Source organism: Dioscorea cayenensis, chromosome 8 (genome assembly GCF_009730915.1).
Source record: "Dioscorea cayenensis subsp. rotundata cultivar TDr96_F1 chromosome 8, TDr96_F1_v2_PseudoChromosome.rev07_lg8_w22 25.fasta, whole genome shotgun sequence".
Taxonomy (NCBI): domain Eukaryota; kingdom Viridiplantae; phylum Streptophyta; class Magnoliopsida; order Dioscoreales; family Dioscoreaceae; genus Dioscorea; species Dioscorea cayenensis.
The window spans coordinates 12,597,329-12,669,417 of record NC_052478.1 but is presented as its reverse complement, the minus strand read 5'-3'; the positions used below and the strand labels follow the sequence as shown (position 1 = coordinate 12,669,417).

General features: G+C 35.9%; 1 long non-coding RNA gene, 2 other non-coding genes and 2 pseudogenes across 4 annotated transcripts; 1 reads left to right on the top strand and 4 right to left on the bottom strand.

Annotated features, from left to right (window-relative positions):
• The first annotated feature begins 5,393 nt into the window (after positions 1–5,393).
• On the top strand, positions 5,394–5,500 carry LOC120268184. The gene has a single exon (XR_005538852.1). It is a non-coding gene; the product is annotated as a small nucleolar RNA R71 (small nucleolar RNA).
• Positions 5,501–19,128: 13,628 nt separating this feature from the next.
• On the bottom strand, positions 19,129–20,892 carry LOC120267288 (annotated as a pseudogene).
• A 204-nt stretch (positions 20,893–21,096) lies between these two features.
• On the bottom strand, positions 21,097–24,455 carry LOC120266547. Of its 2 annotated transcripts, none has more exons than XR_005538199.1 (4): positions 24,264–24,455; positions 23,899–24,170; positions 23,770–23,806; positions 21,097–21,495 (listed from the first exon to the last, which is right to left on the bottom strand). It is a non-coding gene; the product is annotated as an uncharacterized LOC120266547 (long non-coding RNA). The 2 variants fall into 2 exon arrangements; XR_005538200.1 differs by lacking the exon at positions 21,097–21,495 and adding an exon at positions 23,147–23,494.
• A 5,039-nt stretch (positions 24,456–29,494) lies between these two features.
• Positions 29,495–32,072, bottom strand: LOC120267287 (annotated as a pseudogene).
• Positions 32,073–55,329: 23,257 nt separating this feature from the next.
• LOC120267982 lies at positions 55,330–55,436 on the bottom strand. The gene has a single exon (XR_005538653.1). It is a non-coding gene; the product is annotated as a small nucleolar RNA R71 (small nucleolar RNA).
• Between the last annotated feature and the right edge of the window lie 16,653 nt (positions 55,437–72,089).

Here is a 72,089-nt window from a genome sequence, read left to right as displayed (position 1 = left end):
TTTCTCTCATTAGGGCATAACTAGTATCCGACTTATGAGAGTAGCTTCATACTTCATAGGTGGTAGCTCTTTCCATCCTAAATGCACAACTAAAACTAATTTTGTTTTTGGCAAAATTAACATAGGAAAACAACACTAACTAGGCCCTTAAACATCAAACTTGAGTTTCCAAAAGGGTTTAATGAGGCAGTAGTGCAACAAGTGTTAATCGGACAAAAATTCCTAAAAATTCAAGTAAACACTAGAGCATGAGAACATTCAATGTTAGAAATTCTCCTAAACTCAAGAATACAATCATTGCAACTAAGGTGAACCACCATTGGCTACACGAGCATGCACAATCAAAGCATAAGTAAAAACATATGTGATGTGAACTTTCCCCCGCACTTAAGATGTACATTGCCCTCAATGTACGTATACAAGTACAATAAAAAGTATAACAATTAACACTACATGTGGGAGTGGGTAATTAAAACAATACTCCCATGAACTCCTAGTGGTGCGTTTGATGGAGCAAAATCCTTGGGAGTTGAATTCCAACTGGTTATGGAGCAGACACAGCCAAGTGTAAAACACATTGACCGTGTCTATGACTAATCCTCAATTTCCAGACTCACAAGACCATCTGCACGCATACACAAGGTGGTTTAGTAATGCTCAACAAAAACAAAATAAAACTCAAAAGGAAGATCCTTTCTGAGTGCACAATGTCTAAAATAAAATACGAAAAAGGAAATACAAAATCATAAAGAAAATAAGAGAATGACACATCAAGCGTAGGTGTCTGCGGCGGTCGGCTCTACTATTACTGGTGGTGGCGATACTGCAATAGGTAGATCAACTAGTGCTGGAGCTAGTGATGGTGGTGCTGGAGATGCCTGAGGTGTCCTCGGTCGTATGATGAATGGTGAGGCGGCGTCTCGCTCTAATAGCTATTGTAGGATGTCGAGACGTGCCATCACTTCGGCATGTTGCGCGGCCTGTCTTGCTCAAACCTCTGTAATCTCGGTCTGTAACACCCATACAACACTCTCAAGCCTCTGAAAGCGATCATAGGCTCGATATAGGGAGAATATGCGCAATGAGGGTGACTCCTGTGCTGCAGGAGGTGCGTCGGTCTCCATCAGCTCTGGCTGTGGCTCGGGAGTAGGCTAAGACCCCTATGCTGCGTCACCTCCGCCCTTGACTATCTCTGGGGTAGGCGTAGACTCTCGGCTGATACCTGTGAACTATCCCCATCAACCTCATTATCTCTATACCCAAGAAAGCATGTATACTCGCCTTCTCGGCCCCTAGGATCGCGTCAAGTAGACCTATACCCACGACGAGCCTCTTTATGTACGGACCAGAGAAGAGGACGCCGATCCTGGTAAATACTCGCCAGGATGTCGCAAATACTCCTGATGTCGCAAATACTCGCCAGGATGTCGCAAATACGCCTATCGGGAGTAGACCTATACCCCTGATGTCGCAAATACTCGCCAGGATGTGTCCCAGGTGTATCAGTGTGCTCTGTACAATAGAGTATAGATATAACAGCTCCTGTCGACTAAGCACACCGGTGTTGTCACCATGACCGTGAACTGACTTGTTCAGAATGGCGTGAAGGTATCTATAACTCGAACGGGAGAGCCATGTGGCCTTTGATACCGCGGGCTTATAATGCCCCTATCCACACAAAGCTCTGTATGAGCACTGCAACATCAAAGTACCGGGGTAATCTGTAGGTAACTGCGCATAATCCTCTGTGTCTGTGAATGCCTCATCATAAAGCCCCAGTCTGATCGAAAACTGAGTCACGCTCATATTGTGATACTGTCCGAAAGCTCTAAACTGTATAGCGCCTATACTGTCAAAACTGGAATACGAGCAGTCGAATTCGAACGATGCTAACACCTCGAGCCTCAACGTGCGAATAGCAGGGTCTTTAATCGACAATAAGCACCTCCAGCTACCCATAGACAACAACTCTTCGACCTCATTCGCCATGTCCCCTGCTGACTAAACCTCCCTAATGGTGATCTCATCTGGGAATCATGTTTGATCGAACCTGAGCTTTGACAATTGCTCAAACCGAGCCTGGTGATCGAGAATAGCGAACTCCATGTGTTGTCTTAAAGGAGTGTTCTCTAGGATGTTTGACAGCCGCAATCTTTGTCCTGTGTGCCATATCTGTAAGAATTAAAAAGAAATCGATCAAATTGGCTCACAGGATTAATACTGCAGAAATCCACACGGTCGAGTGAAAATTTCACACGCCCCTATGGATCCATGGGGTCTGACAACCGCATAGCCGCATGATAAAAATCCAAAAAATACACCTTAAAATCATTTCTAAACTCTTTGTAAACGTGCATAAACAATCTAATAATAGAAACGAAACAACATTCACCATTTAAATCAAATAAAATCAAGTAATGGTGAAGAAAAGAGAGAAAGAAAGTTTACCAATGAGATGAAGATGAAAACCTTGAAAATCGGCCAGAAAACTCAAGTAAACTTCTCAAAATCAACAGTGTACGGCCGAGAGAATGAGTGAGTGTGTTCTTTGAGCGATTTGGAGTGTAAAGGTGAAGAAATGCAAAGAGATTTTAAAAAAAACCCGCGCCTCTTGGGGTTCTGTATATCCACACGGGCGTGTGGAAATTACCAATGCCTATGTGACTCCATAGGAGAGCTTCACAGGAGCAGACACACGCTAGTGTGTGCTCTCAGGATAGCACACTTTATCTCTGAACGCATCTACATGGGCGTGTGGAAATTCTCTACGTCCGTGTGCCCGACCCACAGGGGTACCCACATGCCCCTGTGGCTTCTCTGTCCAACCGAGAAAAATTCTAAGTGTTCCACAAGCCCCCGTGGAAATTCCACAAGGGCGTGTGGATCTTCACAGGGGTACTCACAGGGGAATTTACACACCCCTGTGTCTTCTCAAGGATGGATGAGAACTCTCTGCAAGAATTCAGATGGGCGTGTGGCAATTACGCATGCCTGTGTGTAGTTCACAGGGTCAAACACAGGTGCAGACACACACTCCTGTGCCTTCTCAGGATAGCTCTCTGAACCTCTGCAGAGAAACACACACCCGTATGAAAATTTCACATAGACGTATGACAGTCACAAGGTCGCTCACAGGGGCAAACGCACGCCCTTGTGTTCTCTCGGGATGAGCTCTGAACGCAAACACATACCCGTGTGGAATTTCCACATGGGCGCGAGTTTTTTTTGAATTACTTAAAAAAATCATAAACTTAGCAGAAAATTTCTGAATATTTACATGTACTCAAAGCTTGTCTATATTATGCAAAAGTAACCAGAGAAACATGAAAAACACACTCAAACGACCAAGAAACTTCACCAAAAAACATTTAAGCACATGAAAACACCAAAGATCTATGAGAAAATCACAATAATAGCATGTAAAAGATCAAGACACCAACACTTAAGCTCTTATTCATGTAAACACTAACTAAAACTTAGAAAAATAGTAAAGACTTGGGTTGTCTCCGAAGAAGCGCTTGTTTAACGTCACTTAGCTTGACGTAACTTGCCTTACCTCACGGGGCTCATAGATGAAGATTTCCCTCTTACCCATAACCTGAAAGCATGATGAACATAGTCTTTTAAAGGTAGAGGGGGAGTTATCGGATTTGTTACCGCACAAAGGTTCATCACCCTTACTCCGTTCTTGCTCATCCCCATTAGCCTTGGGGCGTTCCTTGTAACGTCTCCTTGTGCACTTCATCTTCCGGAGCATCTTCATCATGATCCCCGGGGTAGGTTGTACCTTCTCCTCTAAACCAAGCATTAAGACTTCTGCAAGGCGGTATGTCAACTTGTCGTCGCATGGCTTCTGCAAGGTGGTAGAATATCACATGGCTTCTGCAAGGCGGTATGTCAACTTGTCATCGCCAACCCTCAGTGTCAACTACCCACCGTTCATATCGATAAGTGCTTTGGAAGTGCGCAAGAATGGTCTCCCAAGTATCAAAGGAACATCTACATCTTCGTCGACATCCAATTCTATGAAGTTTACAGGAAATTTGTACTTGTCGACCTTGACAAGAACATCTTTAATGATGCCCCTCGAATGTCTCACCGTTCGGTCGGCCAATTGTAATGTCATCTGAGTGGGCCTAGGCTCCCAAGCCTAGCTTTTGAAAGAAAGAGTATGGCATGACGTTGAAACTAGCCCTCGAATCCGCTAATGTCATCTTTCACTCATATTACCAATGTTGCACAGAATAACAAAGCTTCCAGGGTCTTTCTTCTTGTTCGGCACATTCTTTTGCAACACTGCCGAACAAGAGGCATCTAAGATCACTGATGCACTGCCCTCTAACTTCCTCTTGTTGGTCAAAATATCCTTCAAGAACTTCGTATACCGAGGCATTTGGGACAACGACTCCATAAAAGGAATGTTGATGTGCAATTGCTTGAATAGACCCAAGAATTTCTTGTATTGCTTATCATTTTGGTCATTCTTTAATCTTGAAGGATAAGGGATTCTTGGCTTGTAAGGTAGGGTGCCACCTCCTTCTCCTTGTTTGCTCTTTCCTCAACCTCCACAACCTCAGGTGCTTTTACATTGGTTTTCTCCCTTGAAGCCTACCTTCAACCTCACGACCACTTCTCAACATGATTGCCTTCACATGTTCTCTCGGATTGGTTTCAGTGTTACTAGGCAAGCTTCCTTGTGGCCTCTCCGACAATGACTTCGCAATTTGCCCCACTTGATTTTTTAGATTGTGCAATGACGTTGTGTAGTTGTGAAGTGTAGCTTCAACCGATTGGAATCTAGTATCCGATGATTGGACGAATCATGTCAAAGCTTTCTCTAAGTCGGTCATTCGGGTTTCCAAGCCTGAAACTCGGTTCTCCATGTTCGAGGCTTGTTGTTGTTGTTGGAAACCCGGAGGTGCCATGGCCTTTTATTGCCCTTGATTATTCCAAGAAAAGTTCGGATGGCTCCTCCAACCCGGATTGTAGGTATTGCTATATGGATTTCCTTGGACTCTCATCGCATTACCTACAAAATTGACTTGTGGCACCTAGGATGTACCACCAATAGAAATAAGGCAATCAGATAGAGCATGACCTCCTCTACATCCGTTACAATTTGTCACGACCGCCAATCTAGGAGAAGTTAGAGTGTCTAACGTCTTGCTTAACGACTCCACTTGGGCCGCTAACGATGTAACCGCATTTATCTCATAGAGACTGGCAACTTTCTTCTTCTCTCTTGAATTCCATTGTTAGCTATTCAAACTAATTTCTTCAATCAAATTCCAGGGGTCTTACTACCTAAGGTACCTCCTACTGCTACATCAAGTGACTGCCTCGTGCTAGGGTTCAACCCATTGTAAAAGGTCTTAATAATCATCCACTCGGGAAACCCACGCTGAGGACATTTCCGGAGGAGCTCCTTTAACCTCTCCCATGTCTCAAATAGAGACTCCAATTCCGTTTGCATGAAGGCAGATATTTCATTCCTAAGCTTTGCCAATTTTCTATGAGGAAAATATCGGGCAAGAAAAGCTTCTACCATCTCCTCCCAGTTAGTAATCGATGCTCTAGGTAATGAATGTAGCTATTGCTTCGCCATCCCATTCAAGGAAAATGGGAAGGCTCTCAACTTGATGGCATCATCCATAACACCATTCATCTTGAGCATATCGCACACTTCCAAGAAATTCTCTATGTGACTGTTTGGATCCTCATCGGCCAAACCATTAAACTGTGCGGACTGCTGTAACATGTGGATGAATGCTGGCTTTAACTCAAAATTTTTAGCCGTAATCAGTGGCCAGACAATACTAGCTTGTGTGCCCAAAACCGAGGGTCTGACATAATCGGAGAGTGTCCTCTGCTCATTCTGTTCTGCCATGTTATCCGACCCTTCACCTTCTACTTTAGCTGGATTTAACGGTTCTTGTACAGGTTCTTTACCCCTTCTTCTGAGTGTTTGTTCAAGTTCAATATCTCCTTCAACCAATGTCGAAGGGTTTCCTCAGGTCATAACCTAGAGAGCAACCAATTAAAGAAAAACAAATCAGAACGATGATAAAGTAAGAAAGTGTGAAATAGAATAAACGATGAATAGCTAAAATAGCAAAGTGTAAAGTGTCACTAAAACACCTAGCAAAGTGTAAAGTGTCACTAAAACACCTATTTCGTTCAAGTTCAATATCTCCTTCAACCAATGTCGAAGGGTTTCCTCAGGTCATAACCTAGAGAGTAACCAATTAAAGAAAAACAAATCAGAACGATGATAAAGTAAGAAAGTGTGAAATAGAATAAACGATGAATAGCTAAAATAGCAAAGTGTAAAGTGTCACTAAAACACCTATTCCCCGACAACGGCGCCAAAAACTTGATAACGCTCCTTGCGTGTGACCCGCAAGTGCACGGGTTTGTCGAAGTAATAAATTCCCAGGTGAGTGGGATATCATATCTATATGGAATAGTGAATAGAAACACCAAGATTTCTATTTAACTATGATGAAGATAAGTCAATGATATTGTGAATAAAATTTATGTAAAATAAATTAAAAGAAATAAGAAAGAGAGGCATGATAAAATGAGAGAAAAAGCAATCAATAGAAAGTGGGGTACTCAGACATTGCTCCCCCTAGACTTATTGCTTCAAGTGTAAGACCAACTATTATGTCTCCTAAATTATGTTTAATGAGTCGTGAAAATCCTAAAATACACGGTCCCAAACCTAAGGTCAATCGTGATTAACTCTACACTATGCCTCGACGGAGAAATTGCTCACTCTCAACATCTCACACTATGTACAGTTGCAAGAAGCTCTAGGGATTCCAAGTGATAAATCATATTCCTATGTATAGATCTAACCCTTTGGTCCAGGCGAAAGACCCCTAGTCACAATTAAGTCCCAGGTGCTAAAGTCACTTCAACGTTTCACTCTATTGCTCGTGCAACGAAGCCCCGGCGGAGTTCATCCTTTAGCCCTTCACTCTAATGTGACCGCAAAGAACTCTTGTAACATGGAGGTATGATAAATCACACCAGAAGGAAAGGGGATGCTCCGCTACCTCTCGACTCACCCTTTTAATCCTCTCCAATCTAGCATTATCTAACTCTCATGGTGTATCAATCATCCACAAAGGCTACCAAGATGGATTCTCAACCCTAGTGTCATTCTAACGGAGAAATCATTCAACAAGCATTCAAGATTGGAACTCAATTAAAGACATCAATTAAGGAAAACATAATAAAAGGTCAATGAAACAATAACATCCTAGGGTTTACATGTCCAAGTACCGACTAGGGGGTTTAGCCCTCTATGGAGAAAGATACAATCAATAATGAAATCGAAAGTAAAATCATGTAGTCCATGAGAAAAACCCCCTCGATATTCATATCGATGATCTTGTGGAGTAGTCTCGTCCTCTCCAAAGATGCCCTTGTCAAGCCTAGGGCACACCTCGCCGATCAGTGCCGACGAAAGCTCCCCCAATAACTATCTTCCAAGAGTAATGCGGTATCGAAGCCATAGAACCATTCCAAAAGCCTTGCCAAAGCCCCTCTAAACCCTAGCCGCAAGCCTCTCAAAAGATGGAGAAAAGATGGAAAATAGGATTCTGAAATCGGGCTGAATCATGGCTTTATATAGGGCAGGAATCGGAAATCTACACGGGTGTCTTGAAATTCCACATGCCCGTGTGAATCTGCAGGAATCTAAATTTCGACGGTCTATGAATAGTAACTACTACAGTAAATTGCTATAATGACTTACTACAGTAACTTGCTATAGTACTTCACCAAAAACACTCCCGAATTCACACTTTTAATTGAGACAACACAAACGGGCGCACGTCTATGCCGTAGATCGCGTCGCTTCTTCAAGTAAAAGCACATTTGTCGGGAATTTTGCTAACTTTGCACAAGTCGCAACACATGAGTGTGACTGCCTTTATGCCCCTCCAATTTACATAATCCATTGATCACAATAGAGGTTGGCACACACTCATATGCCTTCGAGCACAACTTGCATCTTCTAGTGTGTTCACTTCAAGATTCCATCAACATAATACATTCGCAATCTACTTTGGCTTCTTCCTTTTCTATTTGGCTCTATAACTCTATATGCGCAAAAGAACACAAAAACAAATGCATTAGCGATAAAATCTGATAAAAATAATGCTCATCGTAAGAAAAGAATACTTCATATTCTTAGTACACAAACACTTATCACACATGTCCATGTGAATCTGCAGGAATTGATTTTTCAGTGGCCTGTAAACAGTAACTATTACAGTAATTTGCTACAATACCACTACAGTACTCCACCAAAATACTCCCGAATTCACAGTTTTCATTGAGGCCACATGAATGGACACACATTCATGCGGTATATCGTGTTGTTTCTTCGACAAAATCACATTTAACGATAATCTTGCTAGCATTGAACAAGTCGGAACACATGAGTGTGACTGCCTTTGTGCCCTCCAATTTGCATGTTCACTCGAGCACAACTGAGGTTGGCACACACTTATATGTCTTTGAGCACAACTTGTGTCTTCACGTTTGTCCACTTCAAGATTTTATCAACAACGTACATTCACGATCTACTTTGGCTTCTTTCTTCTATACTTGTCTCCACAACCCTACATGCACAAAAATAACACAAATACACATATATGAGAGATAAAATATGAGAAAAGTAAGAAAGAATACTTCGTATTACTAATACACATGCACTTATCAAAAAGACCTCTTTAATTAATAACTATAGCATATAGAGAAGCTAAGCATTGGTTATTCTTTATGTGAGAGGCTTTTCAAACAAAAGCTATATAGCTTCGAACCACAAAATACATCAAACTCATCTTCCACAAGCTTCCCTAATCAATAGGCCCCTTATCTTTTTCCTTAATTTTTCTATCACAAGCTCCTTATCTTCAAAATGTAACATAAATTAGGTGATATATCCTTGTTAAAATGTCATCACTTTCCAATTAAGCATTTGAGATTCCCATGAAGCCTTTGAAAGTTAATATTTCATTCCCTCACAAGTCGAAAAAGATAAAAGCCTAAACATGTGACTTATCCATATTTTTACAATTTACATATTGAGTGTTAGATAAGTTGAAACGTAAACCCCTTAGATACCCCAAAATCCCAGCAACCTAATTGTTGGGCTTACTATAATTGACATCCGAGTAATAAGTGTGTTGAATTCACCAATGCCATCAGCAAGAACTTTTAAATGCAGATTATTTTTAGCATATAGATCCATGCACAAAATAAGAGTGTGCTCACACAATACTATCTTTGTGCACAATACACATTTTTTTTTAATTAAAGGGAAGATAAAGCATAAGAATCATCTGTTGGGAACTCCACAAATCCTAATTCAACAAAATATCTTCCATTAGCAGTAAAACTTTACACCTTGACATTGCCCAGGATCTTAGGAAGAGGGCTAATGTTAATCCTTTGGCCAACAGCAAAGGATTCAACCTCATTGTAGCATTGATCAGGGACTGCAACCAAATGAGCATAATACACATGCAGAACTGCCAAATTTTTTTTAAAAAAAGAATGCCATCTCACAAAATATTTTTGCTCGCATGCATGAGATTAGAAACGTCAGACTTACCAACATGCACTACTTGGGTACAACTAGCATATCAGAGTTTCAAGAGGAATTGATTAGATATGTTACAAACTTACAAATAAACTAAGAACAATTGAAAACTATGTTAAAATATTTGCTTATGTGTAACAAAGATTGTTAGTCAGCGTCTACAACTCATTAGTAGAAATTTTTATTTATTACTTATTATTGTTTCATTTTTTATTTTTTTATTTATTATTTTTTTTTACTTTTTTACTATTTATTTATATATTTTTTGTATTTCTTATTTTATTATTCTTTATTTTATTTTCTTTTTCTAGTGACCTCACTTCCAAGCCTCTCTTCAGTGGTTGCCAACCTCCAAACCCTGTAATTAATCATTAGATTTTTTTCCTTCAATTTAATCAATTATTTTGATTATTTTTGTCATCTAGATGTAGTTTTATTGATGTTCATAGCGGTTGATCTGTGATTTTTTTTTTGGTAGAGTAGAGGGATGGTGTGTAATCACGGCCGTGATCTCTTGTTTTGTAGTTTGTGTGGGAACTTGTTGCTCTTCAACTCTCCCAGAGTCGCTAGCTACGAGACTTGTGGATTCAAGAGAAATGCTAGAGGTGGAGCTCTTTTCTCTGCCTTTTTTGAGGTGTTTAACTCTTGAGGGATTTTGAGTTTTCATTCCTTTTTCTTATGTTATGATAAACCTCAGAATTTATCATTGTTTTTTGTTGTTGTTGATTCTCAATTTTGCGATAGTGAGGTCATGGTTGGTGCTTGATTGTATGCTTTTTAAGCATATAAAATTGAATTTGGATATGTTTAGATTGAGGGAAAATAGAGGAAAGAAATTTAGGATTAGGCTGTGTTCAGAGTTTGTTTGTTTGTTTATTTGTTTGTTTGTTTGTTTGTTTGTTTGTTTGTTTTTTTGGTTGCAATATAAAACTCTTGTTGGGAAAGGATTGTTTAGAGGTCAAGGTAGAGATTTTACATGAAAAGAATGGAATAGACAGAAAGAAATGGGTATGTTTGGTTTGAATCAAAATAGAGGAGGTAAAATAGCATAAAAGTACAAGAAATTATTAGGGTGTGGTTGTTATTGTGTGGATATGTTTGCTCACTTTAACAGTATATTCAAAATTTCTTTTTTATTGATGCATTGTTTATATTTAGTATCTAGGATGATGATAAACAATGATTTCTTGGTATGCTTTATTTTAATTTCTAGCCATGACTCTTGATACTTTATCTTTTGTATTAATTTTATTAATCTTGTGTTGGTTGTATCCTTCACCGTTCATGTTATGTTGTCTATACTACTTGGTAGTAGTAGATTTATTGTTATTCTATATCTTATTGTTTGATAACTTTCTCAAACAATTTCTTTCTATGATGTTACAACTCTAACACTTGGTTCCAAGAATGAATATTAACCAAGTTCCTACAATTAATTTTAATTTTGGTTCTCCAGGAGATGCTAATAGTGCCCCAACTCAAGCAATACGTGCATGTAATATATCCTTTGCTAGTAGCTATGAACCTCAGGTATTCTTTTGTAATAATTATAATTTTAGTTGATGCTATTAAGTTGGAATATAGTTTATAGTATCATTTTCTTTCAAAAAATTTCGTTATTATTTTGAGTAATATAAATTGTATGTATTGTACAAGTTTCTTCTTATTATTTTTACTAATAAACTTTTTATAATTACACGGACAATAATGTTATACTTTCAGTTGGTTTCATCCCAAAACAGTGAAGATCACTTGTTTTGTATTAACTTCAAAATTATTTGTTATTACCTAGTTTTCTCCTTGAATTCTTATGTTATTGAATATTCTTGTCAATGTTAATATGATGTTATTTACTCTAAGTGTTTATTACATTTTAGGATGATGTATGATAATGTTATAATTTTATTGAATTGAATTATTCAAATTATTATTTGTAAAATTGTACAGAATTATAAAACCACTACAATGGATTTTATTAACTATTGCAGTAGATAATGTAAATTACTGCAATAGATTAGATGAAACCATTGCAATAGTTTTTACACAACCGTTGCTATAGTTATTCCTAAACTACTACAACATATATTACCAAACCGGTGCACCATATAGTACCAAACAGCTGCAACATGTATTACCAATCCTCTACGAAAGATATTAAAAAACAGTTGCAAAATATTTTTGTAAACTGTTACAATAGATATTACAAAACCGATAAAATAGGTATTAACAAACCACTGCAATAGGTCTTCTGAAATCATTGTATTATATAAAATAACCATTACAAAATAAACCGCTGCAATATATGAAATGACCTCTGCATAATTAAAAACCGCTACAAAAGTCAATGCCAATTGGAACTGTTTAGAAAATGGTGTGAAAACTGCTGCAATAGGATGTATAGAACCGCTGCAATAACCTATTACAACGGGAGCAGATGCAGCACCTGCCAAATCGCTGTAATAAATATTATGCAATGATTTTAAGGTCTTTTGTAATGGTTTATGACCGCTGCAAATAGGTAATTATGCAGTAGTGAACTTCCTGTCTTTTCTTGTTAGTGCGGGCATCTTGTGCATGTGATTCTCTATTATACTTTTTAATTTTCTTGGAGTTTTTGTTGGACTCCCCTTCTTCCACTATATGTACCTTCTCATGAGTCTTAATTTTCAACAGATATCCAAAAGTTCAGGGTACTGCAGTTCATATTTGTACTAAAACAATTTAATTATTGCGTAAAAAATTTTAAATAGTTATTAATTAGTTACGGGAGTTGAAACAGAAATACATTAAACGTTAAGGGTCAATATAAGAAAAGGGAAAATATAGAATTAAAGTAAATCCTACGGATCAATATGGATAAAGAAATATCTCTATATTGACATGTTTCTTAACCCTAAATTTATTCTCTTACTTTCCTCACAAAGGTGCAGATTTTTTGCTTCTAGATCTTCCAAACTTTCCCCATTCCTTACCTTAATGTTTTAAGATTCCTGAATTTGTTTTCAATCTAAAGGGTTAGATCAGATTCTAAAAGGGATATTGACATTTAATATCGATTAACAAGTTAGTAAAATAGGGGTGAAGTAGAGGATCCACAAACTCTAGTTTAGCATTAGGGGGAAGGTAAGTACTTTATTTATGCTTATTTGAGATTGTATGTTTGATTATGTTAATCTATATATCTAATTCAATTATTGGATTGAGCGATTGTTTTAAGTGCCTTTTATGTGGATGTATGCTTCATTATGCGAATATATATATATATAATAATTTTTTTTGGGTTAAGAGATTACTCTCTCTCTCTCTATATATATATATATATATATATATATATGTAAACATTAAGTACAATGTTGTTGTTCTCTGATCGATGGAAAGATAGAATTTATGTTGCCATATGATAAGAGTAAATTATTCTATTTAAGATATAGATGTGTTGTAAGGAAAATAATAAAAATATGTGGTAGAGTTAGATTAGTTAGATGTTATGATGTGAAATACGTAATAATCAGAAAATAGTAGATGACTAGTGCTTACCTTGTTTTTGTAAATCTTGTGGCCCAAAGATTTATGTTGTGTTGTGATTTTTCTTGCAGTTGTTCATATGGGTGACGATAGGGTATTGACACGTGTCCATATAGGAGATGATAGGTTGTCATAGTACTATGTCCAAATAGGCGATGATAGTAGTACATGAGATTGATGAGATTAGAATACGTGTCCATATAGGTGATGATAGCGCATGCTGGGAGAGAGAGATATGACCATCGGACCACTAGACATACTTAGCTAGGTCAAGTAGGGCCCAAATAAATAAAATAAAATAATTAATGATGACATAGCATAAGCAATGATTTGTGAATTTTAGATAGGTATAATTGATTGTGCATAATATTTGATTGTCCATATTTCTTATTATGAGAATTTAAATGATTTGGTTGATTACAGTATTAATTACATATCTTTGTATGATTACCTATATATGTTAGAACGAGTTCACTATAGCTATAGACGGTCCATTACTATAGTATCCTGTAGCTGTAGGAGCCTATTACTGTACCATCCAGGTACTATAGCCTCCAGAATTTTTTATAACCTTCCTTCCTTCTTCTTCTTTCTTTCTTCTTATCATTTCCTTCTCATTCGGCCGAGCTTCTCAATTTAAAAAATTCTCCGTGAACTTTTTACAGTAATTAAAAGCATCCACTCTCTTCCTCTCATCCTCTTGAGCTTGGTAGGAGCTTCTATCCAAGGTTTTATTTTGTATTTCTCTCGTATTTTGTCACTTTTGAAAATCTTTGAAAACCTAGAAATACCTCTTAGTTTGGGTTGATTTTAATCTTAAATCGAAGCCAAGGTCTTTGTTATTAATGTGTGTGAATGTTTGTAAAAAAATTTCTCAATTAGGTGTTGTAAATCGGGAGAAAACCATCGTTTAAGGGTCAGTTTTACTATAGCAATCCCAAGTTTACTGTATCACCGGTAAGCTTTCGTTGTTTCTTCGATTTTCTTGGATTAGAATGAAGCTCTAACCCTTAGAACTTCATTAGTAACCTTTAGACCTAGCTTTGAGCCAACCTTAGGATCCATTTAGAGTTGTTTGGTAGAAAGAACCTAGGGTTTCTTTGCTTGAATTTTTGTACTAATCTTTGATTTTGTTTGTTGTGATTGGCAAGGAGGTGAGGCATTAGCTCAAGGCAAAGAGTTAGTCGAGGATTAGCTTGCGAGGAAGAGGAATCATCAATCTTGTGAGTGAGACTATTAAGCATGACTCTATTAGAAAATTACCCATATTTATATGTTTATAAGATCTATCTTGCTTAATGAGTTTTTGTGGTTTATTATGATTGCTTTTGAGAATTTTTAACCCTGGAAGGAGTTTATTGTTTGGTGCTTCTTTTAAGCAATTTGTGTTCAAAGGAAAGAATTTTTGTATTGTTTCTTGTGTTGGATTATGTAAATTGATTTGTGGTAAAGGCTTGAGTTTTGCATGTGCTTTTATCATTTCCTTATGGAAATGGCTGAGGTATTGTTGTAGTTGGTTATTGTGTTGGCTATTGTACTCCATGTAGAGTTGTGCTTATTGTTGAGTGTCTATGGTAATACCCTACTGCAGTAGCCAGTCTCCACGGCTAGGCTTTTGAGGTGTCATGGTAGGCTGGCTGATTACTACGAGGGCCAGTTCGGGTAGCCGTTATCACCATACGGTGAACCGATGGGTCAACGTCAAGGCATGAGTACTTTGACGGCTCTAAACCTAGTTGCGGCCGAGGTAAAAGTTGAGAGAGGTTTCTAGACCACTTCATGCTGGGTAGGTGTTGGGTGTTGCTTTATTCTGGGTTGAGAATTATTTTGATTTATATGTTTATTATTGAAGTTTTGCTTCATTATTAGTTTTTCCATAAATTGGAACACTAGATTCAGTATTTTTACACTTTGATATTCTAAAACCCTAATTGCCTTTTTATTCTATCTTTCTTGCTATTTTTGTATTAAAGTTTGATATTATATGTATTCATACACTAAACGAGTTATTTTATTTGTAACATATCATATTTGGAGATTTATGTCATTTTTGTTGTGTATTTCTATTAGAGTTGTGCTAACCGGCCCTTCACTAGGTAACGTCAGTTGCTCACCCCTTTCTCCTCTTTCCAGCCTTTTTCTGGTAGTAAGTGCGGCGGTGTGGCAGTGTGCTCAGCATTTGATATTGTTCTATCTTCTGTGTATCTTTTCAGTTCATATATGTTTATCTTGGTCATGTTGTTTGACTTATGGATCCACTAGTGTGTAGTAAACCGTGTTGCATAGTTTTGTATCTAAACAACTCTTAAACCCTTGGTGTGTCAGTTGTATGCTGTTATTGTTGTTGCTTCTCTGTGCATTTGTGAACCCCTCTAATTTTGTTTATTATTGTGGTTGCTTTTTTTGCTCCTTCCGCTGTGCATCGGCGTAAATATTATTGTTGCCCCGAGGGTTGAATAGCGGAGTGCCCCTCTTTGGGATCGTCGAGGAGGTTGTAGCGTCCCGTGGGCCCATGAGTTGGGGCATAACAATATAACTATATAAATATTGCACTTACTGAGTCTACAACTCACCCCTTGCCACCCATTTTTCAAGAGTAAACGATTAAAAGGGAGGGTTTACTACCAGAAAAGAAAAGGGTGCTACACTTAAACCCAAACTTATTAAGTAAAGGTACAAAATTAAATTCATCCTAACTTCTAGTACATAATATACATCTCTTAAAGTATGAACATTTCCAAAAGTGAACTGAATATCCACAATTCGGTTACCCTTGACTTGGACACCTGAAGCATTTTCTATGTAGAGAACATTCTTATCATTTTCTTCATGGGTCTTGAAGTGATCTTTGTTTTGGCACACATGACAAGTTGCATCAAGTTCATCCACCATTATTCATTATGTTCAACCATGTTGATTTCAAATATTATGGCCACAAGATTGGCGTAGGAAGAACTATTCTCTAACATGTTTTCATAGAAGTGACATTCTTTCTTGTAATAGCCCGCTTTCTTGCGGAAAAAAACAACTTCCTATCTTTCTTGTTAGTGCGAGCATCTTGTGCATAAGATTCTCCATTATACTTTTTTCCTTTTCTTGGAGTTTTTGTCAGACTCCCCTTCTTTCACTATATGTACCTCCTCATGAGCCTTAATATCTTTTGTATTATCTTGTTTTCTATACTCCTCTTCTAAGAGAAGATGATTTCCCAATTACTTAAGAGATATATCTTCCTTTTTATGTTTTGAGACTCTTTTTGAAATATTTTCATGATGGAGGAAGTTTGTCTATAATTGAGGAGACAATGATAGACTCATATATTCGCATGTTATGTTATTTGAAGTTATTCAAAATATGTTCAATTTCATGCATTTATTCCATGATAGATTTACCATCAATTATTTTATAATTATTAAATGAGTAACAAGAAATTTCTTACTTGTTGCATCTTCTTGTATATACCTTGCCTCTAGTTTCTCCCAAAGTTCTTTTGCCGATGTTGAGTCTTGATAAACATCAAGAAGTGCATCAATAATACCATTGTACAAATGTAACAATCATTTTCCCTTTTTGTCTTTCTCTAATTTCAACAATGGCCTTTCCTTCTATTTCTTGGGGTTTGGAAGTAGTGAGGACATACACCACCTTTAATGTAATCAGGAAAAATTTCATCTTCTTTTGCCATCTTTGGAAAAGCTTACCTTCAAGCCTCTCCAACTTCACAAAATTTTTGCTTAAATCCTTTAAAGAAGCCATTTGTTTATAAGAGGATATTTAAGTCTAAAGACTGTTAGTAGGAATGGCTCCATGAAGTGTAATGAAGAAAATAAGAAAAGAAAAATAGTACATAAGTCTTCAAGGCGTGGGCAACACTTTCCAATCGGCTTGATACACCTCCAACTATTTTAAAACTTTGGGTGCAAATTGGATTAAATGGCGAATCTCCTTTATAATATAACGAAGATCATTGAGTATGGTTTACACTACCAAAACTCAAGCAGAAACAACAATGGCTTACACAAAGTGACAGTTTGCTTCTATCATTTGGAGACTCATAGAACAAATAAAATGAATTTGTGAAGCATTTGTTTTTCTTAGATTGCTTGAACGACGGTAGGGAATTCTTTTTATAGGAATGGCATGGTATTTATTAAAGAGACATCTCTTCAATAAAGAGATATAACTTTTCAAATGAATAACTTTAATAAACTAACTTAACTTTTCACTAATAATATACAAATGATGTTTGTAACACCTTTCATCTCATATATTTTCAAAATGTCTTTCGAAGTTTTTAACTACTATTAGTGTTTTAATGTTGTGTGTTTCAGAAAAGGCATAAATAATTTCCTATATGACTCTTCATACAAATAATTTAATTTTAAAGGTATGACAAATAGATAAATCTATATATATGAAGAGAGAGTGTGTGTGGGCATGTTTTCTACGAACGTCAGTAGAATTGATTCTATGGACGTTTGTACACAGCCGTTGGATTTCAATCCAATGGCTATAAACTATCTCTCAATGGGAATAGTGATCAAGCATAGTGCTAAAGAACAATATCTTCAACAGTATATTGAATAGTGCAAAAGAATAGTATCTTCAACAGTGTAATGAACAGTGCAAAAAGTGGGGGTACAGTGTTATAAACAATAGGTGAAAAATGGGATACACTGTACTTTAACCTGAACCGTCATATTATGATCGCAGCAATAACTCAATCAATCCCTCCTGTCCAACCTGATTTGTACTAATACCCTTCCAGAAAATTTATAAAAGACAAGCCACCAACCCAACTACCTATTTTTTAGGTAAGTATATGATTCTGACATCGTTACTGATGTTGTTGATCTACCCATTTCTTTCTGTCTCTCTCTCTCTCACTTACTTTTACGCAATTGCGGACATTGACGTATTCACCTCTCTATATATATAACATATACAAATTCATTTTTAAAGTCCTCTCAAAGGAAATATCCAAGATCTCAATTTTGAAATAAATTGCTTCCAGGAGAGTTGCTATGAACGTCAGTACTAGCTTGGTACATGAAATATAATGACTTAGAACTAATTTTATTATCATTTCATCAAAATTTTTTTTCAAATGCAGTACGCCAATAATATAATCTGTAGAAGATGGACAATTGTTAATTATTTACATTTGTATTGTATAGTTTCTCAAACCATCTATTTTGGACCAAAACTATCTCTATCTAGACATCAACTGGTCATGTTGATCATGCCTGGATTTTTGTCGTCTACTTCTCTTATGCTGGAGGATTTGAACCCCTGTAGTATTGTTAAAAATAACTGCATTACTTGATTGACGATAGCTTGCATGTGAAGTTCATTATTTCATGCATTATGTTAATTTAATTTTTTTGTGACATGTTTTACAGGCTATGTATATATGCTATTTAGAAATATATCTGTTTATACGCAAAAAGATGTGTGGTGATGGTGGGAGATATCTTTCCATTTAATTATAAAAAATTGTATGTTAATGATTCAAATTACTTTGGATAATGTTATAATGAGTTTTTTTTTCTTTACACATTCTCACCTTATCCCCCAACCACCAACTTACTATCACTATAAGAAATATAGACTATAGCGGCGGAATAATTTGCCTCAATATGGTTAACATCAGCCACTAAAGACCTTCAGCGGCGGATTATACATTCACCACTAAAACCTTAGTCGCAATAATGTTTGTGGCGGATATGTACAGTTTTAGTGGCGGATAAATCCGCCGCTACAGTGTTCAACCCAGAATAGCATACCTACAACACTAGGCCTTTTTCCAAATACCTAAAACACAATAAATATTTAATTTTACTAATGACTTTCACATGTATAAAACTTAGTATCTACCATTATAACATTCACACATCATTTATAACCACTCCACAACCTTGTATACATAAAATTAATATCATGAACTTTACTATTAACAATAATAAATAATGTCATATGTAAACATAAGTACACATCCTGATAATAACTTATGGCATTAGAGGTAAATAAAGACAGCGTTTCATCACCCTTAAGCACCACCAGATCCATATTGCTTTCCAAAGATGATGAGCTATAGTTTATCATAACCGGAGATCACACCAGTACTGGCAATGGCACGGAGGATATAGCACTGGTATTCTTGAATAGAGATTTTGCTCCCTCTTTCTTCAAGATCTGTGAGAATGCATCCATTGAACTTTTATACTTGACAACCTCTCCGAAGATCATCATCATTCTCCAGCGAACTGTGTCCATAGGGTATAACACAACACTAGCACCACTTGTTATTACCCAACCAAGCACAAAGCTGGCAACAAAGTTATCCTATAAAAATCAAATATGCAGGTAAACACTGAAATCATAAGCAAAAAACTTTTTGAGAATAAATGAAATGAATGTGAATTAGAGTCCTAGTGAGTTTCAAAAGTTAAAACTATTGGCTTCAAAGAGTCACACATTCCGAAATAAAGGCCCCGATAAACGATGATTCCAATAATTGGAACACTGAGACTAGCAATGTCGTCTGGTTGTTGAGTTTTACGGTACACATCAATGAGGCCATGGAAATTCCTTTCACCTCCTCCGCCATTGGCTACTTTTGCATCGTTTGCAAGATGAGTTCGAGCATAATCAAGCTAGTAGACAAAAATTTGTGAAGTAGCCCCTGCTGCAGCTCCAGAAGCCAAATTGCATGTAAACCATTTCCAATACCCATCTCTGTCTTTCTTGAAGTTGAACAATCTCTTGAAGTAGTATTTTAATGCGAAATTCAAAGCCTAGAATGATATATCTTGTTAGTGAAAAGATACTAAACTTTTTGGCTTTACATGGTTTCGTATGATCTCTAAATAGTGCAATTCTCACCTGAGTATGGAAGTATTGAATAACATTTGTTTTATTTCCTCTCTACAATGAAATAAACCCTTCGTCTCTGATCGTACGAGAAAAACAATCAGTAATTCCCTTGTAAGGCTTAGAAAGACGAGGAACAATTTCCACTTAAAGGGAAGTCTCCTCTTTTCCTCATTTCAACATAGCCAAATACTAAGCTTTCTGCTGCTTCTTCAGATAGATGAGGATGAATATGCTTTCTTGCATATATAATGTATGCAGTTAAGGTGGGAAGGTCCAAAACATCATGTACTATGCTCTGAAATGCAGGAACAATTTTAATCAAGCAAATATCTTCACCATACTAAATAAAATGATCTTTCCACTCATTTCTTAGACAAGAAAAGTTCTATTACTAGACAGAAAGAAAAGACTTTTGAAGTATATTTAGTTTGTTTGTATAGCTGTAACATATATAGTAAAAATAACACAAAGCCGCTTAAATCAATCATTTCGCAATTAATATTTCTCATGTTGTATTGATTTCACAAAATTCCAAAGTTAATTAAAGTATTGAAATTACCACTTATGCAGCAGGATAAAGCTACAAACATGCTGATAGACAAATAGAAAGTGAGTAGAAATGGTTCGTACCTCTGGATTTTTGAAGTGAAGTGCAACAATATGTTTAGACAGGCTTCAATTTGTTCATCAGGCTTGTCCAGAATTAAGTAGATAAGATCAAACCTAACAACATAAAGAATTTATCATGAAGTAGAAATGAATCCAAAACGATAATGGCCAACAATTTACTAGTGAAACCACAAAGACGGGCGTACAAAATAACTCTAACTCAAGGAATGGCAAGATGAGTTTATCTCGACAATTTACAGCATAGTACTACCATATCAGATTAATATTTATTTAGCATTTCCATCGCCACCTGGATAGCAGTGTTGGAAGAAGAAAAATATTGTCAATAACAAAAAGCCGAGGGTTGTAGTGGGATCCTCTCGGATTTGCACATGCTAAGACTGATGTCCTTGCATTCAAAGATGTAATAATTCCAACCTTTGTAATTGAAACTGTTTGTTGCTCCACAACCTGCCAGAAAGGAAGCATTTTATATATAAAAATAAGCAACAACAAAATAAAATAAACTGCAGTTATCCCCTTCACAAAACATACTTATTTCGATTATAAGCTTATAAGAACCTGAAAAACTACACACAAAGAAGCAAGAAGAGAGAGCTAAAGTAAAACATGGTCAAATTTAGGAAAATTGATCAGGATCAGGATTAGGTTCGTGAAAACATCATGTTGCATATGCACACACATGCAATATAATGAAAACACATGTTCATCAATGCATTAGGATCAGGTTTTTCATCTTGCAATAAAAGAGCATGAAGAGAAAATATACACCATTGTTGAGCTTGAACACAGTTTTCCAGAGCTTCATATGCTTTACAACACAAAAATCATATAGCTGCAATAATCTGCAGAGAGGAGATGAATTACAAAGTTACTGCATCAAAGACAAAACAATGGAATATTATTAATATTAATAACAATTGGCCCACCAAAACAGAGGCAGGACAACAGACAGTCATTAACTATATACCGGGTGTAATATCACTGCAGAATTTCATTTAAGAAAAGTGAAGAATTGCGGCACTGAATTTGGTCCTCTTGATTGAGAAGGAAAGCAAGAATAGCATAGGATAACCTCAGGATCATACAAATGCAGATGAAACTTTTATTAGTGATGAACCTACCATGTGATTAAATAACCCAGAGTACAGACAAGAGCACTGATTATAAGAAAAAGGATTTACAGAGTTTAAAAAGGCAAAGGAAAGAATAAAAAGGATTCACAGAATTTAAAATGACAAAGGAAAGGATAATAAAGATTTACAGAGTTTAAGAAGATAAAGAAAAGATATGATTAGATTAAAAAGAAAGAAAAGATTAAGAATGAAAATCAAGGAACAAAATTATATTTAACATAAACGTTGTATTCCCCCATGTGTTTTGCTAAAAAAACATGTGAGACAGAACAATAATAAAATCTAACCAATTATCATATTGTATGCACACATCAGATCCTCACCCCTCTAAGAAGCTAGAAAATAATATTAAATGAATAATCAAACAATTTTAATGTGTCCTAAGACTCACACAAACTTACATAATTGCAAATCCAAAATCAAGGATCACTTTTACAAAATTTTAACTTAGTTTTTTTCTGATAAAAGTAGTTGCATCCTGCAGTTACAATAAAACAACCACATTATATCTCCAAATATAATCAAGCCTTTCAAGCCATTCATTTTCATAATCAGCTCATTTTTTTGTATTTTCATACATGTACTTAGGGCAAGGCCTTTGCATATGATATAATAAATGTGCGTCTAACTATGAGGATTTTATGTACTGATATGCAGAAGTTGTTGGGTAAAATAGACACAGAAGGAGATGCCAAAGTTAATTATGCCATTTGGTCTAGAAAATTAATTCAGGAAGGTGAGAATCTACCTATGCCACAATAAAAGACAAGAAAACTTGTTCAATACTTGTACAGCATAAAAGAAACCATAACTCAAAACCTACCCGCAGAGCACCCGCAAAAGCACAAAATGTAGACAAAATGCCTAATAGGAGAAAAAGCCTATGTGTTTTATAATTTATCATGGTAACGATAAAGTTTCTGTAGGTAAAAGACAATTAATCTCTGAGAGTGCATTTTTCCATCCCACCTGATTTTAGTCACCGTTTTCATGCTATTGATATTAACCACATATTTCCACCGCATATATAACTAAATTATTTCAATGCAATATTAGTAAATAGGATTAAAATGAAACATAGATGGTTAACCTTTAAACATGGGCAAGCTGTATCGTCATTACTTGGCAAACAATCCATATATTGTAATAAAAAAATTTAAGTACACAATACAAACTTTTTCTAAACGTAAGAGTGCACTGGTCTTGATGTGGCTACCAAACTATGGACATTAATAAACATAAGATAGAAGAAATATGTGTATGCATCCCCTACTCAAAAGTAGAAAGTTCGAATTCATGGCAGGAGCCAAAAAGAAGAACCACTATTTGCACATTAATAAACAGTATAGGAAAGAAAATTTGATAAATAAAAATATCATAACATGTTTTATTGCATATGTTTTCATATGAAAAAAAATAATACCATAAATGGATTAAAAAAAAACAAATCGAGCAGTTTGTTTGTATCCAAGAAATATGCTAACTTGAAGATAATCATGAGATGTGAATAATGAAAGCTGTGTAGCATAGCTAAAGGATACTAGCATAATGTGCTTTACACTACTATACACAGAGTTTGATGGCATCCATGGCTTCTATCAAGTTCGGCAGTGTCTTTGTTAGTTTATAACTAATAGGTTGATGAGTGATAGAAACTACCAGCAATATTTTTCTTATTTCGGTCGGTTCTACAGAAAGATCTTGCCATCTGAAGCCAGAAGACAACCAGGCATCAGGTGTAGAATATTTATCAAGAACCACTCAAAATCAAGAGCAACATATTCTGAAAGAGAAGCATATATTGCAGAAGCAACCCATCGCCCTTCTCAATGAATATTAAAAGAAATTTAGGAAGAAAAAAGGGATAATGAAGGAAGCCACCCTTCTGAATGAACATGATCCAAATTTTGGTAGCAAAAGAGGTAATGAAGAGAAATAAGATTCTTGATAAACACCCAATATTTGAGAAAATTATTGACCAACCTATCGTTTTTAGTAACAGCAAGAGCTCCAACAACCTCTGCAGACAATGCATATATTGGGTTATATACATGTAGAAAGTACTCATTTCCAATTAAATGATGAGGAATGGATTTAAAAGCACAACCATACCTGAGAATTTCTCATTCTGAGCAACCACAATTGGCGAGCCCTCCAGCTACAAAGAGGAACAAACAACAAGAATATAATGTTATATCAGTGAAGGCGACACGCATCCGGCGGCGGGGGGACTTGTTGAAGTGCGACCACGAGAAGGTGGACACCGTCTGGTCCGGCGAACCAGATTCAAACGCCGCCGGCGATGAAGGACCCTCCATATTTGATCCTGTGGTCCATCCAGTCCCTGTAGCTGCGCTCAAAACCAACCCCATCGCCGCATCCTTCTAAACAAAAACCATATATCCCAATCAAAATACAGCTACAAAATCCATTCAAAAAACATGAGAAAAAGAGAAGGTTAGGATCGAGATCGAGACCTTGGAGAGAGAGGAAATAGAGGATTGCGGCTTGGAGATTGAGATCGGCGGCATCGTCGTTGGGCTTGGAGGAGACCATTTGGGGGAGAAGAAGGAAAGGGAGGAGGAGGGCATGATGGAGGTAGTGGGGGTTTCTATGGCGATCTCGAGAGAGAGAGAGAGAGAGAGAGAGAGAGAGAGAGAAAAGAGAGAAAGGGGTCAGGCTTTTCTCTGGGCGAGGATCGAAACTTTTAAATTAAAGCTAATAAATTGTGTTTAAAGCAACGGATTTTCCAAATCCGCTGGGTACATTGGTCGCTGTAGGCTATATTTGTTGTAGTGTATGTCTTATATATATATATATATATAAATTTAAATTTTAAAGAAATATATTTAATTTTTTTTAAAAAAAATTCTAATATTAAATCCATTATCTATAAGTCGGGATAAAATCTGCCGCCATAATTGCTACCACCAACAAACTTTATGTAACAAATATGTCCACTCAAATATTTCTAAGAATTACCTTTATTGAAACTTTAAGCAACAGATGAATCCACCATTACATCCAAAGCTCAACTAGTATATATATAGTCCTTTTTTGAAGTAAAGAAAATTAAAAAAATTATAGGAAAAAATAAAACAACTAAAATATAACAGTAAAAGCAAAATTAAAAATCTGCAATATTAGAGATTAGAGGAAAAATTAAAATAAAAAATAAAATAATTAAAACAACCTCAAATGCAAATGTAAAACATTACGTAATGTGACATGTGAGACCCTAGAAAGGAAAAAAAATGATTATGTGGTAAAAATAGCAAACAGCTTAAAAAACACTAGAGCACATTAAAAGAAAATCAATGTGAGATCATGGAGAAAAAAATAAATTAATACATAATAAAATAAAATAAAATAAAACAACCAAAATGACAATTTAGTGAGAGATTAGAGCCTTGAGGGAATTGAGAAAATTGAGATAATTTGGTGTGGTATTCGATGGGGAGAAGAGGGTGTATTTATAGATTTGGAAATATATATATATATATATATATAACAGTGGACATACTGGGTCCGCACCGAGTTGATTTGGTGAGTCAAGTATTGAGAGCCGACGGACATAAAAGTGGCCATTGGGCAAGGCTGGTTGCATAACTTAGGACCTAACAAGTCATGTGTTGAACCACGTGGTTGTTAGTTGAGGAAACCTAGACTTGCAACCATACCTGCTATAATGCTATTGGTTCCAAGTTCTTAACTAGAGGTGGGAATGGACCATGTTTCAACAAAGCTAGTGCAAGCAAAAACCCACTAGAAACTTGTAACTAGCCCACTATGCTAGGGATTTCCCAACTAGTAACCAGATGGGTTGATCCCCTTTTATCACTCGGGTTGAACAACCAATCTATCCAACAAGTGGCGCAACCAGAAACAAAACCAAGGGGTGCCAGGTTTAGCCTAAAAAATAAATATAAAAAATTAATTATATTAATCCAAATTTAAGATTATAATAATTACTTTTTAAAAAAGATATAAACATGTACATACCACTGACGAAGTGGAAGTTGAATCCTTCCGCTTTGCATAGTCTAAAATGGAACCAAAATGGCTTCATCATCAATTGTTTCAAACACTTGGCATTCGATATAGCATATCATCAAATCATTCAATCATTCATCTCTTATCTTATTGCACAAATCAGTTTTTATGATATTCATGGCAGAGAAAGATCTTTCAACTAATGTCATTGCTATCGGTGAAATCAAAGCCAATTCATTAAGGCGATAAACCAACGGAAATACCAAATGCTTTTGATTTTTGATTAGTTTTACAGCAAGACTTGCAAGATCATCACATTCAACAAAATCACATGATCTTCTAACATAATGAATGTATGTGTGAAGTTGCTTTTTTAGAAGTTGAAGATCTTGTATAGAAAAATCATCATAAGACATTTTTATAAGGCGAAGTAGCCTGCTGTAACGGTCTAACGGGCCGTTCGGTAGTGGCTCGGTACTACCGAGGTGATCTTGGCCGAGAGGAAGAAGGCCAAAAATATTCTTAAGTATGGAAAATCTCTCGATAGACAAATGCGCGGGAAAACCTGCCGTGACAAGCAGATGTGCTGGAAAACTTGCCTCAGTCAGGTGGCTGAGTAGGCGTGACCGATAACACCGAGAAAAGTTGTCGTAATCGAGGAAAGCCTTGCAGTGTGACCGAGAACGCCGAGAAAGCTTACTATAGGCAAGTTGGCCATGCAAATATGACCGAGAAAACCTGTCGCTATTGGGTGAGCTCGCAGGTATGACCAAGAAACGTGGGTGCGTGCGCATGGGCTAGCTGCCATGTGTGCATAATCGAGGGACGTGCGGGGAGTGCTCACGCGTGGCCAATGAACGTGGGCATGATGGGCGGTTCCTCCAACCATCCTCTATGGTGAGGGAGAACATGGGCACTTAAAATGGGCAAGTGGCCTTGACCAAGGGCTGGAACGGTTGCCATGAGTGGTTGCGAGAGCGTGGCGCATGTTCTTTTTGACGAGTTTAGCGGGAACGGTTGGAGAAGGTGGTTCCTCATCCATGACCATGTAAGGGTTGCTTCCTTATCCTTGACCATGTATTGGGTGGTTCCTCTTCTCATAACCATGTAGTGGGCGGTTCCTCATTCATGATCATGGAGTGGGCGGTTCCTCATCACATGACCAAGTAATGGGCGGTTTTGGTAACCGCCATGTCCCATGTAGTGGGCAGTTTTAGTCTCTTGGTAGCTTAGATAAATAGGCCTTGGATTTTGGTAAACGCTTCTTGAAAGTATCACATTTTTTTCCTTGTTGTTTTTTGGGGAAGTTATATCCAGTTTGTTGACATGGGCCTTTCAATAAATACGATTTTTGAACTTCATATCTAATACCCACATCATACTCTTCAATTGGTTGGTGAATTCCAGGATCAAGAATGATATCATTTGGATTGAACTCAACGCGAGTTCTCTTTTGTGCTCTAGTGCTAGCTTCAGAAGAAACATTTGTTCCCGATTCACAACTTTTTGGTTTAGGTTTAAAAACCTCTCCATATCTATATATATATATATAAATTAATTCAACAAGCAATTTAAACCTAAAGTAACAAATAATATATTTAAAAAACAACTAAACTCAATTAAAACCATAAGTAAGAAATGACATAATTAATAAAATCAAAAAACCTAAAATTTATTTATAAAAAAAAAAAAACTTACCTGAACAGCAATGGTGGAGTCAACAATAGGACGGAGAAAGCTGTGATTCTAGTAAATTTAATGATGGTGGGTTTGGTGGCTTCAAGCTTGCGTTCACTAGGCTAAAAAAACAATTGAGATTAATTAATCCACAATATCAGCATCAACCAATCAATTAAGAACATCAATTTATAACCAAGCAATAAGAATAAACTTATTTTACACATTCGAAGATTCAAAGACAATTCCCAACATGGCAACATCAACATGATTTGTACAAATGCATTTCCAAATTCCTAATTTCCAATCGCAAGAATTCCAGCTCTTTTGAAACCAAAATGTGTGTATATATATATAATATACAAAGGAAAAAACCCAAACTAACTGTACAAAATCTTAAAAATTCTCAAATTCAGAACTCCGGACCATGTGGCAGATCTCAGTTCTAAATTTATAATAATAAGTTATACATATGATATGGATAAGAGCAACGATATATGCACCAAATTCAATTTCCTGAATTCGGTGCACGAATGACGTGGCAGCCATTTTTTTTATAAATAAAATAATAAGTAAAGCAATGTTATAGTAAAGTCATCTTGCCCCACGTGACAGCCATTTTTTTCTTTTTTTAATAAAATAATTAGTAAATTAATGTTATCTCTTTTAAAGAGAGTAGTTGGTCTACAACAGGTTCCATGGCTTCTTTTGCCAATGTTGCCGCAGCCAAGGTCGCCGATCTTCGTGTTTCCAACTGCGGTGGTTGCTCTCCTCTCTCCTCTCTCTCTCTCTCTCTCTTCCCCTCTTCTCCTTTTTTCCCATCCACCGATGATGAGTTAGCGCACCTTTCCCCGCTGCGTTCCCTCGCGGCCGAAGATGATGGTAGGGTCGGGTTACTCGCCTCTCACCCCACTTTATTCTTCCCTCGTAGCCGAAAACAATGGCAGGGTCGGGCAACTCGGAAATTTGAATCTCAATTTTTACAAACATGGCGTGGGGTGTGATTAGCATCATAAATTTCTTAATAGCTAGTTCATGTCAAATGGAAATTGATTTTTTTCCCTTGAATTTGTTATTCAGTTTTTTAATTTTAGAATCTACTGTTTTATTTTTGTGTTAAAGGTGCTTATTTTGTATGTTAATCTGAATTCATTCTCACATTGAATTTTATTAGAGCAGCAAACATAGTTTTGATGGATTGATTGTTATCTTTATGTGTGTCTGTGTGTAAATGTGGCAGGGGATTAATTGGATTCATGAAGAGATGCAAGCTGATTGTTGTGGAAGAGAAATGAGGCTTATGGATGAGTTCAATCTGATATTCACCAATTTATTTCAGATTTTGTATAGATTCTGAAATTTCAGTATGTATCATTTTTTGAGTAATATATTCTGAAATTTCAGTATGCAAGCTGATTTTGTATGGATGAGTTCAATCAGGCTTTGGAAGAGAAATGAGGCATCATGTTTTGAGTAATATATTCTAAAATTTCAGTATGTATCATTTTAAAGGATCTTAGGCTTCATATATTCTTCAGGTTTAGGCTTTATATAACCTGGAAAATATATTCACACCCAAAAATCTTGATTCTGTAGTATCATTCTAGTATATCAGAATAACACATTTTCCAGCCATCATCAAAACCCTAGAATTTATATCACAAAAACAACCTAATAAACCACATAAACATATTGCAAACCACAATTGAGTGATATATATACAAAACCATAACAAACAACTTAATAAACAACAGAATATATATTAGAAAACCACAATTGAGTGATATCAAAACCACTCAAATTTCACAAAAACAACATAATATACCACGGAATATATATCACAAAGAACTACAACAAATTGGAAAAAAAATTACAACAAACAAAATACAACAAACTGAAACAAACTACAACAAATTGAGTGATATATCACCAAAACAACTTCAATGCTTCCACTAAACAACCAATTGGAACCGGCAGCTTCCTATTTCAGATTTTAATGAAATTTTGAAGCATGAATTCAATAGCATTACAAATGCCTTCAGCATCCCTGAAATACAAATTTCAACATGCGTCACCACACAATAAAAAAAACCTAAAAAAATGGATATACTTATAATCATAACCATTTATTTTTCAACCATGAAATGTATATTACCTTGGAAGAAAAATCATTGCCAATAGTTTGCATTGTGGAGCTATCAACATGCATATTTGGCATATGAGGGAGGGAATTCGAATTGACCTAAGAGGAAAGAATTTTATATTAAAATTTTATGCAAGATCATAAAAAATATAAATATTAATTGACATAACATTACCACACTTTCTTGAGTACAAAGTTCTGCTTGTGTTTCATTATGAGTTTGAACATTACCCTTCGTTTGAGATTTATGAAATAATTAACATTATTTAGATAGAAAATAAAATTGAAAATAAAATGATATTAAAAATGAATACCTTTTTTTATTTCTAGTAATAATTTCTTCAACTTTTGACTTCTTTCTTTTGGATGGTGGCCGGCCCTTGCTACGCACCTTTAAAGGTGTTAGGAGCTTCGCGGTTGAAGACATCGTTTGATGTTGCTCATGATCTTCATTTAAAAGCATCGGGGATATAACTTGATTAGAACTAGTCTCCCAACAATTATCCATGAGCTTCTCCATTGCCTCATCCATGGTTTTCATCAAGAATAAATATTTTTCAGTAGAAGATACTGCAATTTCAACAATTTTAGCAAAATGAGAATTTAATTTTTTGTAGCGCACACTTTGTTCACTAGTGTGTGTGTCATCATAACAATTCATCACATATGTATGCCTGCGTTTGATATCCTTTCTCCATCGAGGTAAAATATAATGAGATGGAATCTCTTTCACATTCCTCTCAATAAGAAGTTTGCATATATATGCCTACAAAAAATCCTCTGAACTCAAATAAACGACATGAGCATTTGATGTCAAACTCATCCTCATTGTGATAAACAGTAAACACAACTTGCCTTCTGAATCTGCCATCTTTCCCTTTAAATATGTATGTCACTTGAAATGTATGTATTGGCCCATTTGAGTTGATAAGTGCTAGATTGCAAAATAACATTCCTCTCAACTCATCTTGAAATAACTTAAAAATTTAATTTGTATAAGCTTCATGTAGTTACTTCTCAAAATGACAATCAGTTAGCAATGAGAAATTTGAGCTAAAAGAAGCAAAATCAGCCTTGTTTTCCTTCTCAATTTTGCTTTTCAATGCATTATCATATTGCTCCATAAATTATTTTAGAGATGTCGTTGGACCAACATAGCCATCAAAAAAAGCATTTATGCTCTCACTTCTTTGAGTTGTAGACATTCCTGCCCAAAAAACTCCTTTAACATATATTGGTGCCCAACGCTGACGATTTATATACAAAAAATTCATCCATTCATTCTTTTCAATATTATAATCTTTTATCATCTTCAACCAAGTGTCTTCAAATTCTTGCACATCTATTGCCTCATAAACAATGCTCTTTAAAATCTTTTTTATTGCTTTATAGTGAGTTAGTCCTCCAAGCTTCTCAGGAATTTTTTTCATAATATGCCAAAGACAAAGGCGATGATGAGAATTAGGAAAAACCATCCTAATTGCACCTTGAATAGCCATGCATTGATCTGTAATTATCGCCTTTGGGGCCTTCCCCGACATGCATTCCAACCAAGTTTTGAACAACCAAATATAGCTTTCGGTATCCTCCTTTGACAATAAACCACATCCAAATAATGTTGTTTGCCCATGATGATTTACTCCAACAAAAGGAGCAAAGGGCATATCATACTTATTTGTTAAGTATGTTGTGTCAAAAGAGATAACATCATCAAAAGATTCATAAGCTGCTCTAGACCTTGCATCAGACCAAAACACATTTCTTAATCTGCCATTATCATCCATATCAACCAAGTAAAAAAAATTTGAATGTCTCCTTTGCATGCGAGAGAAATAAATCCCAAGCGCCTCAGCATCCCCAACACCAAGCCTGATTTGCCTTGCTTTCGCAATATAGTTCCGACAATCTCTTTCTATATATGCCAAATTCTCGTACCCACCACTTTCAACAGCTAAAGACTGAAAATTTTTACTCAAACTTATACCTGCTTGATCATTTAGTTCATGTCTTCTCTTCACATACACATCCATTTTTTTATTGCATTTTTGAAATCTAGATTTCTGTGGACTGAGTGCATGATTGTGCTCTAAATGGACCTGAGATATAGTATACCTTCCATCATTGCCAACAATAACATTATGCAAGTGAAGGAATTTTGTGATGAAGATATTCTTCTTTTGCCACCCTTTACACATGCAAGTGTGTAATAATTTAACTTTCCATCCTCTCCGGATTTTGTTGTTCTTTTGGTAATACCAAACCCTTCATGCCGAGCATATTCAACATAAAAATTATACACTTCTTCTTCTGAGTCAAGCGTCATGCCAGCCTTGGGAATAACTGTTTCACATATTGAATCTTCAAGGTGTACCATTTTTTCCTTTTCTTTATTTAATATTTCAAAACTAGAAGACCCTTCTATCCCATTCTTGCTTGGGTTAGAAGACCCAAGCTCAAATTCTGCCTCTGCCATATTTAACCAAACACCACTTTGGATTACGTGCCTATGCAAACCAAATATTTGATGAGATCCAAAAAATAATAATCATATACATGAATTATTTTGTGATGAAGATAATGGCTGTCACGTGGGGCAAATGGCTGTCACGTGGGGCAAGATGACCTTACTATAACATTACTTTACTTATTATTTTATTAAAAAAAAAGTGGCTGCCACGTCATTCGTGCACCGAATTCGGGAAATTGAATTCGGTGCGTATATCGTTGCCCTATGGATAATGGATTCAAAGTTCACACATGAAATTCTCCATAATTAACCACCATTTACAAAATTAATATGAAACCATAAATCCAAAAAACCTATAGAGTACATTCTGTACAGATAAAAATCTAATGCATCTATACAAAAAAAAAGAAAAAAGAAAAATCATTAGAAACACCCCTTTCCCTTGTAAACTCCATGGACCATGATCCAACCCGAACCAGCCTGAATTTAATAAAAAAAATTCCAAAAATTCCATGAATACATACACTCATGAGTCTTGACTCGTTAATTACTCCATTCAATAATTCAACCAATCCCAAACACTGCGAGTCTACAAGACTACAACATTAGTGTTTAATCACTAATCAGAAGATTCAGATTTCGGAACAAATATCATCGAGAATAAAAAAGGAATGAGATTAGAGTGCATTAGAGCAAGAATGGAGGTTTGGGAGTACCTAAGGCAGTCTTCCACAGTTCGACTAGATGAGGATGATGGCGGATCACTGGATCAGCAGATCACAAAACTAAAAAGGTCAAACTAACTGGGATGTCTAAGTTCATGGCTTAAGTCAACCCACTAAATTAATTAATTGAAAAGCACTATTTGATCGGATGCTCAACAGTTAACACTAACAGCTCAAGCTTTGTCAAGGGGGTGCTCACCCACTAAATTAATTACTTTGCCAAGGGGATGCTCAAGCTGTCAAGAACCCAAATTAAAAATTATAAATTAAGAGGAACTTAGGTGCTAAGGGGATGCTCAAGCACCCCTTTGCTCCCATTCCTCCACCACTGGATCCAACCCCACAAGCTACCAAGACCTTTAAGGGCCTAGCCCAACATAGAGGTGTAAAATGACCATGCTGGCCTTGAGCACGGTACTGTCTCGCACGAGTTAGGTTGTGCCCAGTTTGGGCATGATGCTAAAATATTGTACCTATAGGACCGTGCTAGGCCACAAACCTATGGCTTGAGTGCTGGTATTACCTATAACTACTCTCGCCCATGTCAGCCCAAGTATGCTAGCCAACATAGCACTAGGGATGACACAACACAGTCCAAATAGTCTGCTAAATGACGGGGGTAGCCTGTTAGTGTTTTTTTAAAACCATTCAAATAGATAAAATGCCACTTTTAGCCTTTTCAATAACTATACAATGACTATTTTTAATGGTGCTTTAGTTCTTAAGGATACAATAACTTTTTTGCCCTTCCCAACAACAATAAATGGCTAGTTTAAGAGGGTATTTTGGGAGTAAAAAAAAACTATAAATACCCCAAACACTAAGATTTTCTCCACACCAAATTATTTATTCTACTATAATTCTCAAATAATCAAACCCTCTTATCTCTTAATCTCTTAATCTCTTCAAGTTCAAAATTTAAAACTTGCAAGATCTGGTTCAAATTCTTCATCAATTCCTTAATTGCATTAAAAAAAACTAGCTATTCAATTTACATCTTAAATTAATTTTAAAGTAGTTGAGGTAATCCTAAACCTTTTATTTTAGTTTCTCATAATGACAAGTCATCCCAATTTTCTTTCCAATAATTCACCATTTTAATTTTATGAAAATACCCCTCACAAGTTTTGTTGATTCTGATGTTGAGCCTGTTACTGAATCACCTAATAGGGACCATCTAATAGCATATCTAAGACAAGCACAAGAAAATGAACTTCAGAGGTATGATAATTTTATGAAATTATTGAATTTCTGAATGAAGTGACTTTCGCGGTTTGGGAAAAATGTAAAAAGTATTTTTCTCGTCAAACTTCTTGACAAAGACGGGCCATTTGAAAAGGCATGCCGACAACAAGCCCCAAATCAACATGATCCTACCCAAACACAAATTAGGTTTTCAAATTCGAGTATTGGAAGTTTTGTTTTTTACAATGAAAATACAAGAAAATAAATTTCAAAAATCTGTTATTCAAGTTGAACAACCTTTTTATTTTTCCAAAAATCCCTCATTTGTAAAAATGGTTCATAGAGGTTTTAATCCGAATTTTAAATACTTTTCAAGGACAATTATGAGAATATATTGTCTTACTATTTATGAAGAATATAAAGGGAAAAAAATTTGAAAATTTTAAATGTTCTTTTAAAATTGTTCTAACTTCTGATATTTGGTATTCTCAAAATAATTCAGATTATCTTTGTGTTACTGCTCACTATATTGATATTAATTGGATTTTATAAAATCGTATTTTGAGTTTTATTGGATTAAAATACTGACATACCGCAAGTAATAGTGTGGGCTACATCATGCTCACTATTGAGTACAAAATTGAAAAATTTATATTTTCAATTACTTTAGATAAGTCTTCGCCAAAAAATGGTGCCGATGAAATTTTAAAATTTTAATTAAATCCGATGTTTTCAGCGAAATTTTTTATGTTCATTGTTTATGACGTATTATAATTTTATGTGTTAAAGTGGTATAAAAATAATTTATTCTCATCTTCGTAGAGTTAGAAATGCTATTTATATGAAAAAATTCTTCAATTCAAAGGCATAAATTTAAAAGATATTGTAATCAAATGAGAAAAAAAGTAAGAAATGTGGTTCTGTTGTTGATCATAAGTGGAATTCAACTTATGCAATGTTGGATTGTGCTAAATATTTTCCCAAAGATGGAATTAGTGATGCAATGTGGAATTCAACTTCAGCGAACAATATATTGCAATAAGTATTTTCCCAAAGTTGAAATTACTAATTATGATTGGGAAATTAGCTATATGATAAAGGAGTTTTTGAAGATTTTAAATACCGCGATTAATTGTTTTCCCAGTGTTTATTATCCTCCTACTTTTATCACTCTTAATCAATTATATTCTATTATTGAATTTTTTTCCCCAAAATATAGACATGATACTAATTTTACTCCCATTATTGCTCCTATGGAAATAAAATTTAAAAACTATTTTGGAAAAATTGATCCTCTTCCCATTTTATCAATGATTTTTGATCCACGTTTTAATTTTGTAGCACTTTTGTTTAATTGATTATTAAGATGAAACATGGAACTTGATCATTCTTCTTATAAATATAATTATCGTTGTTTGCTTTATGAAATGTATAATGAATATAATGCAATGTATGGAAATAGATGAACTTCTAATTTAGCTACAAATATTGAAAATCCTTCTTCATCTTCCAAACATAAATCTATGGCCTATCATATATGATAAGAAGATAATTTGCAAGTGGTGCTCCTCCTCCTCCTCCTCCTTCTTCTTCTAGTACTAGTTGTTTGCATGAATTAAAACTTTTTTTAGATAAAAACTTTAATGATTTTCTTACTTTTGAAATAACTAATAATTTTAATATTTTTTATGCTGGAAAGCATAAGAACATATTTATCTTGTGATAGCCGCCATGGCATGTCATCTACTAACTCTACCGATGTCTATAGTAGCATGGGAGTCTTGTTTTAGTGCAAGAGAAAAGGCATTCGATGATATGAGGAGCCAAACGAACCAAACAACAGTGCAAATGTGCATATGTTTGAAGAATTGGTTGGAACCGGGAGTGATACTTGAGAGAGCCCTAAACCAACCTATCATTCAACAAATATTGATGAAGAAACAGACTAAAAAGAAAATATTTGTAAAAATATTTTTTCCCCTTAGAAAATATTTTTTTTATTAGACCAACAGAAAAAGTTCTTGACTCTATCACTTATTGTATCCTTTTATAAGAAAAAAATTTTTAAAAAAATAAATGTCTTGAGCATCTTAGACATTGATCCTTGTAAATTAGCATCAACATTTTTGCATGATTGGGATAGTTGTTAGCAAACAACTGACAAGTTCTAGTTCATAACATCAAAGATGGCATAATATAAATGAAAATCACAACTTAGCATGCTTTAATAAAAATAATTTTAAGATGATTGATATCACAAAACTAATATTCAATAGATAATTGCCTCAATAGCCAAACATTAAAATAAAATCCAATGTTGTTTCCAATCTACAAACAAATTATTAGAAGCTGTGCAACTTTATCTATGAAAGCTCTTGTAGGTACATTACCTTGAACTTTGCATGATATTTGATTATGGTTGCAAATTTCAGTTGAAATAATGACAAACAATTGATGGTCTATTTATAATGTAATAGAATCATGCAATTGTCACAAAAGAAGCAAAAAACAATCCATTAGTAAATAGATTTAAAATACAACAACAACCTCCTTTGCAATATATGTTAATGAGTGAGGGACTTTCTATTTCGAATTTATCAATGACAATGGTCCTGAAGTTCAAAAATACAAAATTTATTAAACATGTTATGAGATGATAATCATAAATCAATTCTTCAGGAATCTTCCATTGTTAATGAATTCTTATTTTCTAGAAAAAAGAAAATAAGTATTTTAAATAAATAAAAACAATTGGTTAGAACCCCCATTCAAAACATTTTGATGTCAAATGGCATAAAAATTCTAAAATGGCACAACCTCCACAAACAAGAAGCAGTACGAAGATAAATAATAGAATATATAGAGGTTGACAAAAAAACAAATTAGTGTGTTATATACACTATCATCTGTTGGGATTAAACCATCAAAACAAGAAAAGGATGTATCAATTGAATGATGCATCAAACCTTTTGGGATTAAAACATCAGTATGATGAGTGGGGAGGAATTCACTATGAGCAATGAGTAATATAAAAATAGCCATATGATTGAAATTAAAAACTTATTACCTAATAACTACAAGATAGGAATAGCATAGTAAAGTAAATTACATAAAGGAAAAAACCACTAGAGGACTAAGGCATGGTTAATAGAATATTTATATTGAAAGCAAGAATAAAAATGTAGACCCAGAAAGAGCTTTTAACTTTCTAAAGAAGTTGCAAAACTATTCAAAGGCTAGACACCAGTAGAGGACATGATGAGAAACAAAAATTCGATTATTAGGAGCATTGCAATGGTTGATGAGCTTGTGAAGAATGTATGGATGAAGACCATAAAGATGAAACAACTCTTGAATCAAAGTCTACTACCAAGAAGAGTTGTCATCAAGGAATTAGTTGCTCAAGTTCATGATTGCATTAATGTTAAAGTCCATATTATTATAAGTTTGGATTATAAGAAATCGGGTATGAATTATAAGACATATATAGCAAGAGTATCATTAATTCTCCAAAAGTACCAAATCACCCAATTGCTTGTGTGATTAGTTCACAAGGAGAAATAATGTGAACTTGTGTGAGGTGAGCTAAATATAGTTAGTAATAGTGAAATTGCTTGGTAAATGTTTTTAGTAGGTACCGTACTAGAGTCATTTTACATTTTTGAGTATCGAATTTCAATTTATATCACTTTGATCACTAAACTTTAATTTTTATCTACCGAGATGGTACTAAGGAGATTCCGGGTAGAATTTAAGAATCAGTAGGCCAGATTTGCCACATCAACACTAGTTCACTATGTTATCTACATACGCAGACATGGCACATCATCAAAGAGAACCACTCGATCTCTCTTATTGACTAGTTTCACTGGGCTGACATGACAAGTGCTATTTCAATAAGAGTGGACACATGGCACTCTTAATTATGTGTTATGCTATATATGCAAATAATGCTCCAATTGGTATTAATGTGGCAAATCCAACTTACATGTCATCAAATTCTCCTTGGAATACCCTTGGTATTCTCCTAACAAGCACAAATTAAAGTTGAATGACCAAAATAATACAAATTGAAGTTTGATGTTCAAAATAAAAAATGACCATAGTGCAATACTCACTCAAGATATTTACCTGTAATTTCTTTTCATGATCATATTCATGAAAATATAAATGATTACAAAATTCTAGAAGATTAACATATAATCACCTACCAAATCAGATTTCAAAAAACAAGACAAACATGTATAGATAGCTCATACTTTTGTTGTAGTATGAAGCACAATACCAAAAAGATCAAAATTGGAGATTAAATTCTCAATCATGGACACCAATATAATTTGATTGGTGTTTGTAATTTTAATAAAGATATGAAGAATATTAGGCATTCATAGTTGATCAAGCAAGATGAATATCATTACAAAACTTTTTTACAAATAAATTTTCCAGTGTATGAAACCAACCAACATATATTTTCTATACTCTAAAGAATACACAAGTATTTTAGAAGGAAATTGGTGAATTTTCCAACATATGCAGCCAGTCAACATATTTTCTTTTAGCAATCCTTGTATATTAACGTCAACAATTTTGCATTATTGATGCACATGCCTACAAACTTTAATACAGCTAAGTATTCCTAGTTTCCTGCATCAAAGATGGCACAACAATGAAATCATAGTAGCATGATAGTTGAAAAATAATTTTAAAACATATGAGAATTGTCTCAATAGGCAAACATTAAATAAAGTATAAAAATTTTTGTAATTTCAATGTTCTTTCTGATTTTAGATAAATTACTATATGCTATAGAATTTGCTTCAAGGAAAACTCTTGCAAATAAATCAATTTTGTTACTGGTGGAAGTGATGTATGAGGTAATGAGAAAAATTATACATGGTTGAGTTCATAAAACTTGTTAAATAAGATGTCATTTAAATGTTTGTCGGCAAACATTTTTTTTTCACAAAATTCATGGTTTGCTTGGAATCTAAGATATAATGTAAAAGTATTGCAAGAGTTATTAAAAAAAATTGTTCATGTAATAAAATCATAGTAAAAATTTCTGCAATCCCACAAAGAAGGGTTATGAAATTTAACCTCAAATAAATATGCAAAATCACAAATATTCTAGCCCAAATCCCATGAACTTTGTGTGAAAATTTAAAGGGAAATAGATAGAAGCCTATGTCAAAACTATAACTATTTTTTCTGTATCTACACTTAAGAAAAGATGGCAAACACATTGAAGGCCATTGTGGTCTACGCTAGATAAATAAATGACCTAAAAGCCAGTTCTAACTAATCTCCATCATATGAGGAACACAAATTAGCAAAATCTTCAGTGCCAATAGATGCAATTCATCTTCAATAATATAAAATTTTCCATAACTGAAGCTATCTTGTCTAGGTATGATGAGTGGTGTAACATGATACTCTCTGGGAGGCAAACGCATGGGTCGTCAAGTAATAAATTTAGATGCAAATAAAACAAAAAAAAAATGCCACCAAGAAACTCAATTGAGATGAAGTCTCTATAAATGGAATAGGCATATGCCTTCAGCAAGAATCCCCTCAGGAGTACTAATGATGCAAGGATAATATAAAGATAAAGTACCTTTGAACAAGTTTGGAATGCAAGATTCTAAGGTTGGCTACCCCAAAATCCTTCATTGGATAACCCTAATCCTGTATGGGTACTTGATCTCGGTCATCTCTATGATTACATTGGGTACAATGAATCTCCAAATCTAGGATAAAACCTTAATGTGAAAGGCTATGAACACCGGGAACGTCTATTGTGAAGATATAATAAATCTTTCTTTAATCTATGATGGTGTAGTACATGCGAACACTCCATTCTACATTTATATTATAGATTAAATATGAATCAACGTAGATTAATTCCAAGAAACAAGCCAACATGCATTAATAAAGAAAGTAATCATCCATACAAGGTTTTCATAGTGAAACTCCCTATCCATATGAAACAAAAGAATTCATAGTTCAACATGAATGAAAGGGAAATCGCAAAATCAATATGAAACAAAAGAATTCATAGTGAAACTCCCTATCCATCGACTAATGATGAAGATGAAGAAGCTCGTTGGATCCGAATGATGTCACCCTCCAAAAATTCCCAAAACACTGCTTTACTTTGCTTTCTCCTCCAATGAAACTTTAAGGATGAATCCCTTAACATTTACTTTCCTCTCCTTTCAATTTGAGCCTAAAGAAGCCTTCTCCCAATGTGATTTAGAAATAGAAGTGTGTGGAATTGAATAGTGGGTAAAGCTCTTTCCCAAATGCTAACTTTGTCCTTTTAGAGTTTCTTAGGTATGAGGGTATTATAAAGACGGCATAGGACATGAAAAGATGGATCTGACAATGTCAGGGGTTCATGCAGCCGCCATGTAGAGGCATGAATGTCACATGGATTGTAGACAGGTCATGCGGGTGCTATGCATGGCGTATAAAGATCGCATGGTGTTTTTGTACAAGTCATGGGGATCTAATGATGACACTATTTATTACTACAATTCTGCTACAGTATTTGCCTCTAAACTTGCCTTTTTTTTGTCCTAAATTTGGGTTAAAATACATTCTTCAGTTGATGATGACCTTTCAGTGCCTTATAAAACAAATAAAACCAAATAAAGTGCAAAAAAACATTGATTTAATGAAAATACATGCATAGTTGATAAGTACTTGTGTTTTAAGAATGCGAAGTATTCTTTCCTTATGATGAGCATGAGTTTTATAAGGTTTAAGCGCTAATACATGTGTATTTCTTTTCTATTGCGCATATAGGGTTGTGAAGCTAAGTATTAAGAAAAGTAGCCAAAAGTAGACTGTGAATCTACTATTTGGTGGAATCATGGAAGCAACAAACGCGAAGACACAAGTGGGGCTCTAAGATACGTGAATGTATGCCAATCTCCATGTATTCAAGCCATTACAATGATAGCAAGATCTTAATACTAATAAACCGGTTTATTGAAGAAGCGATGTGATCTATGGCATAAATGCGTGCCAGTTTATGTTACCCCGATGAAAAGTGTGGTTTCGGAAGTATTTTTTGGACGGTACTGTAGCAGGTTACTGTTCATAGCATGCCAAAAATCAGATTTATAGAGAATCCACACGCCTGTGTGAAAATTCCCCATGTCCGTGTGGAAATTCCACAAGGGCGTGTGGAACATCCACAGGCCCATGTGGATGCCCGATTCTAGCCCTTTAAAAGCCGCAATTCAGCCCCGATTTCAGTATCTTATTTTCCATCTTTTCTCCAACTTTTGAGAGGCTTGCGGCTAGGGTTTAGAGGGGTTTTGGCAAGGCTTTTGGAGAGTATCGACAACTTCAACACTGCGCTCCGCTTGGAAGAAGGTTATTGGGGGAACTTTTGTCGGCATTGATTTGGCGAGGTGTGTCCTAGGCCGGACAAGGGGACCTTTGGAGAAGACGAGGCTACTCCACAAGACCATCGACACTAATATCAAGGTGGTTTTTCTATGGATTACTTTTTTTTACATTCGATTTCATTGTTGATTGTAACTAGCTCCATGAAGAGCTAAACTCTTAGTAGGTACTTGGATTTGTGAACACTAGGATGTATTTGTTTCATTAATCTTCTATTATGTTTTCCTTAATTGATGTCTTTAATTGAATTTTAATCTTGAATGCTTGTTGCATGATTTCTTCCTTAGAATGACACTAGGGTTGAGAGTCTACATTGGTAACCTTTGTGAGAGAGTGACACACCATGAGGGTTAGACATTGCAAGATTGGAGAGGGTCGGGAGGGTGAGTCGAGAGGTAGAGGAGCATCCCCTTTCCTCTCGGATGTGATTTATCCTACTTCCACGTTCCAAGAGTTCTTTGTGGTCATAGTAGAGTGAATGGGCTAAGGGATGACCTCCGCTGGGGCTAAGTTGCACAGGCAACGGAGTGAAGCGTTGAAGTGACTTTAGCACCTAGGGCTTAATTGCGACTAGGGGTCTTTCGCCTTGACCAAAGCGTTAGATCTATACATTGGAATAGGGTTTAGGATTTGGAATCTCTAGAGTGTCTTGCAATTCTACACAGTGTGAGGTGTTGAGATTGATCGAATTCTCTACCGGGACATAGTATAGAGTTAGTCACAGTTGACCTTAGGTTTAGAACCGTGTTTTTAAAGATTTCCACAACTCATTAAGCGTCAATTAGGAGCTATAGTAGTTGATTTTGCACTTGAAGCAATTGTCCTTTGTGGAACAATATCCGAGTACCCCACTTCTATCGATTGCCTTACCTCTCATCTATTTGTGCTTCTCTCTTTCTTGTTTATTTTATTCTTACTTTCATTACATTTTATCAACAAAATCATTATTCCGTCTTCTCTTAGTTAGATAGCAATCTTGGTATTTTTATTCCCTACTCCCTATGGATACGATACCCACTCACCTGAGATTTATTACTTCGACAAACCTGTGCACTTGCGGGTCACCCGCAAAGGGCGTTGTCAATAGTGTATGATATATATATATATATGAAAATATGTATATTTATACACCTATTAGCATACAATAGTCTAGATTAGCTAATTTAGTACTACACAAGAAAATGTAACGGTTAACAAGTCTGCACACTAAATCTCTCTTTGCAACAAAGGATTATTATTTTGAATATAACTTCTATTGAAGAAAAACATTGCACTAGCAAATCAGGTACATTGTTTTATTCTTTACCGAAGTTTCATGATAACCTCAATTAAAGAAATTGACACAACTAGAGCAAACCAAAAATAAGTTCCTTTGTAATTAGGAAACCTGAGGGGAAAAAAAACAAAGAAATATAACTAGGAGGATATTTACATACCTTCACCTCTGTGACACTTTTTTTTAGAGTTCATGCTTATTTCTTTAACGGCCCTAACAAAATTGGGAGTCTCAATAATCAAAGAAAAAAAAATTCCAAAATGACAAGTAAAACATGCAATCCCAATAAAAGAATAAGTTTCACTCTTATTTATGGCTCCTCCCATGTGTATGCGTTTAGTTCTTCCAACTTCGCTTTCTTCAACTCATATCAATTTATGCAAACAAAAACCTATTAGATCCTTACATTTTTTTTTTGTCTTTTGAATCATAATGAGGTCAGTAGCTTTCACACATCCTGGAGTAAATTTCTTGGTTTGAAACTAACTTTTGGTCAAATCTCACTTTGAGCACCAACCTTCAATCATACCAAAGTGAGCACTAAGTTTCTATTCGCTATCACGGACTAAACACTTGCCTCGGCGAGAAACTTATGATGTGGCCACCAGATTGCTTGCGTGGACTCTTAGTTTCGATGTAAGAGGCTATCTGGAGCCTTCCACATCAGTGACTTACCCACATCAACGAGAAAGGACCCATGTTGGATGCCACATAGGCATCGTCTTCATCATCGAAGCCGGGATTACGTTTAGCCATAGTTGTTTACTATGCTTCCCGTGAGCGTGCGATCACTGGTAGCAGTGCTTCATGTCTAGCGATGTCTGTCGAGCAAGTGTAAGATGTCCGTTGAGCTTTGAAGTAAAAGCAGAGGTTACTATTTTCGGTGTTGAAGTCCGTACAATAGGTGATCCACTTCAAACAACTAAGGAGAAGCTGCAGCAGAAGTTTCAGGGGCATAAATTTGAAAGTTCACAATTCCTTCCTCCATCATCGGTTAATTTGCAAGCAATAGAAGAAGTCACTGCTTTATTTGGGTTAATTTACAATCATCGGTTAATTCATGAATCATTTCTTTGTGATAAAATTTCACAATTCGTGCAATAAGTATAAAATTCACTTCTGTATAAAAATTCACTCAATTTAGGATGAATCTGACTCAATTCACCCATAATCAAATACAATCAGATCATATTATACTATATAAATTTTCCATTAAAACCCACATTTCATTAACATGGAAAAAATATGAAGTTCACACAATAGAACATATAAGGCTTTGGTGAAAAACAGAAGTTCACAATATGAAGTCCCCACAGTTCTAAAAAACATAGAACATACAAGTATGTATTTATACTATGCATTTTACCAAAAAAAAAAAAATTAAAACACCCCATCAAGACCTTTCCACAGGTGGTTTCCATATTCTTTTTCTTTTCCCAACAGTTCTCTCTTTCTTTTTAGCCACCAAAGTGTTATCCTTCATTCGAGACCTCAATACATGTCCTGCACCCAATTTCTTCTTCCCTACACTAGTTGGTAGTTATTTTATACCTCAACTTGTCTAACTCACTGCCACATCTTGGTTATAGATGTTTTTCACCTGAAAGCCAGGAAGAACATGAATTTACAAATTCTCCATGATGTTTCTCATTCGGCCGCACTGCTTGCCAAAGCTTCACCTTCGTTCCGATGGACTTCTGGCCCAATCTCTACCGCTCATCTCTGAAATTGCCTCAATCGGTGCACTATTGCCACCAATTTCACCCTCGCCACCGCTATAAAAAACTAGGATTAAATGGTTAAAACAATTTGAAGGGAAGTTCTCACTTGGAAGATACCTACGTGGCAGCAGATGTGGGTCCTTTCTCGTTGATGTGGGTAAGTCGCTGACTTGGAAGGCTCCAGATAGCCTCTTACATCGAAAATAGAAGTCCACGTAAGCAATCGGGTGGCCACATCATAAGTTTCTCACTAGAAAGAGCCAAGTGCTCAGTCGTTGAAAGAGAATAGAAACTTAGTGCTCACTTTGGTACGAATTGAAGGTTGGTGCTCAAAGTGAGATTTGACCAAAAGTTGCTACCCAACCAAGAAATTGACCCCACATCCTATGAGCTAGACTTTTCTACAAAGAAAATCAACAACTACACATTGACGTTGCATGCTATCTATTCATTGGAGAATAGCTTTCATACTTCAAAAGTGGTAGCTTATTCTGCCCTTGCAACAGTAGCTTTCACACATCCCCTAAGGTAGTCATTTCTCCCGTAGATCCTTAACAACAAATTGGTGATGCATGGTGAGTGGCTTTCACACTTCAAAGGTGGTAACTCTTTTTGCCCTTAGAATAGTAGCTTCCACACATCCCTTGAGGTAGTCATCACTCCCGGTAGATTATCTAACACATTCATCAAGCATAGTGTCTAATTACTTGAGAGCGGCTTTCACACGTAAAAGATGGTTGCTTTTTCTGCCCTTAAACACTAGCTCTCACACATATAACCAAACTAAGTATTTATTCACAACAACTAACTCAAAGGTCCTTGCTATATGGAAAGACTATGTGCTCTAATTGTGTGTGAAAAACCCAAAAATAAAGTAAAATGAACAATTAGCTTAAGAAAGAAATTTTAATCAACAAATATCATTTTCCTAAATTAAGAGTCTCCCATAGGCCCTCAAAACACACTAACAACAACATACTTGATTGTATAGAAGAATATAAGCTTGTCGATGCAAAATGTTTCTCAAGCTAACAGGTGTAACTTTCTCATCATCACAGTGCATTCAATTCTCTATCGGTGTATTTCACGTCAACAATCTAATATCCCATGGAAGTTTTTCTTCCTTGGTGGGAGATGCTTTCCAACAATTCATACATGACTTCTTGCTTGAAAGTCACATGTTAAGTTAATTATATCCTATTTAATTAGTTTGTATTGAGATAAAGAATATGTTTGCTTACTTAATGCTGTGATGAGTTAGAAGGAATATCATTTTCAAACTCCAAATATAGTTTGAATTTAACTTGTTTATCAACCTTAGCAAATCCATAATTTTCAAAGCTAAAGCGCATAAGATGCAACACTAAAATATCATGAAGCTCTTCAATCTCCACTAATTTGCTGCCGATTATCTACAAAGTCCTACAAATCGTACATCAATTTTAAGCTAAAAAATCATTAGATTAGAACTCGTATGCAAAATTTGGAAGAAAAATGAGTACCATTGTGATTTTAAATGATTTGAATCCTTCAATATTTTGTGTTGTAGGATATAATCACAGTGAGTCTTCAATAGTGTGAAGTGCTTGGATAGATGTCAAGATGGAGCATGAGGAATGGTTGCACAATTTCAAGAACTTGATCTACATTTTAAGAAATGTGCAGCATATGTAAATTTAGCTATCAAGGTAGCCTATCTAATAAAAATCCTTGAATTAGTAATCAATCATTTATAAGCATTGTAACAAATTCATTCTTTCTCAAAGTTGAATGTTAGCTTAACAACTCTACGAGTATCATCAATTAATATCAACAGACACCAATCACATGATAAGGCAATGAATCAAACCAACCCATATAATCAATAAATCAAACATGAAAAGGAAATTTACGATCATATCTTCACTGAAAAGCATCACACAAGAAAACTAAAACAAACAACATATCATAAAGAAAGTTTAAAATAGTAGTAAAAAAATATATGATTGGTGTTAATGATACTCCTTTGTTGCCCCAGAGTATATCACTCAACTTTGATGGTACAAATTTATTCTTCCAAATCTCAGAGGATTTATTGTTTCTTTGAACCATATCCCAATTGTTTTCAATGGAAAAAGAGCCTCTTAACTTCAACAACTCTTCATGCATTCCATCCATCATAAAGACCAAGAAATCTTGGGCATCTACCTAGCTTTTTCTTCCATAAGATGGACTTGTGGGCACATTAGCAGTAAATTGCTCAATGATACCCTTAAACATACTCACACAAAATAGCTCTCTTTTCTCATTGCTCTAACAATGTAGAATGGGAAACTTTGAGAGGGAGCTAGGTAATGCATGGAATGTTGGATGCCCATCCTTCAAACATAATCAAATAATTAGTTGATCATTGGAAAAAAAAAAAACAAAAGTGAGAACATTAAGATTATTAGGGTGATAAAAACTTAATTTGAAAGATAAATTAACAAATCAAAGTACCCTCCGAATACTACATTTTTTTAGCTCATCCACCAACTGAACAAATGATGTCTAGGAAAGCACAACTTGCACGTTGCATTTAAGAAGTAATGATTACCAGGATTTTTCAAGCCTCTCGGCATCATAACATCAGTATCATCATGATGATCATCATAGGCAAAATGCAAAAATGTCCTTTTCTAGATAGTCAACAAAAACACTACAATTAGTATCATCATCACTAAAATCTGTAATTCTATATGCACACTCATATTGATATTAATTACTTAGATTTACTTGGGAATGTTACACTACTCTATCTCCAGAATTTGGTGTGAGTTACCTCCTCCTATTTTTACTAGTTTGAAAATGATTAAATTCATCATCATGATGTTCAGAAGAGATACCGATTCCTTCAGTGCATCTTCAGTAGATTGTTTAAGACCAAATTCTTGCTTATGAACAAATGTAAGTTAAGCTGTGACTTTCCAATGCCTTCCAAAGCATATAATGGATGAAGTTCAAGTATTTCATTAATGAAATAACCAAAAAGCTATCAAACAAGCTATTAGTGCATATAGCTTTTTCTTTTTAGAGAAACAATAAAAAACTATTTGACCAGGTAAACATATTAATGAATATGATGTTGTGAAAAAAAAAAATTAAATCAATTCTAGAACAAAATAGTTCAACTAATTAGCCAATGTAGCGATGATTCAACATCTCCCTAATGATTCACTGTAGAACCTCGATCAAGAACTCCCTTGATTCCATAGTGAGAGATCGATTAACCATGGTAGCACCACGACTCAAAATCTCCCTCAGGAGTGATGCATTCCCCCGGACAGCTCGAGTAGGCCTTTTTTAACATACGATTGACTTCATCAACTCAATTGTGATTTCCCTTTTTTCATTTCCACTATTTTGGTAGTAGATTTTAGGAGTGCATTACCTTTGGTGATGGCCTCTAAATATTTGTTTGGTTTTGCTGCTTTTTACTTATACTTTGGTGGTTCTCTTGTATTTTTTTTCTTCTTGCTTTTGGGTCGTTTGTACTGGTTTTTTATCCACTTTTATATATAAAAAAAATTAGCCATTGGATTCCAATTGTATAAAATATCATCAAAACAAAAGGGTAATATAAAAATCAATTATTTTAGTTGATGATAATCAAAATCCTACCATTTAAGTAGTCTTAAACCAAATTTGTATCTTAAATATCAATAAATTCCTGATCACAAACCAAAAGTAAAATAACCAAGAACTCCTTCAATTATGCATGGAAGGCCAATGAAAAATAATTTATGATCTTAAATATTTATTAATTTCATATAATATAATGAGATTTGATCACTAATACACACACAAGGCAAACATACATACACAAAAGACCAAAAATTCTTTGGATCATGCACAGACAATTAAAAAATAATCTAAATCAACCTCGATAATAGAATTATACTCAGAATAAAAAAAAAGTTTTCATAATCAAATGGAATCAAATTATCATCATAAACAAAAGGGGGAAAAAATTAGCCTCCAGAAGGAGAGTTTACTTTTTCATGATCCATATCTTGAAAACTTAATTTGTTGTCTAGTCCTAACAGTGAGACTATGAGATTGAGTGAGGGTGTTATTCAATCTTGAATCTCAAAGTGATGAAAAAGAATGAGACTCGTTTGTTGCTCATCTGTTTAGAGTGCGGGATGCCAAGGTTTGCTTTTTAATTTAAGAAAGTCGGAGAAATTACATGTTAAACATTGGCTGAGATGGACATCAACAGCCACATGATCCACCACATACAATTTTTAGCTATTTTTAGATGTTTTTTTTTTCAAAAGATCATCGCAGATATCCTGCCAACTATTAGATAACTAATAATAGCTATTTTTCCTGCCAACAGTTTGATAACTAATAATAGCTATTATTATAATAATAATAATAACAATACCAATAATAATAATATAGGTGTTATGAATGGTAATAGAGTGCTTATTGGCGCATAACTCTTTCTCTCCCCAAACTCCAGAAATCTTTCTTTCTCCCCACAAATCTCCTAAAACCTTTCATCACATGATATTAATACATGGCCTTTCATATGTTGTGCTTAGCCAATAAATAGAGGCTTTTGTGAGTTTGTACATGATAAAAAAAAAAAAAGGTAAATAAGAGAACATTATAATTTTTATATTCTCTCTAACTTGTTAATTGTATTTGTTTTCTTTCTTACCTTTATAATAATAACAACATTGTTTCAGACTTACTGCCTTATCCTTACATTTTTAAAAATAAAAAAATAATGACCTAGCAAAGTGAGCCAAAATGGACACAATTTGTGTATTTTTTTCTCATAAATTTTCTTATCAGTTTGAAGGTTTTTTAAAAAAAGTATATTTAAAAGCTGCCACCTAACTATAAATTTTTAAAATTTTTAAAAATTGTTATGTTTAAAAAACAGATGCCATGCTGCTTGCTACATAGTCATATTTAAACAATAAAATGAAAATATGATGGCATTGCAAAAAGATGCACATCCAAATTTTAACTCCCTCAAAGTTTATTTCAAATATTTTGTCATCCTACTGTTAAAATAAACTCCTACAATTACTGATAATATAACCCCCGAAGTTTATTTCAAATATTATGCCATCATGCTGTTAAGAACATTGACTAAAAAAAAAGCCACAAGCCAACTCTAAAATATTTTTCATAAATATAAATTTTTTTTATAAAATTACATGTTATGGCAAAAATGTTGGAAGACAAGATCTGAAATATATTTCGTTAACATGTAAATAAGTCGGAAACCGTCAACAATTGTGTTGGAAAAAACTTAAACCCACAACCATTCACTTGAGAGAAAAAAGAATTACGACTATTTTATTATAGGACGGTCATGGAGGGATAACATACAACATACAATTGTAGACTACTATAGGATATACAATTTTCCTTTGAGTAATACACAATAAATTTTCATAATTTTATGTAACGTGCTCTAACACTAGGGAGAAAAGGCAAAAATTCTTCAATCAAGCTACATGTGAAACAACATAGGAACTGAAGAAGTTGAACTCATGAAAGCTTATTGTTTCCAAAGACCACTCAAATTTCTTAAATCTATCATTTACTTTTTTATCCAAACTTTTGAAAAGTCAACCAGAAATTAAATCATAAATTTTAATGCATTTGGCAGCAGAATTTAATAACAAAAAATTGTTTCTCACACAATCAGGCAAAGATGGCACAAGAATAAAGTTAGGGCAGCATGCTCCAAGAAAAACAAGTTAAGATGGTCGAGTTGCTCAATGTTGAATTGATCTTGTTATCGCATGTAGGATCCTATATTATTTATATATTGCATTTAGGCATTATTGCATTTGTGCATTTATGTTTGCAGTTATGGCCCTTATTATATTATAAATTGCATTTGTATTTAGGATATTGTTTGGATAAGTTTGTTAGTTTAAAGGTGAAGTAACTTAGTTTGCATTTAGTTATTAATATCAATATAAAAAAAGACAGAAAAGATGTGAGTTTATTGACCGCGTCAAAAATTATTAAGTGTGGGCTTCTTCTTTGAGTATGGCCGTGTTTTTCTATGATCCTTTCCAACATTTGGTAATATAGCAAGGTTCAGAGTAGATGACAAAGATCATGCTGGGTTCATCGTCAAGGATTGAAACAACCATGGTCAAAGCCACATTGAAGGCTTCGACAAGAGATGGGACGGTGACCCTCCAGTACCCATTGCTTACGAGGATCAATTACTCGGCATGGGCGCTCAAGATGAAGGTGTACATTCGTGCGCAAGGTGTGTGGGATGCCATTGAGCCTGCAAATCTAAATGAGGAGATAGAGATGCAGAAGGATCAGATGATCCTTGCTGCCATGTATCAGGGCATTAGCGAGGAGACGCTCTTCGTGTTGGCTGAGAAGGAGATGGCCAAAGAGGCATGGGAGATGCTGAAGACAATGCACATGGGTGCCGAGTGTGTCAAGGAGACAAAGATCCAAACACTGAGAAGCGAGTTTGAAAGTCTACACATGTGTGAAGCGGAGACGGTTGATGACTTGCCACAAAGTTTACCAACATGTCAAGAAAATTCATACATTGGGTGACAAGGTGGATAAGGCCTACGTCTTCAAGAAACTCCTTCGGACTGTCCCTTCCAAGTTTGATGAGATTGCATTGACAATTGAACAATTCGGCAACCTCGAGATGATAACCATAAAGGAGCTTATCGGATCACTTAAAGCCCATGAAGAGTAATTGCATGGTTATAAGGGTGAGGAAGAAGAACACGTTCTATTGACAAAGGCCGAATGGAAGGCGAGACAAGAAGGTGAATGTGCGTCGAACTCATCAAGAGGACGAGGAGGAAACAACTGGCGTGGCCGTGGGTATGGGCGCGGACGCAGTTATGATAGTAATGGAAATGAAGGCACTCATCAAGAGAAGAAGTTTGATAAGACAAAGTTGAAATGCTATAATTGTCACTATTATGACCATTATGCCTATGAGTGCAGATCCAAGAAGAAGTATGAGGAAGCCCATCTTGTGGAGAAACGAGATGATGATGATGATGAGTTGATGCTACTCATGACAACTCATTTTGTGGAGAAAAAAATTGATGATGATGAGCCAGCGCTACTCATGACCAAAGTGTGTGAACCCTTGCATGACATGAAGCACATGGTAGAGGAGATCATGTTGCATGAGGTGAACATCAAGCCTTGTCTTGGAAGTAAGAAATAGTGTATGAGAACAATTTGTGGTATCTTGACACGGATGCAAATAACCACATGACCGGGAGCCAAAGCCAGTTCTCAGAGTTAGACAAGACAATAGTTAGGAGAGTCAAGTTCGGTGAAGGTTCCGTCATAGACATCCAAGGAAAAGGCTCCCGTCATAGACATCCAAGGAAAACATATTTTAATGTTTTAGTGTCAAAAATGGTGAACATCATCTTCTCATAGATGTTTACATCATACCTAGTTTGTGCTGCAATATTTTGAGTTTGGGGCAACTTGATGAGCATGAATGCAAGTCGGTGATAAAAGGAGGGTACTTGTGTGTCTATGATAATGGTGGAAGGTTGTTCGCAAGGATGAAGAGATCAAAGAACATATTGTATATACTTAGTCTTAAGGTAGTACATCCTGCATGTTTGCTTGGAGAATTTGGAGATGTGGCATGACTGTGGTATGCCGGTATGGTCTTTGAATTTTTGGGCATTGAGCATCTTGACAAAGAATTTAGAACAACACGAAAGGAGTAAGTACATTGACACTAAATATCACTTCATTTGTGATTGTGTTCAGAAGGATAACATCGAAGTTGAGAACATCAAATTAGAGGAGCAGCTTACAACCATCCTGGCAAAGCCCCTTGGGCACCAAAAAGTTCATCAAGCTGTGAGATAAGATCAACCTAGAGGATGTGAGGAAGACACAACAAGATTAAGGGAGTGAATGTTGAATTAATCTTGTTATTGCATTTAGGACCCTATATTATTTATATATTGCATTTAGGTATTATTGTATTTGTGCATTTATGTTTGCAGTTATGATCCTTAATATATTATAAATTGCATTTGCATTTATGATATTGTTTGGATAAGTTTGTTAGTTTGAAGGTGAAGTAGCTTAGTTTGAATTCAGTTATTAATATGAATATAAAAAGACAAAAAATATGTGAGTTTGTTGACCTCGTCATAAATTATTGTTCTTTTTCTTTGAGTGTGGCGTGTTTTTCTTTGATCCTTTCCAACAACTCATTACCTTAGAGGCCATTATAAAATTAATATCCAATAAGGGTAATTGTCACAGTGGGCAAACATGCAAAATAAGCAAGTATGATATAAGCCTGAGATATCTAAAGGGAAAAAAAATTACAAGTACCCTTCAGATTGATATATGCATAACACAAAATATGCCATTTGGATTACTTTACTTTGTATTTTGATTAAGAAACCCCATGTCAAAACTTTATGCACCAAAAAACAAAAACAAAAAACAAAATAACAAAAAATAAAGACAAAACTACGAAAAGGTATGCCCAACTATTAATATTTTATTACAGATCCCCATAACCTTTGTGAAAAACTTAAGGAAAAGAAGAGACATGACTTTGCATCAAAACTAAATCTACTTTCTCCTGAAAATTTTCTTAAGTAAATAAAGTGAATACTGGTAGGTAATTGATAATTGCTTATGTAATAGTAATACGAAGTATTCTTTTCTTACGATGAGCATTTCTTTTCTCAGATTTTATCGCTACTACATGTGTTTTTGTGTTCTTTTGTGCATATAGGGTTGTGGAGCCAAATGTAGAGGAAGGAAGCCAAAGTAGATTGCGATTGCACTTTATTGATGGAATCTTGGAGTGAACAAATGTGAAGACACAAATTGTGCTAAAAAATACGTGAATGTGTGCCAACCTCCATGCACTCAAGCAATTACATGGTTTGGAGGGCCACAAAGGCAGTCACATTTGCGTAGTCCGACTTGTGCAGTGCTAGCAAGATCCTCATTAATTTTATCTCTTATTGAAGAAGCAACGAGATTTACGGCATAGACATGTACCCGTTTATGTTTCCTCGATGAAAAGTGTGGATTCGGGAGTGTTTTTGGCAGAGCACTATAGTAGGCACTGTAGCAATTTATTGTAGTAGTTACTATTCACAGGTCGCAGAAAATTAGATTCCTGCAAATTTACACCAGCGTTTGGAAATTCCACACGCCCATGTGGATTCCCGATTCCAGCCCTTTATACGGCCGCGACTTGTACCGATTTAGGAATCTTCTTTTCCATCTTTTCTCCATGTTTTCCACAACTTTGGAGTGGTTCTACGGCCATCGACACCGCGTTCCTTTGGAAGAGAGTTATTGGGGGAGCTTTCATCGGCACTGATCTGGCGAAGTGTGCCCTAGGCTTGACAAGGGAACCCTTGAAGAGGACTAGGGTACTTCTCAAGACCATCGACATGAATACCGATTGGGTTTTACTTATGGATTGCATATTTTTACTTTCGACTACATTATTGATTGTATCTTTCTCCATGGAGAGCTAAACCCCTAGTGGGTACTTGGACTTGTAAACCCTAGGATGTTATTATTTCATTGATCTTTTATTATGCTTTCTTTAATTGATGTCTTTAATTGAGTTCCAATCTTGAATGCTTGTTGAATGATTTCTCCCTAAGAGTGACACTAGGGTTGAGAGTCTACATTTGTAGTCCTTGTGAGTAAGTGATACACCATGAGGGTTAGACAAAGCAAGATCAAAGAGGGTTGAGAGGATGAGTCGAGAGGTAGCAGAGTGTCCCTTTTCCCCTTCCTTGTGATTAATCCTACCTCTGTGTTCCAAGAGTTCTTTGCGGTCACAATAGAGTGAAGTGCTAAGAGAGGAACTCCACTGGGGCTTAGTTGTGCAAGCAACAGAGTGAAGTGTTGAAGTAATCCTTAGTGCCAGGGCTTAATTGTGATTAGAAGTCTTTCGCCTGGACCAAAGGGTTAGACCCATATTAGGGAATAGGGTTTATTTCTTGGAATCCCTAGAGCTTTTTGTAAATGTACACAGTGTGAGGTGTTAAGACTGATTGATTTCTCTACTGAGGCATACTGTAGAGTTAGTCACTGTTGATCTTAGGTTTGGGACCGTGTATTTTAGGATTTCCATGACTCATTAAGCATCAGTTAGGAGACAAAATAGTTGGTCTTGCACTTGAAGCAATAATCCTAGTGGTAACAATGTCCTAGTGCCCCACTTTCTATCGATTGCCTTTCCTCTCATTTTATTGCGCCTCTCTTTCTTATTTTCTTTAGTTCTTTTCATATTGATTTCATTCACACCACTATCAATTCATTTTCACTTTAGTTAAATATCAATCTTTGTGTTTCTGATCACTATTCCTTGTGGATTCAACTGCGCACTCACCGGGGTATTATTACTTCGACAAACCTGAGGGAACCCTTCGATATTGGTTAAAGAAGATCCTGAACTTGAACAAACACTTCGTAGAAAGGGTAAAGAACCTATGCAATAACAGAATTATTCAGCTGAAATAGAGGGTAAAGGATCTGAAAACATGGCTGAACCAGAGGGCCAACGAAGAACTCTTTCAGATTTTGTTAGACCTAATATTCATAGGACACAATCGAGCATTGTGAGGCCACCAGTAGTAGCACAAAATATTGAGTTGAAGCTGGCCTTTATTCAGATGGTTTAACAGTCCGTACAATATAATGGGCTAGCCGATGAAGACCCCAACAATCATATTGAGAACTTCCTTGAAGTGTGTAACATGTTAAAGATCAATGGGGTTTTTGATGATGCAATTCTCTTGAGAGCTTTCCCATTCTCTTTGAAAAGAAGGGCCAAACAGTGGCTCCATTCATTGCCAAGAGCTTCCATCACAACTTGGAACGAAATGGTCGAAGCTTTCCTTCCAAGGTACTTCCCTCCGGGAAAATCAGCAAAGCTTCGCAATGAGATATCTTTATTTGTTCAGATGGAGTTTGAAACTTTGTTTGAGACTTGGGAACGATTCAAGGACCTTTTACGGAAGTGTCCACAACATAGGTTCCCCGAGTGGATGATCATTAATACATTTTATAACGGGTTAAGCTCAAGCAACAAACAACTTCTAGATGTCACCGCATGAGGTACAATGTGGAACAAGACTCCTGAAGAAACTCGGCAATTGATTGAAGAAATGGGTTTGTATAGCTACCAATGGAATGCAAGAGAAAGGAAGAAAGTGGTTGGACTCCATGAAATTGATGCGGTTACATCTTTGGCAGCCCAAGTAGAGGCATTGAACAAGAAATTGGATACATTGACTTCACCAAGGGTAGCCAAAACCACAAGTTGTGATGGTTGTGGGGGTTCCCATATGCCATCCGATTTCCTATTTTAATCGGTACTTCAGCCCCAACTGAACAAGTTGACTTTGTGAGCAATTCGGGAAGAGGATAAGGCAATCCTTATAGCAACACCTATAACGGAGGGTGGAGAAGCTATCCCACCTTTTCTTGGAATAACTAAGGGCAACAAAAGACCATGGCACCACTGGGTTTTCAACAACAACAAGCCCCAAACATGGACAACCGAGTTTCAGGCTTGGAAACTCGGATGACCAATTTAGAGAAAGCTTTGACGATATTCATCCAGTCATCAGATACAAGGTTTCAATCGGTTGAAGCCACACTTTACAACCACGCCGCTTCATTGCATAACTTGGAGAATCAATTGGGGCAAATTGCGAAGTCTCTATCGGAGAGACCTCAAGGGAGTTTACCTAGGAACACCGAAACCAATCCGAGAGAACATGTGAAGGCGAACACTTTAAGAAATGATCGTGAGGTTGAGGGTAGGCTTCCAAGTGAGAAAACCAATGTTAAAGCACCCTAGGTCGTGGAGGTTGAGGAGAGAGCAAACAAAGAGAAAGAGGTGGCAATCCCACCTAACAAGCCAAGAATCCCTTATCCTTCAAGGTTGAAGAACGACCAAAATGATGAACAATACAAGAAGTTCTTGGGTCTATTCAAGCAATTGCACATCAACATTCCTTTTGTGGAGGCGTTATCCCAAATGCCTCGGTATGTAAAATTTTTGAAGGATCTTTTGACCAACAAGAGGAAATTGGAGGAGAGTACATCGGTGATATTAAATGCCTCTTATTCAGCTATTTTGCAAAAGAATATGCTGAACAAGAAGAAAGACCCCGGAAGCTTTGTTATTCTATGCAACATTGGTAATATGGGTGAAGAGTTGGCATTGGCCGATTCAGGGTCTAGTATCAACGTCATGTCGTACTTGTTCTTTCAGAAGCTAGGCTTGGGAGAGCCTAGGCCCACTCGGATGATACTTCAATTAGTGGACCGAACGGTTAGACATCCAAGGGGCATTATCAAATACGTACTTGTGAAGGTTGACAAGTACATATTTCCTGTGGACTTTGTAGTGTTGGATGTCGACAAGGATGTAGATGTTCCTTTGATACTTGGGAGGTCATTCATGCGCACTTCCAAGGCACTTCTCGACATGGACGGTTGGGAGTTGACACTTAGGGTTGGCGATGACAAGTTGACATACCGCCTCGCCGAAGCCATGTGAAATTCTCTTAACTTTAATGATACTCTTTACTTTCTTAACACTACCGATGAACTAATAGATGAATATGTGTAGGAAATGATGAATCCAGACCTATATGAAGGGATGCTAGGTCTGGAGGGAAAGGTACTATCTACCCAGGGGATCGTGAAGAAGGTGCTCCGAAAGATGAAGTAAGCAAGGAGACGCTACAAGAAACACCCCAAGGCTAATGGGGATGTACAAGAATGGAGTGAGGATGACAAACCCTCATGTACTAACATGCTCGATAACTCCTCCTCTACCCTCAAAAGATTATGTTCATCATGCTTTTAAGTTATGGGTAAAAGGGAAACCTTCATCCATGAGCCCCGTGAGGTAAGGAGAGGTACGTCAAGCTGAGTGATGTTAAACAAGCACTTCTTGGAAGGCAACCCAAGTCTTTATTAGTTTTTTTAGGTCTTAGTTTAGAACTTACATGAATAAGAGCTTAAGTGTTGGTGTCTTGATCTTTTACATGCTATTGTTATGTTTTTCTTGTGCATCGTTGGTATTTTCATGTGCTTAATTGAGTGTGGTGAAGTTTTCTTGGTCGTTTGAGCATGTTTTTTATGATTCTCTAGTTTACTTGTGCAAATTATAAGCAGGCTTTGAATAGGTGCAAATGTTCAAAATTTTTTTGCAAAGTCTATGATTTTTTCTAAGTTATCTAGAGAAGACACACGGCCATGTGGAATTTCCACACGGGCGTGTGTGTTCGTTCAGAGTTCATCCCGAGAGGACACAGGGGTGTGTGTCTACCCCTATTATTAACCTTATGACTATCACACGCCCGTAGGTAATTTCCATATGGGCCTGTGTTTCTCTGCAGACGTTTAGAGCTCTATCCTGAGAAGACACAGGGGCGTGTGTCTGCCCCTGTGTCTGACCTTGTGCATTGTATGTGGGCGTGGATAATTTCCACACACTCGTGTGATTTCCTACAGAGAAGACCTCGCCATCCTGAGAAGACACAGGGGCATGTGAATGCCCCTGTCAGTAAACCTGTAAAGATCCACTGGCGTGTGAAACACTTAGATGAATTTCTCGTGTGGACAAAGGAGCTACAGGGGTGTGTGGGTACCCCTATGGTTCGGGCACACAGGCATGGGGAATTTCCACACGCCCGTGTGGATGCGTTCAGACAAAATGTGTTATTCTGAGAGCACACAGGGGCGTGTGTCTACCCTTGTGAGGCTCCCCTGTGGAGTCACACAGGCGTGGGTAATTTCCACACGCCCATGTGGATGTATAGAACACCAAGAGGCACAGGTTTTCTTTAAAATCTCTTCACGTTTCTTCATCTTCTCACTCCCAAACATTTTGAGAACGCATCCTTGCACTCTCCAGACTTCACACCATCGTTTTAGAGGGATTTTACTAGAGTTTTCTGGCCGATTTCAAGTTTTCTATCTTTATCTTGTCGGTAAACCCTTATTTTCTCTTTTCTTCGCCATAATTGATTTTATTTGATTGAATCTGGTAAATGTGCTTCATTTTGATGTCTAAATGATAGATTCATGTTTTAGAAGCATTTTAGAATGAATTTATGATGTATTTTTGAGTATATTGCATAGAGGCCGTGCAGCTTTCACGCCCCCTAAATCCACACGGCCGTGTGGAAATTTCACACGGCCGTGTGGATTTTTGCAGTTTTGTTCTATGAGTTTAACTGATAGTTTTTCTTTTTCAACACTTGCAGATATGGCTTCCAGGACTAAGAAAGCAGTTGGCAAGTGTCCCCGAGAGGTATCTCCCAAGCAAAAGCAGTTAGAGTTTGCTATTGTAGAGCACCAGGCTCGATTTGAGCGGTTGTCGAATCTCAAATTCGGTCAGACTCGATTTCTGGATTTGAGCTCACTCAGGAATGTGCAATTAGCTGATGACATAGCTGATGAGTTTGACGAGCTTCTCTCTGTGGGTAGCTGGAGGAGATTATTGCTCATACGGGAGCCAGATATCCGCATGCTTACACTAGAGGTACTCTCATCATTTGAGTTCGATCGCTCTTATGGCTGTTTTTCGAGCTTCGACACGATCCAATTTAGAGCGTTTGGGCATCACCACAACATGAGCGTTAGTCATTTTTTGATTCTACTTGGACTTTACGATGAGCCATTCACAGACATAGAGGAATACGCTCAGTTACTGACAGATTATCCTGGTGCTTTGACCCCGTAGAGAGCGTATAGAGCATTATGTGGTTAGGGCCATTATGAGCCCGGGGTGTCCAAGGCCGCATGCCTTTCTCGACCTGCATACCACTACTTGCATGCCATTCTGAGCAGGTCAGTGAATGGCCGTGGTGATAACACAGGGGTACTAAGCAGATAGGAGCTATTATACCTATATTCCATGGTGCAGAGTCAGTTGATCCATCCGGGGAACATTGTAGCTGAGTATCTGAGACACCAGGGGAAATACGCCAGGATTGGAGTCATTTTCTCAGGCCCTTACATCACTCGACTTATTATGGGGATGGGTCTTCTGGACGCCATCAGAGGGGCCGAGAAGACTATCATACCTGCACCCCTCGGCCTAAAGACCATGCGACTGATGGGTATGATCTGCAGGTATAGAGATTGGGAGTATGTGCTGAACATTCCCTCACCAGAGCCATTTGAGGCCGAGGGAGTTATAGCAGAGTGGTCTCAGCCGGCGCAGGAGCCCTTGCCTGAGCAGATGGTGACAGAGGCGCCCCTGTAGCACAGAAGCCACCACCAGTCTGTATTTTCTCTCCACCTCAAGCCCATGATCACTTTGAGAGGCCCGAGAGTACTGTAGGGGTACTTCGGACTGAGATTGCCAAGGTTCGCGCAACACAGGCCACACAGCACATGGAGGCCATGGCTTGTCTCGATATCCTACAGCAGATCATCGAGCAAGACACCGCCTCACCGTTCATTATGAGACCCAGGACTCCTCAGGCATCTCTAGCACCACCATCACTTGTTCCAGTGCCAGTCTATCCACCTATTTCATGAACACCACCAGCAGCAGCAGCAGAAGAGGAGCCCCAGCCAAACACCGATGCTTGATGCGTCTTACTTTTCTTTTAGTTTCTTTATATTTTCATATTTTATTTCCGCATTTTATTTTGGACTTTTATCACTCAAAAAGGATCTTCCTTCTGAGTTTATCATTTATTTTTGTATGGAGTTGTATTTCATTACCTTATCTTTATATACTAGAGTTGTTTATATTTTTGTTGAGCTTCATTGAACCCCTTTGTGTATACGTGCAGATGGTCTTGTGAGTATGGAATTTGAGAACTAGTCATGAACACAGCCTTATGGCCGTGTGTGCTCCACAACCCATTGGGACTCAACTCTCAATGAATATAACTCCATCAAATGTACCATTCGGAGTTCAGGGGAGTATTGTTTCAATTGCCCATTTCCACATATGCTTTTGATTGATTTATATCTTATTATTCTTGCTTGAGGGCAATGTACATCTTAAGTGTGGGGGCGAGTTCACATTACACGTGTTCATTACATAAGTTTTGACTGAAATACATGCTCAAGTAGCCAATGGCGGTTCACCTTATTTGCAATAATTGTATTCTTAAGTTTAAGGGAATTTGTAACATTGAATGTTCTCATGCTCTAGTTATTACTTGAATTTCTAGGAATTTTTGCCCGATTGACAATTGTTGTACTTCTTTCTCATTAAACCCTTTTGGAAATTCAAGTTTGATGTTTAAGGGACTAGTTAGTTTTGTTTTTTTTGTGTTAATTTTGCTGAAAAAAATGAAAAATGAAAAGAGAAAAATTATTGTTTTAGTTGTGCATTTGGGGTGGAAAGAGCTGTCATTTATGAATTATGAAGCTACTCACATAAGTCGGATACTAGTTATGCCCTAATGAGAGAAAGAGCTATCTCATAGGATGAGTGAAAGCTACTACCCCAGTAGAAAGAGCTACCACCTCGAAAGTGTGAAAGCCACCTTAGCGGCCGCTTTGGAAAAAGCTACCTTAGAGGATGTGTGAAGGTACTACCATCTCTTTATTTTGTGTTGTTTGTAGATAAATAAGTCCCTTATACCTAGAACATTAAGGAGTATAAGTTGGATCGACTTGAGTAAGTTTACACACACTTACACGATTTCGGGTTTGTTGTCTTTTTTTTATTCGAGTTTTTAGCTAGAGCATTAATTTTTCATGTTTGGTGTTGAAGTTTCCCTTACTTGTAGAATGCTTCCCTTGCATGCTTTGGTGAACCTAAGGCCAAGCACTTTCAATATTTCCTTCTTATATGCTTCAATGTTTTATTTTTGCTTGAGGACAAGCAAAAGCTTAAGTGTGGGGGGATTTGATAAGTGCTTGTGTATTAGTAATATGAAGTATCCTTTTCTTACGATGAGCATTTCTTTTCTCAGATTTTATTGCTAATACATGTGTTTTTATGTTCTTTTGTGCATGTAGGGTTGTGGAGCCAAATATAGAGGAAGGAAGCCAAAGTAGATTGTGATTGCACTTTGTTGATGAAATCTTGGAGTAAACAAACGTGAAGACACAAGTTGTGCTCAAAAATACGTGAATGTGTGCCAAACTCCATGCGCTCAAGCAATTACATGGTTTGGAAGGCCACAAAGGCAGTCACATTTGCGTATTCTGACTTGTGCAGTGCTAGCAAGATCCTCATCAATGTTATCTCTTATTGAAGAAGCGACGAGATCTATGGTATAGACGTGTGCCCGTTTATGTTGCCTCGATGAAAAATGTGGATTCGAGAGTGTTTTTAGCAGAGTATTGTAGCAATTTGCTGTAGTAGTTACTGTTCATAGGCCACAGAAAATCAGATTCCTGCAAATTCACACGGGTGTGTACAAATTCCACACGCCCGTGTGGATTCCCGATTCCAGTCCTTTATAAAGCCGCGACTTGTACCGATTTGGGAATCTTCATTTCAATCTTTTCTCCATCTTTTCCCTAACTTTGGAGAGGCCTGTGGCTAGGGTTTAGAGGGGCTTTAGCAAAGTTTTTGGAGTTGTTCTACGGCCATCGACATGGCATTACTTTGGAAGAGAGTTATTGGGGGAGCTTTCCTCTTCATCGATCCGGCGAGGTGTTCCGAGGCTTGACAAAGGAACCCTTGAAGAGGATGAGGCTACTCCAAGACCATCGACAGGAATACCTAGGGGGTTTTACTTTTGGATTGTATGTTTTTAGTTTCAATTTCATTATTGATTATATCTTGCTCCATAGAGAGCTAAACCCCTAGTGGGTACTTTGACTTGTAAACCCTAAGATGTTACTGTTTTATTGAGCTTTTATTATGGTTTCCTCAGTTGATGTCTTTAATTAAGTTCCAATCTTGATTGCTTGTTAAATGAGTTCTCTCTTACAGTGACACTAGGGTTGAGAGTCTACATTGGTAGTCCTTGTGAGTGAGTGACACACCATGAGGGTTAGACAAAGCAAGATTGGAGAGGCTTGAGAGGGTGAGCCAAGAGGTAGCAGAGCGTCCCTTTTCCCCTACATTGTGATTAATCCTACCTCCATGTTCCAAGAGATCTTTGCGGTCACAATAGAGTGAAGTTCTAAGAGAGGAACTCCACTGGGCTTAGTTGCGCAAGCAACAGAGTGAAGCGTTGAAGTAATCATTAGTGTTGGGGCTTAATTGTGACTAGGGGTCTTTTGCCTGGACCAAAGAGTTAGACCTATATTTGGAAATAGGGTTTATAACATGGAATCCCTAGAGTTTTTTGGAATTGTACACAGTGTGAGTTGTTGAGACTGATTGATTTCTCCACCGAGGCATAGTGTAGCGTTAGTCACGGTTGACCTTAGGTTTGGGACCATATATTTTATGAATTCCGCAACTCATTAAGCATTAGTTAGGAGACATAATAGTTAGTCTTGCACTTGCAGGTAATCTAAGACTAAATTCAACTTCTAAGGAATTAAAATAAACACAATCTTGTTCTCTGCCGAGTGTAGTAATAGGTTATCTCAAGAAGAAGAAATCTATATTCTGTAAGTATTACTATGTGATGCTTTTATTTGCATAATCTATCCCTTTAATTATTGTAAAATATCTTTGTTTCTATCAATATATGGGTGGCCTTTCATAATTTACCCATGGATAATAAATTTCATCACAATAAAGTTCATCAGATATTCCAAAACAATGAGTAGCATATCCTACAGTCAAACACACTCATTAAAACTTCTAAAATTTATCTAGAAAATTTTACAGCTTTTGAACCTGGCATCAAACTTCTAATGAAAGCATTCAATTGACATAACCAGTAACCGTAGAATCCCACCAATCGATAACTAAAAGAAATATAAAGGACCTATTCAACTGTCACTAGCAAATGTTTGGTGAGAAACAAATAAAAAGCTGGTCAGTGACCAAGAAAAGTTGTTTGCCTATATATTTCATTTATCTGTAAGCATGGTATTTCATCTTTATGGCTAAGGACAAACAGCGATCTATGAATAGTATGGTGCGACAAATGTGCAACAAATGCACATCACTCTCTGAAGGCTTACAGGTCAGATAACAAAAGCCCATCTTTTAGAATTACTTTAAAAGATCATGCTTTACAAACTTGTTTGTAGAATAAGAACGCATTTGAGCTATGTTTGCCTAATAAAAATTAATTTATTTATGTATTGACATTTCACATCCGAATATTATTTGCTTACATATCAAGATACCATTGCATGAGTTATTTGTTTACATTAATATTAATAAAGTTCACACAATCACAAAATTAGAATCCAAAATTACTAGTCTCAAGAGAATAAATATTTAAATATGCAGAAGTGTGCTTGAGTCTATAGCAAGGATCAATAATAGGTTATGATCTTCCAATTCGCTATGTGTTTCCAATCCGGAGGATCTTGCTTTCTCTGATGGGAATGGCGAAAACTTTCTGGAAATCTTATGTAAAAATTGGGTACTATATCCACTTTACTTATTTAATTATACTTTATTCAATTTGGCCCCTCCTCATATTGAAAATTATATTTGGTCTCTATATATAAATCTCATAACAATCATACTCCTTGACCCATTAAAGAACTTAATTAGATCACTTTAGTTGGGCTTAAATAAAAAATAGCACACACACATTTAGTTTACATGTGCGGCATCCTAAGTTGAAATTTTCCAACATTACCACTATCCAAACTTTGATTTAAAAAAAAAAAAAGTTTTCTTACAATTTTATCACAAATTCTTTAGATCTATAGTGATATAAATTACAAAAATATGGCCATAAATACCAGGTCAACATGTATCTACATGGCATTATTCTACCAATACGACAGAATAAGTTTTTCTAGTGTTTTCACACATTATTTGAATGATGATTATCGTTGGCAAAAATTTGGTCATAAATTACAAAAATCATGTTCTTTGGGTCACTTAATACAAGGTTTTTTGGTTACACCACATAAATTGTTGCACCAATTCCCATTGAGAAACATAGTTTTGGCATCCATTTGATGAAACTCAAGATCAAAATGTGCAACAAGAGGCATGATTATTCTAAAAGAGTCTTTCGTAAAAACTAGAGAGAAAGTCTATTTAAAATCAATTCCTTCCTTCTAAGTAAAGCCCTTAGCAACAAGACGAGCTTTATACCTTTCCACACTACCCTTGGAATCCGGTTCGATTTTAAATATCCATTTTCAACCAATGGGTTTAACAACTTTAAGTAATGGGACATGTTAACAAACATTATTGTCTTGCCTAGACTTATACTCCTAATTCATGGCTTCAATCCACTTTTGAGAATTGGATCTTTTCATGGCCTGATGAAAGTTGGCTAAATCATGTTCCATCATTCTATTGTTTTCCTCATGTTCCAAAAGAAATACGACAAATTCATCCTGAATAGCACTTCTCTTTTCTCTAGCATATTGCCTTAATGGTATTGGTTTTTGAGATTGTTGATTTTGTTCTTGAAGATCACTTACCTCATTTTGAATGGGGAGTTGTTCACCATATTCTGGTGGAAGATATGAATAAACTTCTTGATCATTGACATTTATGGAAACCTGCACATTATCAAAAGCTACTGTAGGAATTGAAGCAAATCCCATTTCCTCAAAGATTATGTTTCTAACCTTATTTCTCACCCAAAACTCAACATCTCAAAAAATGTTGTAGTTCCCGTTTCAAAAATTATCTTAAGTGTAAGATTATGAAATTTGTCCCCCCCAAATCTCTTTTCTTAGCCAATAAATTAGCTGCTTATTGTTTTGGAGTCTAATTTTCTTTTATTTGGTAGAAAAGTTAGCCTCAGTTGTACAATACCAAATATGGAAATTCTTTAGATTAGGCTTTTGATGTGTGTAAAGCTTATAAGTTGTTTTTGCAGCTGCATTAGTTGGCACTCTATTCAGAATTAAGTTGTTGTTTTTAGTGCTTCTCAAAAGAGGGATTTTGGTAAGGTAGAATGACTAATCATAAGCTTCATCATATTCATAAGAATCATGTTTCATCTTTCAGCGACACTGTTCATGCTAGGTGTTCCTAGCATGATGTACTGTGGGACTATACCACATTACTTTAGGAATTTTGCAATTGGTCCTCAATGTTGTTCACCTAAACTATCATGTCTACCATAGTACTCCTCACCACGGTCAGATCTCGCACTCTTAGTTGTTTTGTTGAGTTGGTTCTCGACTTCAGCCTTACACATTTTAAACACATCCAAAGATTGTGATTTTTCATGAATCAAATACAGGTACCCATATCTTGAATAATTATCTATGAATGATATAAAATACTACTGTCCATTATAAGAAGCCATAGAAAATGGAACACCGAAATCTATTTGAATCAACTCTAAGACATATGTTGCTCTATAAGCACCTAATTTCTTTGGTTTAGATTGTTTTCCCATGATGCATTCAATATAGACATCAAAGTCTGTAAAATTGAGAAAATCTAAAATTCCTTCAAACACAAGTCATTTAACTCTTCTAAGATGTGACCCAAGCGCCTATGCCACAAAATGCCTGAATTTTCTTTATTAATTTTGCATTTAATGCCATATTATTATGTAGAGAAGGATTCAGTATAACATTCAACTATATTGAGAATATATAAATAAATTTCATAAGCATTAAGAAAACCAGTTCCGACAACATTTATATTTAAAGACAAACTGAATAAATTGTTTCCAAATGAACAAGACTAACCAAATTTGTCCAACCAAGAAACAAAAATCAAATTCCATCTAAAAGATGGTATAATAAAGTGTCAACTAAATTCAAATAGTAACTAGTACGTAATTACAATCTAAAATGCCATATTGCCTCCACTACTACTGATTTGCTATCTATGTAGATGTGCCTTTTAGCATCATTTGGCTATCAGATGTTTAGGCAACCAAGTATGGAAATACTGATATGAGTGATTGAAGGAGAATCTAACCAGCATGTGTTTTTAGTTATTAAACTTAAATTTACCTCAAAATAAACCAAAGTAAAATATATTCCTTTCTTTGCACGCCATGCATGATATTTGGTATAATCTTTCTTCACATGTCCAGGTTTTCTATAAAAGAAACAACCCTCTTTGTCTTGTTGTTGTTTCTTTGAAGGTGAACCTTTAGTGGCTTCATTATACCTTCTTTTTTTGTCTTTATCCTTCGAGAGGTTTTTGTCAAATGGGCACTTTCTGTTCTGTCCACCTTCAATCTCTCTTCCTCTTGCACACAATATGAAATGAGGTCATTAAGAGTTAATTTCTTTTTTCAACAATTATAACGGACCATAAATTGGTTGAATTATGTAGGGAAAGTGATCAATACCAAATATAAGAGCAAATCATCTGAAAGCTTAAATTTTAATGCCTTATGTCTCAAAGCAATATGAGACATTTCCATAATATATTCCGTTATATTTCCTTTGCCTTTATGCTTCATAGAAATCAAGTTTTATAAAAGTGTGCTTATTTCTGCCTTATCATTCTTTACAAAATGTTTCTTAATTTCGGCTAGGAAATCTTTAGCATTAGTTATCCCTTTGGATACAATACCTCAAAATGACTAATGCGATTTGAGCAATCCCACTTCTTAAAGTTTCTCTTTTCTTTAGGAGAACTTTCATCCATAAGAGAAGTGGGTTACTTAATCCAATGTGCAAGATATAGATCCATGCAGCCAATAACAATAAGAATATTCTCTTTCCGATCTTTGAAGTTTGTTTCATTAAGGATTGGAATGTTGATATTAGCATATATTGTGCAAACAAAAACTGAGGGGGAAAAACAAAAAATAAGCAAACAATCATGCTCACATCAATATCAAGTAGTAAAATAATAATCAAACAATTGTGGTTGATTGAGCTTCTTCCACTTCCTCACATTTTTCCATGACCATAATGTCATCCACATTGTCTTGCTTTACACCATCGTCCAAGACACTTGGGCTTTCTTCGGCCCCCATCTCTACTTGTTTCCCACTCCTAGGAGTAAAGGCCATCAAGTTCTCATTCTTGTTATTTTCAATATCACTCAATAGGCTATTCGATGCATGCTCAGAATTTGCCCTATCAAGTTGCCCGACTTGGTTCTCAAGTGCTTGGATCGAAGTTTGGACCCTCCTTAGTACTGTACCAAACTCATCAAACCAGGTGTTTATGTTTTGAAATCTTGCCTCCGTGTTGAGCATAAACTTTGCTAGAATATCTTCGGTAGTGTATTCCCTCACTTGTTGTTGTTGGGGCTGAAATTGGGGGACTTGGGGTTGTGGTGGTCTTAGTTGTTGTGGATTGCCTAGGACTGCTTTCATGGCCAAAAAAAAAATTCCATCCATTTCTCAAGTGCATAGATTTTTGCGGCCAACAGCTTTTCTTGAAAATCCATGGCACTGTGTGAAGAAACAAAACTAAAAACAATAAGCTAACAAAGAATTAAAAATAAAAGGAAAATGAATAAATATGCACAAAAGGATAAGAAACACATGGAAAGACAAAAATTTAAAAAAGGAAAGAAAAATGACAAGATCAATGAGCTAGAAGTTTTCTTAGCATTCTTGGAATTCCCCGACAACGGTGCCAAAAACTTGATTGAAATCCGCAAGTGCACGGATCGTCAAGTAATACTTCTTGCGCAAGCACGAAAGGGTCGTATTCCCTGGGGTCCCATGAGATGCTATTACTTCCCCCTAGATGGTACAGTTTAGTCTAACAAAGGTAGGTTGAAACAAAGTGAGAAAATAACGAATAAGATAACTTTGAATAAATGGACTAAGGCTCACCACATAAGCACATTAAGGACTCAAGTAACTATAAAAGAGTGAGGTCCCCGAGCAAGGATCCCCTCAGGACTACTAAAGCTAGATGGATGCTAGAATTACGTAGGCAATGGTTGTTTAAGGCCAAGAGATATCCTAAAATAGGTTACCTCGATGGGCATGACAATAACCTCTAATCCCATACAAGTATTGGCTCGGAATCTCTTCTGACCAAATCCTCCTACAATCGCATTACAACTGGGGAAATCTCTAATTAGGGTCAAACTCAATACCTAGGTTCATCCCTAATGGTTGGAGGGGTACGAAATACTCAATGGTCACGCGTATTCATACATAAAACCCTTTTAAGCCAAGTGTGTCTAGTACAAAGGCGATGGTCACACAACCAAGTACAAACTAGAAATCAAACCATAGAGTTCTCATGCAATTCGATACATCAAAGACCACAAAGCTTAAACCACAAACCAAACCAAATGCATAAATGTAAATGATAACATCGATACAAGCAAGTTCATCCCAAGGTTCACTGGGTGCCCAGTGACCTTGGGAGTCTATTTCAACATGAATAAGAAAGAGATCTCAAAATACATAACAAGTATGATCAAAATTATAGAAAACCCCTTTAGATGTGTTGACTAGAAGATGGTGACAGAAATCCAGCGAATCGACGCCGACAAACTCTTAAATGCTCTCCCTTGAGTGTGATCTTCTTCTCCCTTTGATTTGCACCTCAAATCTGCCTTCTCTAGCTCTGTTGAAGATATAGATGGTAGTGGTGGAGAAAGGGTGGCCAAAGACACCTTAGATAATGCCTGAGAAACCCCTTTTAAACTCAGCTCGGGGGTGCTTACGGTCTAGTTCACAGTCGGCAAACGGGCCGTGAAGTCCTCAATTATTCTGCCAATTTTCTTGTAAGTTGCTACAGCAAAACTGCTATAATAAACTTACTACATGATAATTGCTACAACAAAATTACTACAATACTGCATCACTAGCTTGCTTGTGCCTGCCTTTATGACCGTGAGGTTGCCCGTGAGAATATCCAGACTTAGCATCTTTCTTCATGACTTTGTGCTACAGGCTGCTACAATGGTGCTACATTACCAGCTCTAAAACGCCATTTTTGATGTCGATTTCTTCCTGAATTGCGTTGTCGAGCTCATCTAGGCTTCTTCGATGCTTCTAACATGAAAGAAACCAATTAAACCATAAAAAGGGCATCGAATCATCTAAATACACATAAATAGTCACAAATATATATGCATAAAATATATACATTTAGAAGTTTATCAAACTTGTTGTAGTGATCAAATATAGTCAATAAATCATGTCCAATAATAAACTATCTTTGGATCAGATTATTATTTACATGTCAAACTTTATAATTGCCTAATATTTATCACCACAAGTGTGTGTGTGTGTGTGTGTGTGTGTGTGTGTGTTTAATATTGGCAAATATTAACTTTCCTCTGGGCCAGCTAATATTCGCATGGATATACCTACACACATACATTCAACATTCTTCATGAATAATCTATTCAAGAAAGGTAATGTAGGTCACATCTTGCTTTAACTAATTTTATTGGAATGTTGGATAGCAATTTACAAATTCTTTCTATATCCAACGATATGTCTTAAAATGATCAGAGATAGAAAACAAGAAAAAACATGATAATCAACCATTGCTAGTGTCGAACTAACACTTAAAATAGACATTCCCATATATAAACAAGAATTTCTATAAAAATTGTTCACAAATTATCAAATATTTCCTCATAGGAAGATCGAAACCCTAAAATTCAAAGATTTCGAAACAAAACTTCGACATGTATGAAAAGAATTTAATAGATCTAGAAATATTTCAACAGATTTGAACAAAATTTTAACAGAGCTAAAAATTTTAACCATATACTAAAAGAATTTCAATAAATCTAAAAAACTTTAATAGATCTGATAAATTTTTAATACAATCTAAATTATCTAGAATTTTCATGGATGGATTTGATACCACTAGTTATAATTAAAATTGCTAAAGTTCACACAATCACAACATTGAGATCTAAAATTGCTAGTCTCATTAAACCCTAAGAATCACAATCCATGATAAACCAAGAAAATACATATTTAAAAATGCAGAAGTGTACCTGCATCCATATTAAGGATCCGTTATAGGTTATGATCTTCCAATTCGCTATGTGTTTTCAGTCCGCAAGGGTCTTGTTCTCTCTGGCGATGATGGCGAAAACCTTCGCAAAATCTTATGTATGAATAGGGGATGACAATCCCTTTAGTTATTTTAATTACATTTTATTCAATTTACCCCAAATCAAATTTGAAAATTATATTTGTCTCTATACATAAGTCCCATGACAATCATACTCCTTTTCCCATTAAAGAACTTAATTAGATCACTATAGTTGGGCTTAAATAAAAAATTAGTGCACACACATTTAAGTTACATGTGATGCCCTTTAAGTTGAAAATTTCTAACATTACCACTATCCAAACTTTGATTTAAAAAGTTTTTCTTACAATTTCATCAGAAATTTTTTAGATTTATTGTGATATAAATTACAAAAATATGGTCATAAATACCATGTCAATAAGTATCTACGGGGCATTATTCTACCAACATGAGACAATAAGTTTTTCCGGTGTTTTCATAGTATTTGAATGAAGGTAATCATTGATATCAATACTATAGCAGTAAACAAAATACTAAAGTAGTAAACAAAAAAATTATAGAAATTTGCAAGCTAATACATATTGGAGATATTTGTATCTTTCTATCACAACCATCTAATTCATAGACGGGGCATGTTCTAAAAAGCATCAAATCACTATAAAAATTATTTTGTGAAACAATACCAATTTAGAGCTCTAAACTATTTAAAATATGCATAGTGAAAGTCGTGAGGATGAGAAGCAATAAATACTCTTGTGAGAATAAAAAAAGGCTTTGAAGATCTTGTGGGATAAAGACATAAGGAAAATGGGAAACAAGTGATCATTTATGTATTTGAACCATGTACATATCCAACCATAAACAGTTCTATAAAAATTTTTAAAAAGGCCATCTCCAAATTTTAAGTGTAATCCAACACACTTTTATTGTCTATTACTGCCAACCAGTTCATAGAAAGTTGATGCTCAAAAATCTTTCTAATTTACATCAAGAAAGTAGTAGACTTTGTTTTTAACAAAAACACAAAGCTCCAACTTTTAATACCAAAGATCACTATAACTGTTTAAAAACCTCTTTGTAGGGCTATCTGCTCTTGCAAAATGAAATTCTCTAAAGTACCTTAACTCAGATATGTGTCATGTTATGAACTTTCATATGCCAATATGAAGGCAAGATCAATTCATTCCCATGAGATACAAAATCATCTCTAGTTGATAAACGTCCTAATGTGAGGCATTGATTCAAAACAAATATGAATGGCTAGCTGTCTGGATTAAAATAAGGCTAACCCTACAAAGAGATTAACTCAACCAAAAACTACTAAGTTTTATTGGCTTATGCTTCAACAAATCAAGACATAAATGTCGATTCTCTAAGAAACTCTAAAATTTTAATTCTTCCAATTATGAATTTCTCATCAATAATTTTCATAGGATGAACATTTTAAACAAAGAAGAAAATCAAAGCAATCTTTAGGAAAAAAATCTTACATAGATTCAAGAGAAACAAAAGTTGCAATATTTACCTAAACTTCAGCCCTCTGTACTTTAAAGCCTCCAAAGAATTTTTGAGAAGAATGACAAGCAACACTACTAATTCTAAAATTAGAAGAACCAAAACCTTCATGAGCAAACACACTGCAATTCTAAAATCCAACTTTGGCCTATTGGCACAAATCTTCATCCTCACATTC